General features: G+C 45.0%; 5 protein-coding genes and 1 long non-coding RNA gene across 7 annotated transcripts; 4 read left to right on the top strand and 2 right to left on the bottom strand.

Moving 5' to 3' along the window:
• The first annotated feature begins 16,424 nt into the window (after positions 1-16,424).
• Positions 16,425-18,807, top strand: LOC127313321 (uncharacterized). The gene has a single exon (XM_051343859.2). The coding sequence runs from the start codon at positions 16,514-16,516 to the stop codon at positions 18,533-18,535; it is 2,022 nt and encodes a 673-aa protein (XP_051199819.1). The 5' UTR covers positions 16,425-16,513; the 3' UTR covers positions 18,536-18,807.
• Positions 18,808-20,376: 1,569 nt separating this feature from the next.
• Positions 20,377-21,465, bottom strand: LOC127313322 (uncharacterized). The gene is made up of 2 exons (XR_011749735.1): positions 21,095-21,465; positions 20,377-20,986 (listed from the first exon to the last, which is right to left on the bottom strand). It is a non-coding gene; the product is annotated as an uncharacterized lncRNA (long non-coding RNA).
• Positions 21,466-21,965: 500 nt separating this feature from the next.
• LOC127313323 (uncharacterized) lies at positions 21,966-25,712 on the top strand. Its single transcript, XM_051343861.1, has 2 exons — positions 21,966-25,075; positions 25,199-25,712. Exon 1 carries the CDS (start codon positions 21,979-21,981, stop codon positions 24,664-24,666), a length of 2,688 nt encoding a protein of 895 aa, XP_051199821.1. The 5' UTR covers positions 21,966-21,978; the 3' UTR covers positions 24,667-25,075; positions 25,199-25,712.
• Positions 25,713-31,822: 6,110 nt separating this feature from the next.
• On the bottom strand, positions 31,823-40,757 carry LOC127313326 (uncharacterized). 2 transcript variants are annotated; one of them, XM_071823377.1, is made up of 3 exons: positions 40,604-40,757; positions 32,313-32,480; positions 31,823-32,223 (listed from the first exon to the last, which is right to left on the bottom strand). In XM_071823377.1, exons 1-3 carry the CDS (start codon positions 40,668-40,670, stop codon positions 31,994-31,996), a joined length of 465 nt encoding a protein of 154 aa, XP_071679478.1. In that variant the 5' UTR covers positions 40,671-40,757; the 3' UTR covers positions 31,823-31,993. The 2 variants fall into 2 exon arrangements, with proteins under 2 accessions (XP_071679478.1, XP_051199826.1); XM_051343866.2 differs by lacking the exon at positions 40,604-40,757 and adding an exon at positions 32,863-33,417.
• Positions 36,663-40,581, top strand: LOC127315359 (receptor kinase-like protein Xa21). Its single transcript, XM_051345853.1, has 2 exons — positions 36,663-39,702; positions 39,810-40,581. The coding sequence occupies exons 1-2, from the start codon at positions 36,663-36,665 to the stop codon at positions 40,160-40,162; spliced, it is 3,393 nt and encodes a 1,130-aa protein (XP_051201813.1). The 3' UTR covers positions 40,163-40,581.
• Positions 40,758-41,192: 435 nt separating the features above from the next.
• On the top strand, positions 41,193-42,271 carry LOC127313325 (uncharacterized). Its single transcript, XM_051343865.2, has one exon. The coding sequence runs from the start codon at positions 41,234-41,236 to the stop codon at positions 42,269-42,271; it is 1,038 nt and encodes a 345-aa protein (XP_051199825.2). The 5' UTR covers positions 41,193-41,233.
• Positions 42,272-55,238: the final 12,967 nt, after the last annotated feature.

Raw genomic sequence — 55,238 nt, forward strand, 5'->3', positions numbered from 1 at the left:
ACACCGTCATCACCAAACCTGGGAAGCCCGATTCGATTCGGCTCCTACGAATTCACCCCGCACAGCGATTCCTCCCGCTCAACCTTCTCAGATCTACAAGGAAACATGGAGATGACCTTCGGCAGCGTCCACTACAACGTCAACGCGGAAGGAATCCTTCGGCTACTGGAGTCGCCCGCTTCCGGGTCAACGAGTCCAAGCGCGTCATCATCACTCGACCTTTCGGCTGGTCTGACAGGCTCGACGAGTTCACCCGCGCCCTCGACTCCCCGTTCCGCGTCCTCCATGTCGGTAGGATCCGATAACCCCACATCCTCGGAATTAACCTCGTACTACTGTCTGAACTGCGACACCAGGCATGGGCTGGGATCGAGCGACACACCGTTCATCTGCAACGCCCAGTATTCATCGGGAGAGGACAGTGTCGACAGCATCGTCCAAGGAACCACCCGAAGAACGGCACACCATCAGGTTTATGTTGCCAATAACACGGGAAACACGACGCACAGAGGACACGGAGATCATACTCCTCGTTCCAGTAGACGAGCAAGTTTCGAAAACAGCGCCAGCAACCACAACAGTGACAACACCATCGCGGACGAGGAGTGGGCAGCAACCAAGGCAGTCGTACTTAATAACACGCCGCTCCCCGCAGGAACCTCGGTTGGAACCCTTAACGCCTATCGCTCTATACTAGAGAAAAACCGGGAACACCTATCGAAAGAGCAAGCTACCCTCGAGAGACGCCTGTCTGCGGCAGACCGATCCAGCGAACGACGAAGAGGATCGCAAGGAAGCGCCTCCCGAAGTACTCAAGGGGTAGGCAAGCACTGATCAAGACTATCCAGGCTCTCGAAAGACGACGCTAGAGAAATAACGTCGAACCTGACCAAGTCCTTCATAACTACGGACACCGCGGGCATGCCACGGCCCAAAACCGTTGCAGGAGCAACAGCCAACCTCGCCGCATACCTCATCAACCGGCGCCCTGAAGGATCCATGGCTCAAGCTCATCAAGGCGCCCTGGAAAGTCTCGCGATATTGGGGAATAATCTAGTTCCGCAAAAGGAAAAGACCACGTTGCAGGCTAGTGGTTCAAAGCATCATGCGAGAGATGCTCGGGATGAAATCACCCAGAATAGGATCGACAAAGCAAGGCGACGACGCGCCACTAGGAAGGAGAATGACAGTGATTCTTCAGATAAGGATCAGGAGTACGACGGCGAACTCAGGGGAGCCGACTGTCTAAGTTACAAAATCCGCGAGGCGATGCCGCCCAAAAAGTTCAAGCCCACTCCTACCGACGCTGCCAAGTACGATGGGCAGCAGGAACCAAGATCTTGGATAGACGACTACCTGCAGACTGTGATTCTGCATAAGGGGAACCAGATAGCAGCAATGCAGTGCTTGCAGCTCTACCTAAAGGATTCAGCGCGAGCCTGGCTAAGGGGGCTACCGAAGGGTTCCATTAAATCATGGGACGACCTAGTAGACGCCTTCGTTGCCAACTTCCAAGCAACATACAAGAGACCCGTCGGGATTGAAGAGTTACGGAATTGCCATCAAAAGCAGAAGGAGTCGATGCGCTCATACATCGGGAGATTCACCAAACTCCTAAACGCTGCCGAAGATGTATCTGTCAACAGAGCAATCGACGCTTTCAGCGATGGCGTCCGGCGCGAGAGCTACATAGAAGAACTCGGACGCAAAAAGCCAAAAACCATAACCAAGTTAATGGAAATCGCCAACAGTTGGGTTGATGGTGAGGACAACGTGCGAAGGCCACGACAGCGCAGTGACGACGAAGACGATGACCAGCCGAAGAACGACTCGGGTGGCCGAAGGGATCGTCACAAGAGAAGGAAGAACCGCAACTATGATGACAACAACCTGGTAGCCACAGGGTACTCTGATCGGCAGGACGATCGATATGATGATAGAAGAGACGATCGACAGGACGGTAATCGGAACAACTCTGGGAACCGTGGCAATTATAAACCACGGCAGCAGAGGACTCCCGAACTGCCCTACGCTGAGCAGATCAACACCCCCTGTTACTTGCACTCGTATGTCGATTCTAAGGACGGCAAAACGAAATCGAGTCACCTGCTCAGGGACTGTCGGCAGTTCATTGACATGCACAAACTCATCCAGCAGGCAGGCCAGCAACCGTTACCACCACCACCCCCACCTCCACCGCAGCATCAAGTCCAGCAGACTCAACCTCATCAACCCAACGAGGCGTTTCCACCACCACGTGGGCAGATGAGCATGATCCATAGGACAGGCGTCTCGAGAAGAGAGATGAAGAAGCTCACCCGAGAGATTAACCTGGCAGAAAGCATCATGGCGAACATCCCCGAGTATGTCGAGTGGTCCTCCCAGAACATTACGTTCAGTCGAGCAGATCACCCGATGACCATACCAAAACCAGGACATGCTGCCTTAGTTGTCGAGGCACAAATCGGGGGGTTCAAGATGAGCAAAGTCTTCATGGATGGTGGAAGCGGGTTAAACCTGATATTCGTCGACACAATCAAAATTATGGGGATCACCATGAGGATGCTAGAAGAAACAGACACTTGCTTCCATGGGATCCTTCCAACTGCACCGGGCTACTCTCTTGGCAAAGTTTACCTGAACGTCGTCTTTGGCAAAGCCGACAACTTCAGGAAGGAAAAGATCGAGTTTGAAGTAGTGAACTGGGAGTCACAGTATCACGCTATACTCGGGAGACCAGCTTATGCCAAGTTCATGGCTGTGCCGCACTATGCATACCTCAAGCTGAAAATGCCTGGGAACAACGGGACAAACATCACAGTCTATGGAAGTTTTTCACGCTCGGACAATTGTGATCGCGACTTTCAGAGGATTGCTGCGAAGTTTGGGTAACAGCAAGAAATCGTCGACCCTCTGCCCAAGTTGACGTTACGAGAAATCAAGGAGGAAAAACATGTCAGGGAAACCAAGAAGAAGCCAGCCGACCTTGCCCTTAAAGCTTCGGCAGCGAAAGGTTCGGCAGTCGATGGCACGGAAGACATAGGTGACAGCAAGACGATGGCAACCATTGACCAGACCCCTGGTGAAATCAGCAACGCTGCAGCAACCACTAACGTGATGAAAAAGCCAGAAGATGAGAAGAACCCCTTCCTTGCTTAAGCAATTTATTAGCGTTTAATTTTTTCCCCTTTATATAAACAGGGCATTCCTTTTTCGCCCTCTAGTCTCGTGCTTACCTTATTAATGAGAACTTAAGTTTCGATCCTTTGTTAAGCATTGCAGTATTTCAAAACGTCTAAGCCGCATCACCATGCAACATTGTACGCGGTAGAAGATTGTGCTTCAAAAGAAAAGCCTCTACGAGTGCTAAAAGATACAAAGCAAACAAGGATGTTAATCCTTCCCTCAGCTATAGATGCCTCTATGAGTGCCGTAAATAGCAAGAGTTCAGAAATACATATAAACACAACCCACGTTCGATATTTTACTTATGGAAATATCAAAGAACAACGAGATCATCGGCAGAATCACTGCACCCGAAATATTCGGGAGTGACTGTCGAAACATACATCGGTTGAAAGCAAAGTTGCGCATACAACAGGTTTAGCAAAACCTGAAACACGAGCTGATCACTCAAATGATTTGCTGACCAACGAGTACACATACATTTAAACGGGCAATTAAGATTTGCTCCCTCAAAATTTGCCAACGGCATTAACACGGTAAAAGTACATATACATGTATCTACCGAACAAAAGGGCTCAATTACACAATCCAAACATTTGGATGAAGTAGCCAAAATACCTATTTACAAAAACAACCTTAACCCCTGAAATTACCCTTGCGGAGTTCCTCTTTCCTCAGGTACCTTTGAGTCCTCCTCAAGCTTGTCGACAATTATATTGGCAGGCAACAATACCCTCGGATACAGTGTTTCCAAGTCACCAGTTGCGTTGGCGATGGATAGCAAATTCGCCGAAGGATTACGAGCAAGGACAAGGGCAAGCGTAAACCTGGCCCCTGCAAAGACCTGAGCTCGCACCAAGTCCTGAATCTTCTTGGTATTTCCAAACTCCGAGATCAAAGTCAGCAGCGTAGGAGGGACCGCGTTCAAAGGGAACATAGTCCTCCAAATTACCCGCAGAGCTCTGTAGCATTTGTCGAAGAAGTGGTGGACTTGTTGGACCCGATCCTAAAATTGCGCGACAGCCGAAGCCTTCGAGTGTTCCCGCCAGAACATTTCTTCGGCTGATGACAGCTGGGTCAGTGCGTGCACACGATCGTGAATCCGTTTGTTCTCTTCTGCACGGTTCAAAGCTATGACTGGCAAAGGAATCAATGGAAGATCAGGCAATGCGTTTTCACAAAAGATTAATCAAATCAAAGATAAGGGAACTTACAGTTTAAACTTTCAGTAGCCTTATGCAGTTCAGTAAGAGCATAGCGCTCTACGTCGGCTGCAATCTCGCCCTTCTTCCTGATAATAGCGGCCAAGGCATAGGTACTGCGCAGGTCCTTTTCCAATTGTGTGATCCGATCCTTCATACGTTGCAATCGATCATCTTCAGAAAGAGCACTCGAAGAATCATCAATAAAGGCAGGCACTGGGAACACCTGCAAGAAAAGACGTCAAAGGCATGACAGTTCGGTTCACCTCAACAACAGAAGGAACTCCCATCGGGAGAATACAAGCGGAAATATCATAGCAAAGAGTGTGCTAACAACATTGCCAGCATAAAGTTTATTACAAACAGAAGTTATCCGACAGAACATTGTTTCACAACAGTTCAAAGGAAAGTTTGCTACAGAAATCAAATAGCTTGGGCTTGAGTCGATAAACTAGGGCCGACCGATGCCTTCTTTGATGACACCAGCTCGAGAAGCTGGCGAGCACACTTAAGAGCCGATATCTTGAAGGTGCTTAAATCAACGAACCGCCCATCTTGCTCTTTCGGCAGCTCTTTAGACATTTCTTCAATGTCAGCCTTAAAGCCGTGACCCATCATAAGTTGGAAGGCAAGGAGGGCACCATAGGTATGCGAGGTGCATTTGAATACCTCAATGACTTCCTTGGTGTCAACCGCGAAGGCGTCAATCAGCTGCCCCAAAGTTTTGTCCTGTTTGATCTTGGGAAAGATCATCGAGTGCATCCGCGCCATGGCACCTTTTCCCTTCTCAAGAAGCTCCCGTGTAAGCTGGTGGGAGGCGAGAGCCATCGACACACCATTTGCCAAAGAGTTGTTTGGAACTTTGTCCAAGGCAGTGGCAGGGATGTTGGCGGCTTCTACAAGAAAATGAATTGGAAAAAATCATTGACAAAGGAACGAATTCATAAGTGCAATAATCGACAGAGGTATACAAAAGAGATTACCAAGCAGAGCCAAAGAAGACTGACGAAGGAGTTCATCCTTCTCAGCTGCTCGAGCTTCTTCCTCTTTCAGCCTCTCCTTCAGTTTGCCCAGTTCCTCCTTCAGGGAGTCGACTTCCTGGCGAGCTGTGGCAGCCTTTTTAATGGCGCCGTCCAACTTCGAAGAAGAAGATTTAACCTCCTCCTGCAGTCGAACTTTGTCTGCTTCCAGAGAAGTAAATTGAGAGGCAAAGGCCTCCAACGAAGATATAACACCTCGCAGGTCCTTAAGGAAGAAAGACGTGTAAACAAAGAATCATTAAGCAAAGTACGCACCAGGAAAATTCAAGTCGTAATCAAAAAGGGACTCACAGAAGGAGGAGTCGCGGCGGTGGCAGCTGAAGGAACATCTTTCCCCTTAGAAAGGGAGGAAGCTGTTGATGCCTGAGCCGTGGGGGTTGCCTTAGGAGCTGAAGCTTTGGAAGCAGCAACGTCCGGTGGAGCAGCGCCAGTTTTTGCTTTCTTAGACGGAGGCTCAGTGAGACCTTCGTCACTGCAAAAGGAAATGATTAAGCAGGAGTTATAAAGGAATGCAAAGAATAAAGAGGCAAAGTACGGCTTCAGGGAAGAAGGTACTTACGTATCGAAAAGATCGTCTTCATCGGCAAAGCCGCCGGTCGATCTCTTCATGGGTGAGGCCCTGGTCTCCTCCACAGCTGCATCAATAAAGGCATCATGATCAGCGTCAGCATCACGCACTGATCCCTCTGTGTCGCAAGCATCATCGGCTAAGGAGGGAGGGTCGGCATGGGCAGCTTCAGAATCTATCGGATCACCGTGTTCGCTCTCTGGGCCAGTGTGTTCGACAGTATGAAAATCAACAGGTACTGAGGAGCCTTTTCCCTCAGAAGTATCATTTGGCGAATCGTGCAAGTTTCTAGAGATTACGGGGGTCTGCCGAAGAGAAAAACAAATAAGAATTGTGCTGACGCAATAGAAATAGCATAATAAGAGTTTGAAAGGAGAAGTTACCTCTGGCAGTGGATGTTCGACATCAAGAGGAGTGTAAGAAGATATCAATGGGATCGAGTCTTCTTGACTAAAGAAAGTTAGGCGACGGACTTCATCGAGCAGTTCCTTTTCCGATAGTTCGGCAGCATTAATCCTGGTTTCATCCTTTGGACCTGAATACAACAACATTGGACGAACCCTGGCCATGACTGGTTGGACTCGACGTTTCAGGAACACCGCTGCCACCTCTGTGCCAACCATAGTCTGGCCGTCGGCCTCTTTGATTCGAAGAAATCTATCAAATAATTCGTCGGCAGCTGCCCTTTCATCGGGAGAGAGAACGTTCTTCCAGGAATCCTTCGGCTTGGCTTCAAGGACGTCAATAAAGCAAGGAAGCTGAGACTCGGCTGTCAAGGAATCCTTGACATAAAACCATTTCAGTCTCCATCCTTGCACGGATTCTCTCATTGGAAAACTGAAGTAATTAACCTCTGAACGAGCCACGAACCCCACTCCTCCAATAACGAAGGATCCATTGCTACTGTTGTATCTCTTTACATAGAAAATCTTTTTCCACAACCCAAAATGAGGTTTGATGCCCAGAAACGCCTCGCAAAGGGTGATGAACACAGCAACGTGGAGGATTGAGTTGGGAGTGAGTTGCCATAATTGGATCTCGTAAGTCCGCAAGAGATGAAGGAGGAATTCATGAACAGGAAGCGAGAGACCCCGGTACAGAAACGACAGGAACATCACGGTAAAGCCAGCAGGGGGATTGGGCCGAGAAATCGCACCTGGAAAAATTACGTCCCCCTCGTCAGAGGAAATTAATCCCAGGCTTCGAGATCTCTTCTCGTCGCGCTTGGTGATGGTTGACGCTATCCAATCCCCAGGTTTGGATAGCGAGCCTGGCGGTGCTGGCGGCGCCGGAGCTGGGGGAGGAGCGTCCGGAGCGCTCCCCTTCGGAAGATTAGAAGAGGATTTGGCGGCGGCGCCACCGCTCGTAGAGCTGGCGGCGGCGCTGGAGTTCTTCTTTTTCACCATTGCGAGATCTGGGAAGAATCGAAAAGCGGTGGTGGCGGCGCAGCAGTTGCGAAAGGAAGAAGAAGAAGAACGACGAGTGGATGTTATGACAAATGAAGAAGAAGATTAGGGATTTTCATCCTTTGGAAATTTTAAGGAAGGCCACGTGGGCACGTATCGTTACTGCTAGTGGACCTTTTTTCTGATTAATGGTTGCAGGAATCGAGGAGGTGCCTTGGTAACTGCGTGAGAGGAGCAGAAGTTGCTTGAAAATAGGGCCAGGCCCAGCAGGTCGCGTCTTATCAGTCAAAATCGAGGTGTCAGTAAAACATCATCAATGACGTCATGAGGAATGATTAAAAGCGTTCGAAGGAATAAAAAGGTATCGAATGATGAACTTGAGTCTATGCACAGATTGCAAAGCATCTGCACTTAGACTCGGGGACTACTCCCATCGGGAGCGCTGGATGCACACCCGACAGAACTTTTTTGCACTCCAGGATCATGCCCGGGGACTTGATTCTGTGTAGGGTAACATTGTTTTGCCATCGGCAGTTAACCAGCAAAAGTTGGGCATGTTACTCATTATCCCTTGCATAAGGAAAATATATCGGATGAATTTCAAAGACTTACGAAAAAACTTCAGCAGAGCAAAATATTTGAGTGGTACAACTTGAGTCAACGCACGGATTCCAAGCATCCGTACCTAGACTCGGGGGCTACTGTAATATCCCAGGTATTGGGGTTACAAAAATAGAGGAAACAGATGTGTGCATTGCATTCATGCATAGAAAATCTGGGGAATTTTCGCGCTTTAAAGTAAAACAGTCACAGTAACTGAAGTTTCACTTGACCTTGGTGGAATTGAAGTAGCTCATCAAGTCAAGCGCTATAAACCTCAATGTGACTTTGCAAAAACCTTGTTTTGGGTAGAGATGATTTGATCTAAGGGGTTAGATCAAATGGAATTAAATCTAACACAACAACACTTCAATCAATGATCCATTGCTTGATCTTATAACAGATCATAATATGGTAATCATTGCCATAACATAAGAACATTTGTTCAATTATAAATCAAGTAACAATAAAATGGAGAAACCATTCTTGACTATCTTCTCCATGTCTTAAAACTAATCCATGATCCTACCATGAAACCTCATGGTATTCAATCCACTTCAACATTGGAATTATAACAAGAAGTTCCACTCCAGAGATAGATATTCTTCTCCATTCCAAATTATTACACATCAAACCTAGAGAGGTGAGAGTTCTATAGTATTTATTAGAGAAGCAATGGAAAATCTTAAGCTAAAACCTTGGATATACATCCATGTATTCCAACCATCATCCCTTGAGAAAAACCCTAAGTAATTATCTCAGGCAATCTCCTGGGATATAAATTATTGAGACAACCATAACTATGTCTATTTAAGAAACTATAAAAGAAAGTCTATATTTAGTTGATCAAGACAACACTTAATCTTGGGAGTGAGAAACCAAATTCATCAGAGATACCTTAGGAAGTCCAACCTTGATCATTATAAATTGTGTAATGATCATAAACCTAAAGAACTTAAGGTTATGATATTAAGGACAAGATGATCATATATAATATATGATCATGCTTTGGAGATATGTGAGAATAAGTTAAATCCTAATAGGATTAGTAGATATCCTTCACCACATGAAATCATAGGGAGGTAACTAGTAAGCAAACCTAGGCTTATATCCCAACCCTAACTTGTGAACCACTTGGTGATCATAAGTAGAATCCTACCACATCTACATAAATTAAAGAACCTAAGAAAACCTTAGAGTCAAACTCTATACTATAGATGGTGAGAAACCATACATCCATATGACCAAAGTTAACTATAAAAAGAACTATAACCAATGTAGTTACTTTAATGATAAATTGGGGATAATAATAGAAGTTAACTGGTAGAAGATAAAACCAATTCTCAAATCCTTAGTAATTAGAGAAGCACATAAGGTATTAAGTAAGCCATCACCTTATCATGGTTAGGGGAGATTAAACCCTAGCACATGCAATGTGGTGTTATTTCATCTCTATAATCTAGTACTATACCTTAAACCTAGTTTATGCATCACCATGGTGATCACCATATAAAACCAGGCTATAATTGAGATTCCAAACCATATGCCATTAGGTAAATAACATTAGAACCCTAGTATTGCACATTAATCAAATCTTATGCTTCAATTCTTGAACATAATAAAAACCTTGTGCTACATTTCATAATTAAAACCATATGTGTAGTAATCAACCAATTATCCTTGTAACCAAGATCAACCATGATTGAAATAATACCTACATAAATACTTTCAGGGATAATGATAAGTATTAACCTTAACAAGGGGTTTATCATAGATACTATAAAACCATAATACATTGGTGCTCATATAAAAACATGTGCAAGTGACAATTCCCTAGATTGAAACCAAGTCTTAATACAACCTTTAAAATACTTTGAGTTGAAAGTATCAACTATAATAATCCAAAATATTTGATTCACAAAGAAAAAGAAAATTAAAATGAGAATATAAACTCATGTCTATTTGTTATTTTGAAAAAGCCAACAAGCATGAAATGTAATCCAATATAAAATACTTGCTTCATATAGGAATGTGGTGTAATACATCACTCCATCTTTTAATTGAATTGACATAATAAGAAACCTGCAAGAAAATTTTGAAATCAAATTAGATTCCAAACCAGAAATATAAAAACAGAAAAAGAAAACAAAGAAAAAATGGAGAGAGGCTTACCTGGACCGTGCCAGCCGAAGGAGCCCAGCAGCAGCCCATGAACGAAGCCCAACACCAGCCCGAATACCCCTTCGTCTAAAAAAATAATGGAGAGGAGATCGTCCTCATCCTCTCCAGTATGCATGAGCGCCAGCACGAAGTCGTGCTCGGCCTCCTCTCTCGCTGGCGACCTCTCCGCGACCGACGAGGTGACGAGGCTCACTCTTGGCGTCGTATAAAGCCTCCCGACGAACCCTAGCTCGCTTTCTTCTCTCTCTGCTCCAAAAATTCCCCAATTCCGAAACCCTAGCCGACCCTGCCTCCGACCATCGCCGTCGGCAGAGACCACCCTGAGCTTCGCCGAGGACACCATCGTCATCGCCATCCTCTCCTTGCTCTTCCTGCAAAAGGAATTAAGCCGAGGTGCCCTGGAGCGTCTTCGTCGAGCTCGTCTCTCCTACGGCCGGCGACACCAAATTCCGGCGGTACAGAGCTCCATTAACCTCGCCGCCTAGCTCGTCGTGCTCCTGGTGAGCATCTCTACCGCACCGCATGCTCGCTTTGCTCAGTAGCGCCTCGTAGTGTCGCCACACCAGTCACCTGTGTCCGCCGCCGCCGCACCTCGCCGTCGAGCTTGCTCCGGTGGTCATTAGCGGGCGGCGCTGGCACCAGTAGCTTCGTCCTGGCATGCTGAGTCGACTGAGATGAAAAGCCCACCCGCGCAAGCCCAAAATCGGCGGCGATCGCCGATTCCCGCCGGCCATCGCAAGCTCCTGGACATGGTCTCAATTTTGACCAGTCCACGCTCATGTGGCAATCCACGTGGACCACTGGCCCACTGGTCAGTCTCTGCGTGTAGGTTAGCCCGGGTGCGTTTAGCCTTTTCGTTTTATTTCAAAATTCAATAATACCTGCAACTTCTAAAAATTGTAGAAAATTCATAAAAGCTCAGAAAAATACAAATGACATATCAAAATTCTTAAAAAAGAAACATCTATCCAATAAAAATATAAAATGAAAATTATATTTTTAGAAATTCAATTATTTAATACTTGTTATTTAAGGCTTATTTATTAATTCTAAATTCAATTAAAATTCAATAATTAGGAAAACTTTCCAAATTAAATAAAAACCAGTAAATAAATAAAGAAAATATTAAAACTAATTTTCTTTATTTTGTTAATTTGGTAAATCATTATTAGAGAGAATTAAACCCTGATTAATAACTACCCTAATTATTAATTATATAAAAAGAATAAAATGCTAAATTCAATATTATTTTATTTACAAGTTACTAATAACTTCAACTTTAAATTGAAGTTATTAACCATAAGACTATATGGTAATTAGCAAACCCTAATTCCTTATTGAATGGTATTACAAAATTATCATTGCATGTGAAACCCTAAAACCCTAATACCATTAGGAAACCTAGCTCCATTTATTCATATGAACCCTAATTTGTTTCTAACCTAAACCCTAGGTTAGGTTATGTGATCATGTTATTTTCCTTTTGATCCATAGAACCATAATTAGCAAATAAATACTTGCCATGTTCACATAAAATGTAGGAGCCCTATTATCCATAATTCAGTATTCCATGTATGCACACCTATCCTACCTAGATGATCAAATAGGATCAACCCTAATCCTTAGTATCAAGAATCTTATCCTTATTTATCCATGCTTAGCATCATACCAATATGATGAACCTCAGAAGCAACTATGCCAAATCTTGAGCTTTACCTAACCATATTCCACTAAACCCTACTAATGTTGGATACTTATCAACCATCCTATCTAGGAGCCAATTGTTCATTACTGAATAAGATCCAATAGTAAAACCTAGACAACCTTAACCTAAATTGATATACTTCTTATTACTTAAGAAGTATGTTCTTCAAAAGTTATTCTTTCGAAGTAAATAAAGAATCATCATCAACCCTGCTTATAAGGACCTATAAACCCTAGCCAGCTATCACTAGCAAGATAAACCAACCTTGACAACAACCATGTAAAATGAATTGCTTAGGATGCCTAGGCTTATCTTAATCATACAAACCCTAGTTATTAATGAACCCAACCTTGTTAGGATCCATCTAATACTTACTCCAGAAACTAGATGAAACCATAATCAACCATAGAACCCCACCAATCTAATTATCATACTTGTTCTTTATTCAAGAACATGTTCTTCAAAAGTTATTCTTTTTAAATACATAATAAGTAATCATTAACCATGCAATATTAGACTTAAAATTGACAACTGCTCTTTACTTATTATACAACTGTTATTCCTAGGTGCGTATGATTATTACTATGCATTTTACCACTTGCTTATGATTCTCAAACAACACAACCCTGAATAAGAACCTTGTTTGTGAATTACTCTAAAAGTGCAACACACCCTGAACTAATCATTACCACTCACTAATCCTAAATCATCGGGGTTAGTTCACGTTTAGGGCGATTGCGTCTCATACTTATGCATTATTGCATCCTTGCCAATCTTTTAAACATCGTCCTTACCGAACGATGATGCTATTTCAGAATTTGGAGTTATTGCGTATCGAAGACCTTGCCTGCATAATCTTGCAGTCAAGAAAGGCAAGTTCATCACTTGCTCATGTCATTTGAGTATTTTTACCAAATTACTTGCAAAGTACTATGTTTATCACTATTGCATAAAAAACAAAACCACTATTTTCATAACTATGAATATGACTATGTGGTGGGCAATGGAACCATGGATTGTGTTGATATGGTGGAGGTTCCATTGCAAGGGTTTATATCCATCTAGGATTAAACAACAAATGTCGCCAGTGATTCTTGTGCCGTAATACCCGTGTTAACCATAAGATCCGGAGTGGGACGGAGTAATCAAAAGTGTTTCCACTCCAAGGGGGCAAGCGGTGAGGCTGGGGAGTCCTAAGTCCCCACGGCATTGTCCGTAGTACACTTGTCGCCCGAAGGAGCAAGCGGTGAGGCTGGGGAGTCCTAAGTCCCCACGGTATTGCGGTCTATGATGGGTTGCAACTACCGGCGTAGGAATGTATGGTAGAGCCCTGCATTGACGTCGTGGTCGGGGTCCACCCTGAAATCTACGGGAATAATGGGACCGGCGTGGACCCAGGGTCGGGGCATGCAACAAAGGGTGGGTGTTCGAGGTAGCGGAGGAACATGATTGGCTAGACCTTATACCGGGCCTCACACCAAAGAAAGTGTGGACGAGAACATGACTCGGTTGGCACCAAGGTTAAGATCTCTTATGGGTAAAGCAACACACCTCTGCAGAGTGTAAAGAACCGTGACCTGTCACTCCCTGTTCCGGGATATGGAACTGCGAACGCGGCCGGAAAGGAGCTCCATGAAGTTCTAGTAAACCGGTGAAGGCTGACGGACATAGTTCTTCTGAATAAAAGCAACCTTTTGAAGAAATGGTTATGAAAACTTGCATTGGTATTAGACTTTCTGGTCTAATGCCGTAGCTAGTGCATCAAACACCTCTTTCCTATAATGAACTTGTTGAGTACACTCGTACTCATCCCACTCTTAAATCCCCTGCTTAGATATGGAGGCATCGAAGGAGGATCTACAGTGCAACTCGAAAGCCGAGGAGTCAACAACTACTTCAAGGGACAGGAACCTGTCAGAAGAGTCAGATACCACATCCAACCAGGAGAAACCTAGATTAGCAATAGAAAGGAACTAGCTTCCTAAACTTAGCTCCTATTTAGCTAGAATCTATTCATAGCCTCTATAGCTAGTTAAATACTCTACAAGTAGAGTTCGTGTTAGGACTAGACTACGAGTCATTCTTCTGGAGTTTATTTGCAGCTTTAACTCATTGTAAAGTAGGAGGCTATGATGATCTTATGTAAAGAGTCTGTATGTAATTCTATAGACATGCCTTGGACCCGCATATGTTTCTGTTGTACCACTCTGAGCGATATAATACTAGTGGAACGGTGTTTCATTGGTGTTATATCAGACTTGCATACTACACCATGCAGTGGTATGCCGGGTCACCACATACTCCCATCGGGAGCGCTGGCGCGCACCCGATAAAAGAAGAAGATGCGGACAGAAGGAAAACAAGAACGATCGAGGAGAAGGACATCAGAAGAAGACATGCTTCAGTCTCTACCCGAACTATGTTCGGCTAGACACTCGGGGGCTACTGACGTGGGCACTACCCTTCGGGTAACCGATGTTGCTCCACCCTATACGGTCTAGCTGGAGGCCCATGAAGGCACTCGATGGCAAGATGGGCCACTAGGACGGTGCAACGGAAGATTCCTTGAAGTACAAGACACGAAAGAAGCCGAACAAGGAAGGTTTAGAGATAGATCTACTGTAAACCTAGTCGTACTCGATTGGACCTCTTGAGACCTGGCCTCCTATATAAAGGCCAGGAGAGGGGCTGTCGAGGGACACAATCAATCTTAGCGATCTTAGCCAACAGAAGCTTAAAGCTAGGTCACCTTAGCGCTTAGCCATCTCGACGAGTTCATGATGATAGTTCATGATGATAGTGAATATATACCAAATGAAATAAATGGAATAAGTGTTTGTAATACTTTTTATTTAATTGCGAGTAGGCAAGCAAACCATATACCAATCAAGAATCCTCTTAGTAGATTCTCTTGATTCCAACAATCATTCTGTCTATTACCAAAGCCCTAATCAACACATTAATAAAGGTCTTTCGACCAGATCAAGGCATTACACTTGATGGTTCCTTGTTATCTTTGAGTTGTGCTAGATCCTCTTTGATACCGTCTATGTAACACGGGGGTCGCCGAGTTCATATCTATGAGATCTCTAGATCGTGCCACCTAGGCCCTTAAATTGGATAACAAGCATTAGGCACACATAGATAATCATTCTCACGATGTAATAATTACAATAAAATAACAATCACAAATGGATGGAAGTAAATAGGCAATCACATCTCACCAATTCCCTACATCTTCCACGCCTATGGGAATTTACTCACACATGAGACGAGAATAGATCAAAGAAATAATCATATTGCAAATGGAAATCATCTCAACTTTACCGTAGCAAATCACACTAACGTTGAAGATCAATCAAATACAAAAAAGTAGGGATAGAGGTTCAAATACCTAATCTTGCAAGTATGAATCCCTCTCTCTCTCTCTCTCTTTCTCAGTACAAGTGGAAATTACGGAGGTGTGAATGATCAAGAGGATAGAGACCATCGAAGGAAGAGGTGGTGTTATCCTCCTTCTTCAGATATGATCTCCTCCTTCTGCAATGTTTTTGTGACGGCTACGTTTTTTCGTCCTCCCCCTCTTCACGAAAGTTTCTTGTATTAATATGGCAGAAGCATTGGCACATGGTACGGGCGGGCCGTATGGACGGGTTCCAGTCGTACAACGGGTCGTCAAACCTCCTGGAGACCTCGGATGGAAATGCCTTCAATTAGAGATTTGCTCATTTAGGTGTGATTAGCCCATAAATGCGCTCAGATCTTCCAAAAGTGCCCATTACCTAAAACTCACAACAAAGTTTTGCTAATTTGCGGTTTAGCATTAGTTGAAAGATAACAATCAGCGAAACCAAGTGATAACGAATGGAAAACCTTCGGTAAAAAGTATCAATATTTGGAGCTATCAACCGTCCAACTGAAGTGGACATCTCAGGATAGAAGTCGATGAGCACTTCACTCTGCACCTCCAGACGTGCTTTCACACCTTCTTTCACATGGTCAGGGCAATGGTGACCAAAGAAAACCGATGATTTCTCGAGGTTTATTTTCTGGCCAGAGCCTTCACAAAAAACCCGGAGAGTATTTCTACGAGCATCCACACTCCTACTATCATTTCTTGCAAAGAAGATACTACCATTGCGTGTACCTTGGAGCTCACCTTGATCCTCCTATCTGTAAACTTGAAAAATCTTTTTTATAGAGAAGAAACAAATAAAGACTGATTGGATCTCCCTAACAAATTTCTCTTGATGGGCACCCGGTTCTATAAGCTCGCCATTAACATAAACATAGCGTAACACAAATAACACATCCCATCACCGAATGAATCCAAGTGGAATCAAAACCAAGGTTGCACAGACGGCCATAGAGATATCTCCATTCGATCCTATCATGCGTTTTCATCGTATCAATTTTCAACGCAAAAAAGGGTTTCTTAAACGAAATAGAGAAGTTAGCATTTTCATACACGAGACCACACGCATCATCGTGACAGAAGATCCGGGCTTAGCGTGCATCGTCTCAGTCTCCTTCCCCATCTCAGATCGATCTCAAGCCCTCGCCTGAACCCACCACAGCACCTCTCTCCGGCCTCCGCTCTCCGGCGGTCCGGCGAGGCCACCACCATGGCCCAATCCCCACTCCAAACCCTAATACCCTTCCTCCTCCTCCTCTCGACTGCCCCCGCCGTAGCGCCGGCCGCCTTCCCCGGCATCGACGCCTTCCTCGCCTCCTCCGCCGCGCGGGACCCCACGGCCGCCAACGACACCTTCGACTCCCTCCCCGCCAGCCTGCGCCGCGCGCTCTCCGTCCCGTCCCCGATCTCCGCGTCCCGCCTCCTCTCCCTCTCCGCCGCCGTCCCCGTCAACGTCCGCCTCGCCGGCGCCGCCTTCCCGGCCTCCTCCGCGCGCCTCCTCCCATCCTACGTCTCCTCCGCCGTCTCCTCCGCGCCCTTCCACTCCAGCCGCCGCCCGCACCGCCTCGCGCTCTCCCACAGCCTCCACCTCGACGTCGCCGCCCCGGCCGCGTCCTCCAATCTCGCAACCAAGGCCGCGGCCGCCGTCCGCGCCCACCTCGAGGCCGCCCCCGCGCCCTTCCACGCCACCGCGCTCTCCTCCGTGCCCTACTCGCTCGTCGACGACCTGGTAGCCGAAGACTACCGAGCCCTCGTCGGCTCGTCCTCCGCCCCAGCCATCTACATCTACTTGCTCGACCTCGGGAAGCAGCCGCGGCCGTACGCCTACACCGCGGCGCCCGGCTCCGCCGACTCCCACTCGCCCGCCTTCTCCCGCTGCCTCTCCCCCGTCTGGGCGGGCAAGGACCGCTACCTCTGGATCGACCTCGGCGCCGGCCCCGTGGACTACGGGCCCGCGCTCTCCGGCGACGGCGTCCTCCCTCGTGGTGAGTTCCATCCTCTCGCCGCTCTCCACGGCCGGCCCAAGTCCGAGAAAGCACTCGTCGCCAGCCTCGCCTCGCTGGTTCTCAGCGCTTACAAGCTGCTGCTAGTGCCTTCGCTCAGAATCCCAGTGCATTACGAGAGCTCTCTGCTTATTCGTTTCATTCACATCCATGGAGACGATAAAGATCCCGCCGGACTTGATTGGCGGGCAATTGAGCAGTCGATTCGGGATGGAGAACTGCCCTATGAGGGGCAGAGCTTGAAGTTTGATTTCCACAGCGTCAAGTACTCGGAGTGCCCGATTTGCTCGTTTGTGGTTGCCCGCTCAACACACTCGTTCACATCCAGGTTCTTGTTTGATAATTACACGATGATAGTGAGCGAGTACCTGGACTCCAAGCGGATGAGGCACGTGCTCTCGGACTCGTCGGAGGAGATGCACCGTGTGGCTGGGGTTCATGACAACGATGATGGGCATGACAAGGTTGTCCCAGTCTATGTGTTTGATTTGGATTACGACAAGCTTCTGTTGCTGGATAGGTACCACCAGGCGGTGGCTTTCCGTGATATGGTTGTTGCGGTCAGGACGAGGAGCTCGCAGACGGTCAGTGACTACAGCTGTAATGGCCGGCATGTGATTACAATGACTAGGAATCTTGAGCGTCCGATCATCGGCTCGGTTCTGCAGACAATGTTTGGCGTGTCGCCCACGCATCAGTCATGGAGCCCCGAGCACGATGCCACGGTCGTTGATTATACCTGGAGCACCGGACATACACCATTTGGGCCATTCTCAGAGACCAAATCGCTGTCTTTTGTGCAGAAAGATGCAGCCCGTAGGAACGTTCTTCTTACCACCCTCAACTACACAATCACCAGTACAGTTACTGTTCTGGACTCACTGGCTGCCCATGGCGGGGAGAATATACTCCTGAGAAAGAAAAGGCATGTTGAGTTCATTCAAAGGTGGAATCTGCTCACTTACAAGTTGGAGAAGCTGGTGTCAGCCATGTCCCACCTCGATTACAACAAGGCAATGTACCTTTTGAGATCTTCAGACCATGATATGTATGCCCTTTTCTCATTGGTGTATCAGGCTTCTCAGGAGCTAGAAGCGTCATTGGTTTGCTTCAAGGATCCACCATTCCCATGGTTATCAGTTTCCTTGTCTGGAGTTTTCGTATTTGGTTTCTTCTATGTGTACTCTAAGAGGGATAAATTGTTTAGGAGCAAAAGGAAGCAGTTCTGAGTTCTTACAGCAGTTTTGTTGGTGGATACTGTTTGAAAGGTTTGTCCTGATGATACTGTAGTTGACAGCTGCCAGGAAGTTGCATCCTTGCATATTACATGGAGCTGTGACTCGACACTGGAAATGGTGCATATTGTTCCAGCAAGATAAACTTACTTACAAGAGGTACTCTAGATTATTTAAGGGAAGCAATGCTTCCACTAGTATTGTAAGTTTAATGTGCCAGAATTGCCCTTGATGCATAATGTTGATCTAGATTTTGCAGACACGTATATGTTTCATGTTGTTGACTAGCAGGTGCCCTATCATATTCGATGTGTGCATCCTATTCTCATGTCTAATATCTAGATCATTTTAAAAAAAATCCTACAGTTCCAGTAGTGCTACTACATCATGTCTGATGTTCTTTTGATATTCTGTTTTTAGCGATCAATTTACTTTTATTTATTTTTTACTTGCGTGGGTTATTGGATTACAAGAGAATTTCTTGAGAACTATCGTAACTAACTATAACTAGTTCCTTCAATCCTTCATAGTATTTGCGTTACATGGGGAGGAAATCCTTAAGCTCCAATTTAAACTGAATTGCTGAAAGCTGATGTCCTGGTTACATTTCTGAAGTTGGTAGGCAAAATTTGTTTGAAATATTGGAGTTTTTGGTCGAGTTGTATATTTCGCTCTTCATGTTCTGTGTGCTGCTACTCTTTAAGTACCCTAGCCTCCTTCTAATGGTGCATGTGAATTATTGAGTAAGTACGCTTTACTGCTCTAGTACCTCCTTATAATGATGTGCGTGAATGATTGAGTAAGTACACTTGAGCGTTTGGATTCGGAAAATCAGACTAGTTGGTATCTTAGTATTCCCGGGAATCTTGACTGGAAATCCTTCCACTAATTTTTATGTTTAAGCTGAATTGCTGAAAGCTGATTTCCTGGTTAAACTTTGAAAGTTGTTGGTAGAGCAAACTTGTTTGAAATGCTGGAGTTCGGATCCAGTTTTAGCTTCCCCCTGTTTTCCTGTCGTGTGTGCTGCTACTTTATGAACACCCTAGTCTCCTTATAATGTTTGCAAGCTAATCTCTTCAACACAAATATGATTAAGTATACTCCAGCGATTGGTTTTGAGAAAATCAGACTAGTGGGAATCTTAACTGTAGGAGTGAGATAGCATGGCAGAGTGCCAGAGAATATGACATCTTGGAGAGCTTTCCTAGTAATATGAGATAAGCTGTTTGGGTGTAACCTCAGAATCTGTTAGCTAGAGCAATTATTAAATCAGTAGGCCATCGGTTAATCCAAGGAACACTTCTTGCTAGTAATCAATTATCAGGCTATCGGAAGGAAAACAGAAGGAACTGAGAGGTGCTCTTCTTCCATAAGAAATGCCAATAAGATTCAGTAAGACACAAGGATAAGAGAGGCTCAGCATGTCTGGAACGGAATAGTTACGAGCAATATTTCTAGTTTAAAGAAGGAATTTGGTGAAGCAAAAAAGATCAAGCTGGATGGAATAGCTTGGGGAACAGTAGTGATTAGGGTAAGGCAAGCACAGACTGAAGTGGAATGCAAGGCTTGTAACAAAGGAAAGGGATTGCGCAAATCTAGACAGGGTTTGATGTCAAAAGCTTGATCTACCTCCACAATCAGGAGGGAGTCTGCTAGCGCACCCATATGGCCCTGAGATTGGGGGCTAGATACCTGGCGGTGGCTATGGTGGAATCGGTGGCCGGGGAAAGAACTGGAATGGGAGAGCTCGTCGGAATAGTTCCAGTCAAAGCTACACAACAACTCAATTGTTTGATATCTGTAATAAACAACAGAGTACAATGTAAAGCAGCAAAGATAATTAAAATAGACCTTCCTTTCTGAGCGAGAATCTGACGTACATCTTGTTTGATGAAATCGGCTAGAACAGTACAGTAAATCGAAACGAAGCATTCAGATTACATGGTTGACGATGCGGTAACTGCCAAGATTGTTACTTTTAACTCACGGCAGCATGGCTCTTGCTTGCAGTGCCTGAACAATTGGCACTCCATCAATATTCTTCAGAGGTGGGACGAGTTGCAGTTCCTATTCTGGTTCGACCAGTAGGTTCGACAACATGGTGCGGGGGCTTGTCGCGGGAAGAGATACGTGGGCTTGGACCCCCAGCAGCCGGAAGATCATCATCTTTCGTCAGCTGGTTGGGCAGAGGCTCGAATGTGCTACACGAATCACCAGGGATGGAGTGTTCATGATCTTCCTGTAGATTGGGAGCCAAAGCAGGTTCGGGAGTTGGGTGTTTGGGTTCGTCCTTGGAAGAGATGAGCGGACCTCCCTTAGCAACTCCAAGATCAGGATCTTCGCATACTTCGTTTTCAGGTGTGCCAAATGGAGTCTTGGGCACTCGGTGAAGAGCTCTCTTTTGAGGGGCAACGGAGCTGTGGCAACTAGAGCCTGACCCCGGAACTGCAACGCCATGGAGTAGCATAGGTATTAGCACACATACATCAATAGAAGAAAACAGTGCCGCATGGGCATGGATGCGGAGAAGTACACATAGGGTTAGCAAGCTACCAAGAACGGGTGGAGGCTGGTCGGCCGGAGCAGCTGGAGCACTAGTTTCCGGCGTGGCCGTCACTGTCGGAATGGAGGAGAAGAGTGAGCTCAACCGTGGTTTCCCGTGCGACAGGAGCAGCACCATGGAGCGCATCGACGATCGTGGAGCGAGCGACATTCGCTCTAGCTATCTAACTGATCAACGGACACGTTGAGGAGTACGTGATGGTTCTCTCGAAACGTAAGTTGATCGGTGATGAATGGCTGCCTCCAAAACCAGTCGCCTACCTGTATTTATGCACACACCAGAATTCAGAAACGGCATACCTCGCCTGCGTGCGTTCATGGAGGCGACATTTCTTATTTATTTTACGAAATTGACAGTAGAGAAAGGCGTGCGTTCATACTACTTCCTGTACTATTCTGCGCCGTAGAGTATATACGTAGAAAATGGCGATTGCAACAGCTAAATCTTGCAGTCAAATTAAGTGCAACTTGGGCCTCATTTCGCCTACTACTTCACGCAACTCAGTTGCAAGGGGGAATTGCAAGGCGCCGCATAAAACGACCCTCCAATCCTTGGCCCGTATTGCTTCACTACTAGTCTACTTCCAATGCATCTGACAGCCTCCCCAGTAAAAAGTCAATCGCTCATGAGTCCATACCTGATAAGGAACACTCGCATGCATTGCTACTCCTTGCACATTGTACTATGTACAAGTGGACCAGTTCAACGACTGGTTCCAGCGAATTTGAGTCGTAGCAAATGCTTTGACACAAACCAAAGACTGAAACCCCAAAGCATGCGTTCATGCATGCCAACTTTCCGGTTTCCACCCTACTTATATGTCATTGAACCGCACGTATACATGTGTGCTACGTACTTAAAGCGGTGACCTAGGATGCCGCTTAGACACCGATCCTCTTCGGAAGGATATCGAGGTTTCATCTCGCATAGTCTCGCAACAATGGCATCTTCGGGTGTCTTGTTTCCACCAGGCCTCGTTAGGTCTCTTTGCTTCTTGGCCTTCTTTTCGCTAGCCATCTGCGACGAAACCGAGAACGATAGACAATCCCTCCTTTGCTTCAAGTCCCACCTCTCGGGACCAGCCGCCGGAGTTTTACCTTCATGGAGCAACGCGTCCCGGGAGTTCTGCGGCTGGCAGGGGATCACCTGCAGCGCAACGTCCCCTCGGCGTGTCATCGCCCTGGACCTTGAATCGGGGGGCATCTCAGGGTCCATACCGCCTTGCGTCGCCAACCTCACCTGGTTGACAAGTCTCCAACTGTCAAACGACAGCCTCCATGGTGGCATACCGTCCGAGCTTGGCCGCCTGAGCCGGCTGAGAAGCCTCAACCTCAGCATGAACACTTTGGAAGGTACCATCCCATCCCAACTCTCTGCATGTTCCCAACTCAGAATCCTAGGCTTGTGGAACAACTCCCTCAGCGGAGAGATCCCACCTGGCCTTAGCCAATGCAAACATCTTCAAGAAATTAACCTTGGAAACAACAAGCTCCAAGGGAGCATCCCTTCTTCCTTTGGTAATCTTCCTGAGATGCGCATACTAGTTCTCGCTAGCAACAGGCTTACAGGCAACATACCGCCGTCTCTGGGCAGCAGCCCTTATCTCACGTATGTTGATCTCGGAATGAATGATCTCACAGGGGCTATCCCAGAGTCCTTAGCAAGCAGCCCATCTCTTCAGGTACTTAGGCTCATGAGCAATAATTTTACCGGAGAACTCCCAAAGGCCCTCTTCAACAGTTCGGCACTTATTGCCCTCTGCCTCCAACAGAACAGTATTGTTGGTTCCATACCTTCTGTTACTGTTGCATCTTCCCCTATACAATATCTATATTTGAGGAATAACTACCTTTCAGGAACAATACCTTCCTCACTAGGGAACCTGTCCTCCCTAGTTCATCTTCGCCTTACACAAAATCTGTTAGTTGGGAGCATCCCGGAGAGCTTAGGTTATATTCCAACACTACAACTATTGACCTTGAGTATGAACAACTTATCTGGGTCAGTTCCACGGTCTCTCTTCAACATGTCATCCCTCACAGTTCTTGCCCTAGCACAAAACTCACTTGCCGGAAGATTGCCGATCGACATCGGCTACACACTCCCGAATATTCAGTCCTTGATACTCTCAACAAACAGTTTTGATGGCCCAATCCCAGCCTCTCTTCTCAAAGCTTACCACCTACAAATGCTTTACCTGAACAATAATAGATTTATAGGACACATACCATTCTTTGGTTCATTGCCAAATTTGGAGCAACTTGATTTGGCATACAACATGCTAGATGCAAATGATTGGGGCTTTGTCTCTTCACTATTGAATTGCTCCAAATTGAGTATGCTGGCACTAGATGGGAACAACCTCAAAGGGAGAATTCCAAGTTCAATCGGCAACCTTTCCAATAGTCTCAAGTTCTTGTGGCTAAGTAGCAACAAAATTTCTGGACCTATACCACCAGAGATTGGCAACCTTAATAGCCTCACTAGCTTGTACATGGGTTCCAATCTTCTTACTGGCCATATACCACCAACGATAGGGGAGTTGCGCAAATTGGTATATCTATCTTTTGCACAAAACAAGCTTTCGGGTCAGATCCCATACACAGTTGGTAATCTTGTTCAGCTGAGTATGCTGAAATTGGACGAGAACAACTTCAGTGGAAGTATACCTGGAAGTATTGCACACTGTACTCGACTAGAAATTCTCAACCTCGCACACAACTCACTAAATGGGCGAATACCAAGTCAAATCTTCAGAATCTCCACACTTTCTGAAGAATTGGACTTGTCACATAATTACTTGTCTGGGGGAATGCCAGATGAAGTTGGCAGTCTCATTCACTTGAAGAAAATGAACATGTCAAATAACAGGTTGTCCGGCAACATTCCATCCACTCTCGGCCAGTGTGTTGTTCTAGAGTATCTTGACATAAAAAGCAACTTCTTTGCTGGAACCATTCCACAATCTTTTGCCAACTTAGGCAGCATAAAGAATGTGGATATTTCTCAGAACAATTTGTCTGCAAAAATACCAGAATTTCTGACAACTTTGAGTTCTCTGGAAAACCTCAATGTATCCTTCAACAACTTCTATGGAGAGCTTCCGAGAAGCGGTGTTTTTGACAAAGCAGGTGCAGCGTCAATCCAAGGAAATGATCATTTGTGTACAAGTGTTCCAATCGGAAGCATGCCTCCTTGTTCTCCACAGGTTGAGAGGAAAATGAAGCACCAATCATTAGTTCTAGTCCTCAAAATAGTACTACCAGTTGTTGCTATCACCATAATCATTTTGTCCTATATTGCAAAAATTTATTGGAGGAAGAAAGTGCAACAGAATACGCATTTGCAAAAACTTAATGAGAAGATAAAACAGATATCATATGAAGATGTTGCCAGGGCAACAAATAAGTTCTCCTCTGCAAACTTAATTGGCTCGGGATCATTTGGAATGGTTTATAAAGGCAGTCTGCAGTTTCAGGAAAATATAGTTGCTATCAAGATTTTCAATCTTGACATTTATGGAGCACAGAGGAGCTTCACCGCAGAATGTGAAGCCCTGTGAAATGTCCGTCATCGGAATCTTGTAAAAGTCATTACCTCATGCTCTTCAGTGGATTCTAGAGGGGCAGATTTCAAGGCCCTAGTATTTCAATACATGCCGAATGGGGATCTAGAAAAGTGGCTAAACCCGAAAGTGCATCAACATGGTGAAAGAAATGCTTTCACATTGATCCAAAGGATTAATATTGGTTTGGATGTAGCATTTGCTTTGGATTATCTCCATAACCAATGTACATGTCCACTGATTCATTGTGACTTGAAGCCAAGCAATATTCTTTTGGATCTTGATATGGTTGCATACGTCACCGACTTTGGCCTATCAAGGTTTCTATACAATACATCAAATACAAATCAAGATAGTTCAACAAGTTTGGCCTGCCTAAAAGGATCTATTGGATACATCCCACCAGGTGAGATTAAGCATATTCACAATATGTTTAGTTCCGTTTGTTCTTTATAGAGTGGTACAATTTCTATTATCCAATTCTCTAATTCATGCTCTAATTCGATTGTGTTTCTAAATGTAAATGCAGAGTATGGCCTGAGCAAAGAGATATCAACTAAGGGTGATGTCTACAGTTTTGGAGTGCTTATGTTACAGATGATAACAGGATGTAGTCCAACTGATGAAAAACTCAAGGATGGTATAAGCCTTCATGAATTTGTTGACAGAGCATTTACAACGAATATTCATGAGGTTGTTGATCCCACAATGCTCGAAGATGGCAGCAGTGCAACTGACGTAATGAGAAACTGTATCATACCACTGGTTAGAATAGGCCTATCTTGCTCTATGACATCACCCAAAGAGCGGCCAGATATGGGACAAGTTTCTACCGAGATCCTTAGGATCAAGCATATGGCCTCACACATGGGTTTGTGAAGCAAAAAAATAGACATGCTGGTAGCTAGTGACAGAAGTTCATGTAAAGAAGAACAACGATCTACTATCTTATGAATTTTCCTTTTCTGATGTAAGTTAGATAGGATACTTGTAGGCAGTATAATTTTCTTTTGCCATCTCCGGGGTATCATTTTGTATTTATAAGTGAGTAATCTTTTATCTTTACATAGGAGAATTGCATTACATGATTTTCCAAACCATGCAGCCTTCTACCGTTCTACGTCACCTTAATTATTCTGATTGGCTTTCACAGATTGTGACCTCTTTCCCCACTATTTGTTTTGGCCCTTGAAAATAATTAAGGAAGTGAAATAATTATTCAAGCCCGGTTCACCAAGGATTTCATACAATAAAGGATTATGGTATCCAACGTCATACGCTGTATTCGAAGTTTGAACTATCAGGAAATAATTAAGGTAGTGAAAGGATTATGGAAGCCCAGTTCACCAAGGATTTCATACAATACAGGATTATGATATCCAACGTTATATGCCGTATTCGAAGTTTGAACTATCAGCCAATAATCAAGGAACTAGTGATAGTAACATAAGTGTAAGTAACATAATGAAAAATTAAGGTCACCATAGTTTGAACGTTATATGCCGTATTCGAAGTTTGAACATAGTTTGAACGTTATATGCAAGCCCGGTTCACCAAGGATTTCACACATAATACTACAGGATTATGCAGGCCAGGTTCTATTAACGCTGTTTCAACTTTTGCAAGTCTTATGGCGAGACATGCATTCATACGATACGAGTATCATAGTCATGAAGAATTCCAAAAAGGTCATTCTTGAGAAAAGTTGCTCCGCCAGACTTCCACTGGTCAAGTTAATATTATGGAGTGCCGACAGAGCCATATGTATTCTTCTTCAGGCAAGTTGCTCAGCTGCTGGCAGGGTCAATGGGGGTAGGTAATTAGGTATACATGGGCATAGAGGTTAGTGATATCTCACTACATTAGTCCAAAAATGTGTCAACTACCTTAGCGTCAAGATGGAGGTCCAGATTAAATAACATTTTAGGCACGCTTCTATGAGTCCCCGTCTTGTCCTAATTAGAAAAACATTGCTACATGAAAGTTTTCTGTGTCACATATCGACATCTACAATACCAAATCAACATCAATAGTACTCATATGAAATACGTTTCATGTCCTTAAAAAATATGTTTCATGTCGTATATATCAGATTTTTTTTGGATGTATAAACTTCCTCTATAACCTCAGTCAATTATATTGAACTTTGACTTATGTCAAAATTTATATTATTTATTTTTGTAAAGGGATTTCGTTCCTCTTTAAATGAATAGTTTCGCTAGTTATCGATCGATCGAGAATTAACTTAGAGCTCGGTCGACTATGGTATTGTTGGATTTGCGTTCTGATTCGTGCACGTGGGAGTTGCACATGTGGTACAATTGCATCATACCACAATGCTCAGTCGAATATTCTTGAGGTTGTTGATCCCACAATGCTCCAAGATGACAGAAGTGTAACTAACATAATGAAAAATTTCATCATACCACTGGTTAGAATAGGCCTCTTGCTCCATGACATTGCCCAAAGAGCGTCCGGATATGGGACAGGTCTCTACCGAGATCCTTCGGATCAAGCACAAGGCCTCACACATGGGTTTATAAAGCAAAGAATCAACACGATTGTAGCTAGTGACAGAAGTTCATGTAAAGAAGATTAGTGATGCATTATCTCCGTTCTGAAATGTAAGCCTTTTTAGAAAGCTAATAGTAGTATCTTATGAATTTTCCTTTGTTCATCTAGTGGAAGGGGGGGTTTCTATTTTGCAATATGCGGATGATACTATCCTATTTATGGAACACAATTTGGAAAAGACTCTTAATATGAAGTTGATCTTATGCATCTTTGAACAATTATCAGGCCTCAAAATAAATTTTCATAAGAGTGAAATCTTTTGTTTTGGGAAAGCCAAAGAGGTAGAGAATGAATACAAGATTCTTTTTGGGTGCGATATTGGATCCCTACCTTTCAGATACTTAGGGATTCCAATTCATTTTCGCAAACTTAAGAATGGTGAGTGGAAACTGGAAACCAGTGGAGGATAGATTTAAAGCTTGAATCTGAACATGAACTACGCCCTACCAGATATCATGTGCAGAGATCATAAGATCGCATCAGTAACTAGCTAGCTAGTAACCACCAGGATTTTTCTTTTTTTGACGAAACCACCAGGATTTTTTTGTCCACTCCGACACAAGTATATATTCATCACAACAACATGAAGTAAGAATTAGGTGTACAACACGGGGGCAAGTAAGTGAAGCTGCCTAGTTTATTTTGCCCATACGCAATACAATACGATATTTTTCATTCCGGCGCCTTTGTGACTTACTCCGCAGTGTGCGGTGAAGACTCGGTGATTACAGTTTTGATTGGAGAAGGCCTATGTGACGTGGTGGATCAGGAAGTGGGTGTGTAACATTTTCAAGGTTGGAGGATATGGACCGAGTCACGTCAGATGCAGTTGCAGGTTTGCTGGTATATGAACCATAGTCAGGAACTGGGTGCTCCGGAGTGGACGGTAAAGACCTGTCGATCAAGGCGTCACCCTTTCTATTAGGTCGATCAGCAAGGGGGTGTGCAACACCTTCGTCCTTCCTCCGCTGAGGGTCAGACATGACTGCCACAGCTGCAACACAGTAGAGTAACTGTTATCGAAAATCGGCAGAAGAAATGGAGACGGGTTCGTGAAGGAAACAACATCTGGTTACCTGGAGCGGTCGGAGTAGGCGGAACGGCGGGGGAGTACGAGGAGCTCAGCCCTGGCTTCCCGCTCAACATGAGAAGCACCAGGGAGCGCAGGGACGAGCGTGGAGCAAGCGCTATCTTCTCTGTAACTCTAAGCTAGGTGTACGCAGAGGACAAGTTGATTAGTGATGATGAGATGACTGCGTCCTGGCTTGTGTATGCCTATTTATGCTGTTTAGATATGATACCAGAACTCTAGTCATATCTCATATGTCACAGAGTGGAAGGTCACATTGCTCCAAATCTCCAATGCATGCGTACATACGAAGTGTATAACTGCAGTTTTTTTGCCAACTACTTTGCCACAGAGCTACTGTACCGGTTGTTCCAGTTCAGTACCCAGCGTCATACGCGGTATTCGAAGTTTGAACTACTAGGAAATAATTTAAGGAAGTGAAAGGATTATGCAGGCCCGGTTCACCAAGGATTTCATACAATAAGGATATGCTTCCAAGTTTATTTACACTGTTTCAACTTTCATGAGTCCTACGGCGAGACGTGTGCATTCATACGATGTGAGTATCATCGTCATGAAGAACTTCGAAAAGTTTATTCTTGACCAAAGTTGCTCTATCAAGACCTCCACTGGTCAAGTCAGTTGACTGCGGACAGAGCCATATGTATTCTTTTTGAGGCAAGTTCCTCAGCTGATGGCAGGGTCAATGGGGTTAGGTTTATAGGGGCATAGAGGTTAGTGATGTCTCACTATATTAGTCCAAAAATGTGTCAACTACCTTAGCGTCAAGATGGAGGTCCAGATTAATTAAATAACATTCTAAGAATGCTTCTACGACTCTACGAGTCCCGGTCTTGTCCTAATTAGAAAAGCATTGCTACTCTATGTTTCACACATCGACATCTACAATATCAAATCAACATCAATAGTACTCATATGAAACATGTTACATATCCTCCAAAAATATGTTTTAAGTCTTATATATATATGTTTTTTTAATGACTGGGAGCCAGATCCCCACGCCTCTCCCTCTCCACGCCTCTCCCTCCCGGGTCGCTCCCCCTCGAGCGGCTCCAGAGGAGATCCATCTACCCCGACCCTGTCCTTCTCCATGCTTGCCCCGGCCAGGCCGTTGCCGTCGCCCGCGCTGGCGGCACCCGACCCGCCAAACGGTGGAGGGCAGAGGAGGCGGCAAGTCCGGCAGCGCATCTGAGCGGGGAGGTGCGGCGGCGGGTGAGCTTGGCGCGGTGGAGGAGGCAGCAAGGCGACGGGATGCGGGGCGCTAGCGGTTGGGCGGCGGCGGCGCGGCGATCTGGCGGCAGCGCGGGTCCGATCTTGGCCCGATCTGGGCCTAGAGGGCCTGTCCGTTCTGCTTCGGACCATGCCGCGCTGCCAGGTTCCTGGCCGGGGATCGCAACCTGCTGCCGAGTCTTCTTCTCTGCAGTCGCCATGGGCTTGGCGGCGACTGCTTAGCGAGGCATACCTCTTTCGTCGTTGTCGGGCGGTGGATGGCGGCGTGGGGGCCTGTTCGTCCGCGTCGAAGAATAAAGGTGGCGGTTCTAGGATTCTTCCCGGGCCTTATTTGAAGATCTGTCGGATGCTTGTTCCAACCGGTCTGGGTGGATTGTCGTGTTCCGGAAGGCCCTGCCGGCGAAATTTATTGTGCGAATAATGCATGAAGATTGCTGGATTGGGTGATTTCGGTCGTGCGCACCCATGTTTTTTATCTGGCCGTTTGATTTCAGAGGGGGCACTTCGAAACTCTGCTGGCTGTTAATATCATGGAGCTCGTTTTCTTCAGCGGAGAAGTTCATCAAGCCGAGATCGGTGGAATAGCTATGATGGACGGATCTTGGTGCTGAGGTGGAGTTGGCTTGGGGGTTCGTGACTTGTAACAGCGACTGGTATGTGGGGGCGACTGCACAGGAGAAGTTCAGAGTCTTATCTTTCAGGGTAAAAATCCAAGGTCTTGCATTAATTGGTTGTGTCTGGCAATATTCTTGTTGAAGGCATTGTTTTGAGAGAGATGACTTTCTTCAGGGTGAAAACCTAAGATCTATGATCGGCGACGACAGCGTTTGTGCATTGTTTCCTTCATGGAGGCGTCGTTTATGGAGAATCTGAGCTTCTGGTGTTGTCTTGGTGGTGTCAGTGTTGCTGCTTCAAGTTATGGATCTCTGTAGCGGAACCTTTCTTTTCTGTAATTCTTTTTCTCTTGTTTTGGCTGTGTGCATCCTTTATGTCATTAGGGCATGATGTTGCAGAGGCTGGGTGTAATTGGCATCTCTGCGATATTAATATATGCTCTTTATCGAAAAATATATGTTTTTTATGTATATATTTTCTCTATAACCTCAGTCAATTATAGAAAACACCGCTCCCAAATTTATATCACTTAATTTTGAAAGGGATTTAGTTCCCCTTTAAATGAACAATTTTGCTAGTTCTTGGTTGATTGAGAATTAACTTAGAGCTCGGTCGACTGGCCTTGTTGGATTTGCATGGTGATTCATGCACCTAGGAGTTGCACGTGGGTTACAATTGCAATCGAGACTTTTGCACATTAATTACACATGATTTGCAACAAATATTGAATGATGTCATCTGACCAAGATTCGTGTCCTTAAACCAATCACTTCCATTTTCTTAATGAAAAGGCAGCCCTCCTTCCATTTTTTTTAAAAAATATGTTTATATGAAACAAAGGAAATAATGATGCAAGGAAGAATCGATGCGACTAGCTTCCCTATAAAAAAAATGTACTTCTCTGTTTTATTTTTTATTATCTTCAGCTATGATTATTATTTTCCTTGACAGCATGTATTTAGATTAGAAGATAGTAGCTACAGCCAACAGCAGCAAGTAACAACTGGGATCTTTTCTTTTTTCGAATTGAGGGGCGAAGCCCCTGATTTCATTGAAAATGAAACCAGATAAACACAGTGTATCCAGGTCTCTTGTTGTTCGTAGGAGGCCAACATTACAGAACAGACAAACTCAAATCTTTGACGAAACTACCCAGGAAAGGGAAACTCGGTAAACAACCTCCAAAGCCGATACAAACTCAACGAAACCAGAATCTAAAGAAACAACTTACAACAACCAAAGGAAAGCTACTACTCAGCTCCTAACTTTACTCTCCTTTTCTGCTTTTATTTTCCTTTTCCCCATCCTCATTTTCTTTCTTCTTCTTTAGCCTGCCAACCTCAACACCATGGGTGCCCATCTTTCTTTTTTTATACTGAAGATTTCAGCCGCATTCTTGCTCCTCTGCGTTGCAAGCCTGGTCGATCTCGTATTTGAAGATTAGCCCATGAATTCAACCAGTGAGCAGTTTGAGCTATTACACTAGTAGGATCGTACGGAAATACGTTATTGAAACAAACTGCATTCCCAGCATTCCCAGTTTTCCACAAAGACCAAATAACTGTTGCAATCCCTACCGATACCAAACTTCTCATATTAGTTGAAAATTTAAACACCCAATCAACAATTTCAGAAAACATGATATTTTCTAGGTTCATAAAAGAAGAATATATTCATCTCAACAACATTAAGTAAGAATCTATAGTGTACAACATGGGGAGAAGTAAGGGAAAACTACGCAGTTATTATTTTTCGTACGCGATACAGTATTCTTCTGGAAGAGCAGGGCCTTTTGACTTTGAACTGATAGGTTTGCTACAGCCTACGTGGTGGTGGATCAGGAAGTGGGTGTTTAACACCTTCTTTGGGTGTACCCCTAGGATCAGGAATCGTCATGCATGGACCATCATCAGGAGTTCGGTATTTAGGACCTTTGTCGATGGTGTACAGCAAAGGCTTGTCGGCTACATTACTTTCAGCAGCACCACATGGAAGAACTAGCTCTTCATGATCAGCGCACCTATTACTTGAACGTTCCGGCGGAGCTGCAATGCAATTGAGGAGTAACTGTTAGGCTGAAATAGATAGCATAAAAAAGAGACATGTGCGTTCGTGCAGGAAGCGTTTGAGCTACCTGGGTGTTTAGGATCTTCGTCGACGGTGCATGGAAAAAGAACAGGCTGCTCCGGGTTCTGTGAACTCTCTGTTACAGCATTACCCTTTTTAGGTGGTGGACCGGGAAGTGGATGAATAGGCGACTCTTCATGAGGAGGGCTCTTGCGACTCGAAGAGTCTGGCGGAACTGCAACACAATGGAGGAGTAAGGGCTCCTTTGATTCATAGGATTTGTAAAGGAATTGTGTAGGATTTGGATCTTATGGAAAAAAATTCTATACTAGTTGTTTGATTTATAGGAACACATCATATAGGAAATAATCCTATAGGAATCTTGTAGTGTAATTCCTATAGGAAAAAAGCATTAGGTCATACCTCTTGGACAAATCCCTTTACTACAATCAAACATACTTCATCTTCCCATATGATTCAAATGAGCATGACATTCAAATCCTATAATTTTTCTATTCCTATGTTTTTCCTATCCTATGAATCAAAGGAGCTCTAACTGTTAGCGGAAATCGGTACCAGAAAGGAGACCCATGCGTGCAGGAAACATTTGAGCTTACCTGGAGCGGCTAGAGGCTGAACGGCAGGCGCATCCGGAGTACAATGTCCTGGCAACGGAGCATCGGGGGAGGAGGAGAAGAAAGAGCTCACCCGTGGCTTCCTGTGCGACATGACAAGCACCAGGGAGCGCAGAGACGAGCGTGGAGCAATTGCCATCTTCTCCTTCTAGCTTAGATCGGTGATGAGATGGCTGCCGCCTGGCTCCAGGCTTGTATGCCTATTTATCTGTCTGACCCAGCTACAGCCCAGCTACCTTAACATTGTCTGAAGACTCTGGATAGTTAAACTTCTCTCAACTACTCTGCCAGAGTGCCACCGGCCGGGTTGCTCTGCTTCTGTCAAAGTCAACTACTCTGCCACTTGCAATAACCAGCGTCATAAGCAGCTTTGGAATAACGCAAGCCAGTTTCAAAGTACCAAGTTCCAACTACCAGGAAATATTACTTTTTTTCGAAATAGAGGGAGTACCTAGCCTCTACATCGAAAAGATGCATGCATTTTTTATTAATTTATTCAACAGATAACTGTCAAGAGCATACATCACAAAACCCGATCCATCTTTCCTTGTGTGACCCTCCCCTAACCCTCGCGTCCGCGCGGCGGCCGCCGCGCCCCTTCCTCCCTCCCCTAGCCCTCGTCTGCGCGGTCTCCTCTCCGCCGCCCGGAGCGTCGCCGGGCAAAGCCCCTGCGGCGCGGCGGCGGCGGCAGCCTTCCTCAGCCTGGCGATCGGGTGCGGCGGCGTCCCTCCACTCCTTTCAAGCGGCAGCGATCCGAGATGGCGGCGACCGGGGAGATCACGCATCGGCGCTGTTCGTGGTGGTCGTTGGCCCCGAGCCCTTTGGGCCTCGGCGGGCGGCGGCGCTCCCGACCTTCGGCGGTTGCAGGGTTTCCTCTTGGCTATCTCTGAGTCAAAGAGGGCGCCCAGGATCTGATCCGGGTTTGGTGGTGGTGGCTTCTTTCTTCGCCGGAGGAGGTCGGCTGGTTGCTGGGGTGGCGGATCACGAGATCCGTCTACTCCGGCGATGAAGAGGAGACCGCCACCGGTGAAAACCACGCCTTGACATCGTTCTTGGTGGATGATGGCGGCGGCTATTGGCATCGTTCCCTTGCGAAGGCCTCATGTTTGCTGGCCTCTCCGCTTGCTCTTGCCGAGTTGGGGACTCGCGGCTGTCGGTGAAAACCGTGCCACGATTGGCGGGCGATGGCGGCGTTAAGCGTCGCTTCCTTCTTGAAGGCATCGTCGTCGCAGCCTGCATCTACTCACTCGTGCTACTTCGGAGGAAACCCTAGATCCGGGTCTCCCAGATCGGACGATGACGGCGCTTCCTGCATCGTTCTACCTCTTGGGGCATCGTTTTTGGAGTAGCGGCTGGATGGAGGTGGATCTTGGTGGAGTGGTATTCATCTACCACATCGATGGCGCTGAGTCTAGGTGGCATGGTGCTGCGGGGTATCGACGACGGATGCGGGATGATGTATGCGTGTAGAATGGTGATGCCATCTGGCGTCATGGTGGCATCGACGGCAGGCCTTGCAAGGTTAATGCAATGATCCCTCTTGAAGATGGGATCGAGGAAGACGGCGGTAACAACTTCTGTGGTGTGTGCGTTAGCGTGCGCTGAGAGTCTGCTTGACTGGATGTGCTTCTCACCTGCTATTGAGCGGTTTGGGAAGGCATTTGGTTTTTTGGATGATGTGAGTTGGTGTTTTGTCACCCCCTTCATCCCTCTATAGGTTTAGCGAGGTGGCTTCGAGTTTGATCTTTTGTGTTGCTCTTGTAAGATGTTGTGAATAATCTAATAAAAAAGCCGTGTGCATCCTTGGATGCAGAAGCTGGGGTGATTTTTCCTCATTTCGAAAAAAACAAAACCCGAACCCACCACTGCACACCTACAAACCCGACAATGGGTGAAGCAACATGTTGTCAAGACCTCTGCAACACCCCACCCCAACAGCTAAATACCAGGGGCATCCCCAAGTCACCCTATGGCGAAAAACAGGAGCATACAACCAGTCCAGCTAGCTCTTGGCGAGCGCATTATGCCCTTGCTTCTGAAGCCGTCACCACCATCAAACCGCTGGTCCATCTTGAGGGCAGAGATCTGCATATCCCATGTGAGGCTTGTTGCTAACGCCGACATGGAAGATCAATCATGCGGCATGACTCAGCGCAGCACGTGTCAACTAGCCAGGCATGACTTGACATCTCTTCTTCCAGCCTCTGTCATCCAGCGCTGCTCCACAAACGATGCTCCCAAGAGAACAATGACACAACAATGCCGCCATTGTCCTATCTGGAAGACATCCTAGGGTTTCCCCGGAGTAGCACGAGTGGGTCGACAATCGTTGCGCGACGATGCCTTCATCAAGGTAACGGCGTATAACATCACCATCGCCCGCCAAGTCATCTCGGTTTTCACCAGCAACTATGTCTCCCTGAATGCGAGTCGGGACTAGATGACGAGTCTTGCGATCCGACAATCTAACCTCATGCCAACCACCTCCGACGGAGGAGAAGGCCACCACCTTCATTGCTGGGGAAGTCCACGGCGTCCTCATGCTGCGAGCCAAGCCTCGGGAACGGGAAGGACGGTGAGATGCAGTGATGTGCCGTTGGCCAAGCGAGCCCAAACGGGCACCAGATCGGATTGGACTGCACCACCGCCGCCTCGCCCTGGCCGCCGCCCCTGCATCACTGCTGCAGAGATGGCCGAAGCAGACGCCGCCGCTGCGAACCGAAGGACGGCCGAGGAGATCCGCCACCGCCACCATGCCACGCGCTTTGCCAGCGACGCCTCCGGCAGCGGCGGCAGCTCGCGAGAGGGGTCGGAGGAAGGGGCACGGGGCACCCCGGTGCGGCCCAGCGCCGCCGCACGGGTGTGAGGTGGGTTAGATCACGGGCGCCCGAGGAAATATTACTAAGTCAAAGGATTATTATGCAAACTCAGTTTTCCATAGATTTTCAAACAGTCGATTTGTAGTTCTATATACACTACTTAAAGAACCTACAGCGAGACCAGCGTTCATACCATTTGAAACGGGTATCATCGTCATGGAGATTTTCAGAGCTTATTCTTCAGTCAAGTTGCTCTACCACTGGTCAAGTCATGTGCATTCTTCTGCAGGCAACTTGCTCTGCCGCTGGCCTGGTCAGGTCAATGGAGTGGGTACGGAGGCTTAGAGTCCAGTGACCTTTCACTCTGTTAGTCTGTTAAGTCCCAAAAAATGTGTAACTACTTAGCTTCAAAATGGTTTAGAATAATAAAATAATATTCCAATAGTTTTATGGGTCCCGGTTTTGTCCTTAGGGATCCTTGCTATATGAAAGATTTATCAACCTATCAAATCTCAACAAGCTAGCTTCTCTGGCACCTCAAAAGTTATGTGTTTATTATTCTCCAAGATGGAGCTTAGCGTTCGTTCACACTCTACCCCAGGTAACTACTCCCCTGCTGCTGTTGGTGGTTGGTCGGGTCAATGCAATGTAGTGTTGACATGCATTCTTACACACTACTAATATTTGCACAAGTGTAGGCTCCAACAGCTACTTCCAAGTTACGACTAAATTATGTGGTCAGCAACTGGTTTTTAGTGAATACCCAGCAGATCTGGTATCCAAAAGTTCATGATTCTTTCCTGTTCCCACCATATCGGTCATTGAACAGCAAATCTGGGTGCTATTTAGAGTGGTTACCAACGGTGACGATCCACAGTTCAGTGCTTAAGCATCCTCTTAAAAGCAAGAGTTTTCACCTCCATACTCCCATAGTCCATAGCTGTACAAGACAAGTTGACGACAATGAACACTTTGGATGTCTTGTTTCCAGGCGTTGTTTGGTATCTTTACCTCTTTAACTTCTTTTGCAGCCTACCACTAGCCACCTGCGATGAAACTGAAGATGATAGACAAGCTCTTCTTTGCTTTAAGTCCCAGCTCACAGCTCCAGCAGGAATTTTAGCTTCATGGAGCAACACGTCCTTGGACGTCTGCAGCTGGCATGGCATCACCTGCAGCACGCTGTCTCCTCGCCGTGTGATTGCACTGGACCTGGATTCAGAAGGCATCTCAGGCTCCATACCGGTTTGCATCGCCAACCTGACCTCTCTCACAAGGCTGCAGCTCTCAAATAATAGCTTCCATGGTGAAATACCTTCTGAGCTTGGCGTCCTGAGCCGGCTCAGAAAATTCAACCTCAGCATGAATGCTTTGGAAGGTAACATCCCATCTGAACTCTACGCAATGTCCCAGCTTCAAATTCTGGATTTGAGGAGCAATTCCCTCCACGGCAGGATCCCCCCTAACCTAGGTCAATGCGAGCATCTTCAAGAGATTAATCTTAGCAACAACAATATAGAAGGGGCCATCCCTTCTTCATTTGGAACCCTTCCTGAGCTGCGCAAGCTCGTTCTAACTAACAACAGGCTTACCGGCAACATACCGCCGTCTTTGGGCAGCAGCCGTTTTCTCAAATATCTTGATCTTGGGGTGAATGCTCTAATAGGCGTAATCCCGGAGTCCCTAGCAAACAGTTCATCTCTCCAAGTACTTAGGCTCATGAGCAATAATCTTACTGGAGAACTACCAAAGGCTCTCTTCAACACATCGTCTCTTCTTGACATTTCCCTCCAACAGAACAACCTTGTTGGTTCCATGCCTTCTGTTACTGCCACCTCTCCGCCTATTCAATACCTTGATTTAACGAATAACCATATTTCAGGAAAAATACCTTCCTCGATAGGAAACCTTTCCTCCCTCATTGATCTTCGTCTTACGGAGAATAATTTATCTGGGAGCATACCAGACAGCTTATGTCAAATTCCAGCACTACAGATACTGGCCATGAGTGTGAACAGCTTATCTGGGCCAGTTCCACCATCTCTCTTCAACATGTCATCCCTGACATTTCTTGCCATAGGGAACAACTCTCTTGTTGGAAGCTTACCGTCCAACATTGGTTACACACTCCCAAATATTCAGGCACTAATCCTCTCAACAAACAAGTTTGATGGCCCAATCCCAGCTTCTCTTGCTAAAGCATACAACCTTGGTATGCTCTACCTGTATAACAACAGCCTAACTGGGTCCATACCCTTCTTTGGGTCATTGCCATACTTAGAGCAACTTGATTTGTCATACAACAAGTTAGATGCAGGAAACTGGGGATTTGTTTCTTCACTCACAAATTGTTCTATGTTGACTAAACTGATGCTGGCTGGGAATAATCTCCAAGGGAATTTACCAAGTTCTATCGGGAAACTTTCCGGTAGTCTCGAATGGTTATGGCTAAGGGAAAACAAAATTTCTGGGCCTATACCACAAGAAATTGGCAATCTTACAAGCCTCAGCAGTGTATACATGGATTACAATCTTATCACTGGTGATATACCATCATCAATTGGGAATTTGCACAACTTGGTCTTTCTATCCTTCGCACACAACAGACTGTCAGGGCAAATCCCAGAAACTATTGGAAATCTAGTTCAGCTAAGTTCTCTGAAATTGGATGGGAACAACATTACTGGTAGTATACCTGCAAGTATAGGACGTTGTAATCAACTCTTAATACTGAACCTTGCTCACAACTCACTAGATGGCAGTATACCAAGTAAAATCTTCCAGATTTCTTCTCTTTCTCAAGAGTTGGACTTGTCACACAATTACTTGTCTGGAGGAGTGCCAGTGGAAGTAGGCGGTCTCATTAATCTGAACAAACTTAGCATATCTAATAACAGGTTGTCTGGCAACATCCCATCCACTCTTGGCCACTGTGCAGTTCTGGAGTATCTTGAGATGCAAAGCAACTTCATTGTCGGAAGCATCCCAGAAGCTTTTGCCAACTTAGTCAGCATAAAAAAGATTGATATTTCTCACAACAATTTGTCCGGAAAAATTCCAGAGTTCTTCACATCCTTGAGTACCCTGCAAGATTTCAATTTGTCTTTCAACAATTTTGATGGAGAAGTTCCGAGAGGTGGTGTTTTTGACAATGCTGGTGCAGTATCAATTGAAGGGAATGATGATTTATGCACTACTAGCATTACCACAGATGGTATACCATTTTGTTCCACACGAGTTGGCAGGAAAGAGAAACACAATTCATTGGCTCTGGTCCTAGGGATAGCCATCTCAACCTTTGTTCTTGGTATATTAATTTTATTATGTGTTGCAATAATTTATTGGAGGAAGAGAATGCAAGAAAAAACACATTTGCAAGAATCCAATGAGCACATGAAGAAGCTATCATATGAAGACATTGTGAGGGCAACGGACAGGTTCTCTCCAGCAAACCTAATTGGATCAGGATCATTTGGAGTGGTTTATAAAGGAAGTTTGAACCGTCCAGATGATCAAGTTGCCATCAAGATTTTTAACCTTAACATTTACGGAGCAGGTAGGAGCTTTATTGCAGAGTGTGAAGCCCTACGAAATGCCCGTCATCGAAATCTTGTAAAGATCATCACTTCATGCTCTTCTGTGGATTCTACTGGGAAAGATTTCAAGGCCCTCGTGTTCCAATACATGCCAAATGGGAACCTAGAAACGTGGCTACACCCGAAAAAAACACTTGAGCATGGCAACAGACATATTTTGACTTTCAGCCAAAGGATCAAAATTTGTCTGGATGTAGCATTTGCTTTGGATTATCTCCACAACCAGTGTGCATCTCCACTAATACACTGCGACTTGAAGCCAGACAATATTCTTTTGGATCTTGACATGACTGCCTATGTCACTGACTTTGGCCTGGCAAGGTTCATTTTCACTACACGGAGTGCACATCAAGACCGTTCAGCAAGCTTGGCCGGCCTTAAAGGATCCATCGGGTACATCCCACCAGGTGAGATAAAGCAAACGTGTAGTATGTTGGTTGTGTGTGTGTTCTTTATGAACTTGTAAAAGCACTGCAGATTATCTAATATTTTGTCGATGTAAATGTGATTGCAGAGTATGGCATGAGCGAGGGGATATCAACCAAGGGCGACGTCTACAGTTTCGGAGTGCTTCTGCTACAGATGATGACAGGGTGCAGTCCAATCGATGAGAAATTCAGCGATGGTGGGACTCTTCGTGAGTCCGTCGATAGAGCGTTTCCAGATAATATTAACGCGGTTGCCGATCCAGTGATGCTGCAAGATGACAGCAACGCGGCCGAAGTGCTGACTAAGTGTGTCATTCCACTGGTTAAATTAGGACTTTCTTGCTCCAAAACATCCCCCAAAGAGCGGCCGGACATGGGACGAGTTTCGAGCGAGATCCTCGGAATAATTCATGTGGCCTCACAGATGGGTGTGATGTGAAGCAAGGATTTCACAGGATGGTACTCCTAGGTAACTAGCAACAGAAGCTCACGTATATAGAAGAAGAGTAAAATGTACTATCTCGTGGCTTTTGTTTTTAGTTCAGTTGCAGACAGTAGTATTTCGTGGTACTATCAGTTTCCTCTTATTTTTACAAGCAAGTAGTAGTAATTTCTTCAAGCGGCAATCCTAACTATAGCTAAGTAACTTGACATCAGTGGAAGCCCAATCAAATCAAGTACGATAAGATAACTTTAGGAGCTGGACTTGGAGTAAGATTGGGGATGAACCCTCGAATCTCAAGTTGTGAACAAGAACTGAACACGTCAATTTCCCTACCCAGCTAGAACGAGGCTGACACCCAAGCCAGGCCTCCGCCCAATCCAATCCGCGGCGAAGAACGCGCTAGATCAAGAAGATAGTCATGGCAGAAGCGTGTACCTGGCCGTCGCGGCACCCTAGCTGCGCCGCCACCTTCACCCCAAACGCCGGCGCCGGCGCCGCCCATTGGGCCCCTTCCCCCGTACGGCCATCTATCCTCGCAAGCCACCGCACGGCGCCGCTGCCCCTTTTCTCTCTCGGACTTGGCCGCGGCTTTCCCTTCTGCCACTCGAGGCCTGGCCAGAGCAGGCGGCGCGTCTCGTAAGGAAATCAAAGATCTTGCATTAATTGCTCCTGTCAGAAATCGGGCTCCAACCGGTTTGCAAATCTAGGACCTTCCTTTTCCGGTTAATCACGGTGAGCTCTGTCTGTGTTAATCCGCGCCTGACATCGAATCAAAATCTAAACTTTCTGGCGCAGTACTCGTCACCTAGCAGCGGCATCATCATTTGTTTAGAGCTAATGCAAAATTATGGCGCTTAATCGGCCTACTACTGGCCTACTGCCTAGCAGCTATGGGGCGCCGCCGCGTCCGGCAGAGACGAGCACGAGTCCGCGTCCGCCTCCCGGGATTCTATATATGCCTACAGCCCGCCCCGCCGGAGAGAGCCGCAACAAGCTAACGCGATCTGATCGGAGCAGCAGCGGCAGCGGCAGAGGGAAGAAGCAACGCGCCGTCGATCACCAGCAATGCCGCCCCGCAAGGTCGACGTGAGGTTCATCGAGAACGCGCGGTCGCGCGCCGCCAGGTACGCCAAGCGGTCCAGGGGCCTCCAGAAGAAGGCGTCGGAGCTCTCCACGCTCTGCGGCGTCCCCGTCGCGCTCGTCTGCGCCCCCGCACCCGCCGCCGGCGCCGGGGCTCCGTTCGTGTGGGAGTCGGAGGAGGGCGTCCTGGAGCGGTACCGCGCCGCCGCCGTCCCGCCGGACGCCCGCGCGCGGCACACGCACCGGAGCTACCTCGAGGCCGAGCTGGGCAAGGAGAGGGCCAAGCTCGCCAGGGCGCGGCCCGGCGCGCTGCCCGACTGGGACCCGGCGCTCAACGACATGGCGCCCGACGAGGCGCGGGAGGTGCTCGAGGCCATCGACGCTGCGCTGCGGGCCGCGCGCGACAGGATGGCGGCTCTGGGCTTGCCCGCCGACGGCCGGCTCGCGCTCGAACTGGTCGCAGCGCCCGATGATGACGATGCTTCCGAGTCCGACGACGCCGCCGTCGCGCCGCAGTACCTCGCGCTGGGCTACGACGGCTTCGAACCTCAGACGATGACATGCCACGGCGGGAGCAACGACCACGGCGGCCAACTCGAGCAGTTCCTGATGCAACCGGAGCGCGGGCTCGTGTGCGTCGACGGCGGCGGCAGCAGCAGCTCTTACGTGGACCCCGTCGACGGCACGCAGGCGCCGGACGGCTACGGCGACAATGCCGGTTACACCTGGCCCGATCTGACCATGTGCTACCCCGCCCACGGCTCGTGGAACGCGCCCATGCCGGTTGGGTACTACCCCTACTTCGCCGACGGCGCTCTGGCCCCTGACCACTACTCCTCCGCCCAGGACCTCACCGGCGGGGACTACGCCGACACGCTGCCGCTCGAGCACACCGTGGGCATGGACGAGAATTTCGCTTACCCCCACATGGACAACATCTACGCGGCGCATTGGCAGGCCCAGGACTTCCAGCGCTCTGACACCGGCACCGGCACCGGCCAAGCCTTCCATTATCTCTACTAGTTGAATGTCCGTGCGTTGCCACGACTATTTTTATTTTCACCATTGCAACGATTTTAAGTAAAACAATGTATACCAACATACTTTGAAAGTGTCTTCCTACTCAGCGGAGGAAGTATGTCTAAAGGTACCATTATTCACCTTGTAGATGTCACCCTTTTTCTAGATCAATGTTTGATGTGTCTATGTAAGGTGATGCACGTTTGCCTTTGTTCGCTCAACAAGAATTAGTATATTCCCATCACGATATACATAGAGTTATTATTGAAAGCTCAAACAATATATATAGTACTGAAATCATCTCTCAAACACTGAGATCAAAAAAGAAAATTCGAATAAACAAAGAGATAAAAAGCATGTATATATCATCTCACATATGAAAATTCAGTGTTTTACATCTGAAACAATAAGGAGGAACATGGACAATTTCTGAGAAACAATTCCTCTGCAAAATATAGAACCCAGTGAAAATACGGAACCTAATGCAAATACGGAATCCAGTGCAAATATAATAACTGCAGACGAAAAATGGACGACATTGTTCATACAATAGCCAGAAAAGTAAGTTCTCTTGCCAGTTATTCAAAAAAGAAAGAGTAACTTATTCATAAACCTCTTTTATGACTTAAGTTATTCGTGATGGGATTCATCGCATAGAAAACAAAAAATTTCCTACCGCAAGAATGAAAACACAAGCCAAGATCTAATCTAGTAGACGGTAGCAACGAGAAGATCATGAGAGTAACCCTCGAAGATTTCCAAAACCTAACGAGATTAGATCTCGTGGTGGATTTAGTCGATCACTTGCCGCTTGCAAAAGCGCGTAGAAGATCTTGACCGCTTGCCAAAGCGCGTAGAAGAACTTGACGGTGCCACAATCGGGCAGCACCTCCGTACTCTGTCACACGTACGGTGTTGATGAAGACGACGTCCTCCTCCCCGTTCCAGCGGGCAGCGGAAGTGGTAGATCCTCCTCGGAATCCCGGCAGCACGACGGCGTGGTGGCGGTGGTGGTGGAGAACTCCGGCAGGGCTTCGTCGTAAGCTATGCGGGAGATGTGAGAGGAGGGTGGCGGCTAGGGTTTGGGAGAGGGCAGCCGGCCTTGGTGCCTTAGGTGGTGCGGCCAAGCTAGGGTTGAAGTGGCCGACCCCCTCTCTCTCTCTCCCTCATTATATAGGTGGAACCCCAAGGGGTAGCCCTAGAATCCGAATAAGAGTCCAACTCTCAAACCTTCCAAAGGGCCAAACCTAGGGGGAGTGGGACTCCCCCCTTTCCTTCTTACTTGGCCGGCCAAGGGTGGTGGAGTCCACCATGTACTCCAGCCTCCCACTTGGTTGGCAAGTTAGGGTTTGGTGGAGTCCAACTGGGACTCCACCTTCCATAGTGATTTATTCCGGATAATTCTAGAAACCACCTTCCATAAATACACCGGATCATTTCCAAACTTGGAAAGTGACTTCCTATATATGAATCTTATTATCCGGACCATTCCAGACCTCCTCGTGATGTCCTGGATCCCATCCGAGACTCCGAACAAAACTTTGAACTCCATTCCATATTCCATATCTACTCAAACGACATCAAACCTTAAGTGTGTCACCCTACGGTTCGCGAACTATGCAGACATGGTTGAGACCTCTCTCCGACCAATAACCAATAGCGGGATCTGGAGATCCATAATGGCTCCCACATATTCAACGATGACTTAGTGATCGATTGAACCATTCACATACGATACCGATTCCCTTTGTCACGCGATATTTTACTTGTCCGAGGTTTGATCATCGGTATCTCTATACCTCGTTCAACCTCGTCTCCTGACAAGTACTCTTTACTCGTACCGTGGTATGTGGTCTCTTATGAACCATTCATATGCTTGCAAGCTAATTAGACGACATTCCACCGAGAGGGCCCATAGTATATCTATCCATCATCGGGATGGACAAATCCCACTGTTGATCCATATGCCTCAACTCATACTTTCCGAATACCTAATCCCATCTTTATAACCACCCATTTACGCAGTGGCGTTTGATGTAATCGAAGTACCCTTCCGGCAGAAGTGATTTACATGATCTCATGGTCGAAAGGACTAGGTAACTATGTATCGAAAGCTTATAGCAAATGAACTTAATGACGTGATCTTTATGTTACGCTTAATTGGGTGTGTCCATTACATCATTCACATAATGACATAACCTTGTTATTAATAACATCCAATGTTCATGATCACGAAACCATGATCATCTATTTATCAACAAGCTAGTTATACAAGAGGCTTACTAGGGACTCCTTGTTGTTTACATAACACACATGTATCAATGTTTCGGTTAATACAATTATAGCATGGTATGCAAACATTATCATAAACACAAAGATATATTATAATAACCATTTTATTATTGCCTCTTGGGCATATCTCCAACAGTCTCCCACTTGCACTAGAGTCAATAATCTAGTTTACATTTGTAAAGATATAGCACCCTGGCCTTCTGGTGCTTTATCATGTTATGCTCACGGGAGAGGTTTTAGTCAACGGATCTGACATGCTCAGAAACGTATGTATTTTGCAATTCATTTGCGTCTCAACGCATCACTTATTTTCCAAATGAGTTGGCATTTATCGTATATGTTCGGTCTTCTGGTGGAACCTTAATTCCGCGGTCTGAAATATGTCACTAATATTGTCACACACAATATAGCTTCAAAGTTCTGACACTATCGGAACTACACCAAGTTCTCAAAGAACTTTTTAACTTAACATCCTCAATCATTGTCAAAACAATGACACACTCTGCCTTCTTTTGTAGAATCCGTCACAATATTTAGAACTCTTCTAAATCTAGCATTGTGCTACATTTTTAATAACACTTAGCCTAATTGAGATTGAATTTTATTTTTATATGTGACCAAACTAATATCGGTGCAACACATTACAGCGATTTTGTTTGTCATTACCCCATATAAAACTATATATATATCCTTGGTTCTTCTAAAGCACACATGGATATTCTTACTGTGTGTCCAATGATTATCACATGAATCATTCTGGTATATGCTCCTAACTTTTTAGAACACAGGACATCTGATTGTGTACATATTATTCGTGATCTATAATCACTCATGTATTTTTACTCATTGAGTGTCAGATACACTCAAGTCTTATTAAACCTTCACATGACAAGAAGATTTTCTTAAAATTTCTTTATTGAACTACTTCAATATCCATTCTATGTACTTTGACTTAAACTTATTATGTGTTTCAATCTATCTTCATAGATCTTGACACTAAATATATTTCAGTCCATATCCTTTCATTGAAGTTAATTCTCAATGAAACCTTTTATAATCAAGTATATAATTACATCATTTATAATCAACTATATGTCATCTACATAAAGTATTATAAACATGTATCGGCGCTCCCACTTAATTTCTTGCAAATGCAAGCATCTTCATCGTTTCTGATGAAATCAAAAACTTTTTTGACTATTTCATCCGGTGAAGATTCCAACTCCGCGATACTCACTTCATCAAATTGAAGTTCGTATACCTATCTTGTATTCCATGGACTAGCAAAACTCTTGGTTGTATCTTGTATACACCTTTAATACACACTTTTGTTAAGTAATGTATTTTGCCATCCTACTAGCATATCTCATAAAAGAAATGTGTAGCGATTACTAGAATAATTCACATGGACTATAAGCATTGCTACGGAAGATCTAATCTTATCGTAGTCAACTCTTTGAACTTTGTCGTAAACAACTTTTCGACAAGACGAGCTTCTTCAAGGATATATCATCCAAGTCCATCATTTTTATAGATCCATTTACTTTCAAAAAGTATTCATCTATCTTGGATTTCATGGCATATAGCCATTTTAACGGAGTCAGGGCCCATCATAACTTCTTTGTTTGTAGTTGGTTTATCATTGTTCAAAATCAATCCTTTGTTCACAAATCATTTATTTGATCACAAAGTAAACCATCCCTACAAGGTTCAATATGTACTTCGATCTCCATGGCTAAAACACTTTGTAGTCATGGGATCCATGATCGTCGTGGCCGCTTCCGAAACCAATTTCGATGCTGCGCTACTCTGATCATTATGCTCAGGTTCATAAACCTTATCAAGTTCTATTGTCCTCCCACTCAAATACTTCGCTTAGAAACAATTTCTTGGAAATAAGTGAGAAAAATCGACAAACACTTTTTGTCTTTGTCTCCATAGTGGGAAGAATTCCCAATTAATTCTTTAGGATAACCAACAAAGACATTCATCCGATTTTGGTTTTAAACTCTTAGACCAAAATTTAAAGAAATGACTATTAGGGTTTATACCCATACCATAACTCGTATGGTGTCATTTCAACGGATCATGATGATGCTCTATTCAGTGTAAAAGCGGTAGTCACTAAAGCATAATCCACAAAAATATAATGGCATCAATATTTTATTTCATCATTGACCCAACAAGGTTTGGATACATCTCTCGGATACTTCATCATCACTATGATACTCCAAGAAACGTGAGTTGTAGAACAACTTCATAACTCTCTTAGATGTTCGCTAAAACTCGTAATTCAAATATTTCCACTATGATCCAATCATAGATATTTGACTTTTCTATTACGATGACTTCTACTTCATGCTGAAATTTATTTGAATCTATTCAAATGTTTCAAACTTCTTCCTTATCGAATATATCCACATATATATACTCAATTCATTGTTGGAAGTTTTCATGAAGTAGAAGAATCTTCCGCACACAACTATTCCCAGTGAACCACATATATCATCTTGTATGTTTCCACTAAGTTAGTTGCACGTTTCAACTCTTGGCCTATGAATGGTATTTCAGTCATTCCTTTTAGAAAAGATTTGCAAGCGTCAAATGATTCAAAAATAAAATGACTCCAAAAATCCATTTGCATGGAGTTCCTTCATGCGTTCCTTTCTAACATGACCTAAATGGCGGTTCCACAAATAAGTGAAATTCAAATCATTTGCCTTATGGCATTTTTAGTGTCAGTGTTATGTATTTGTGTTTCACCATTAAGATTTATAATAACTTATCCATCGTACATGGAGTAATGTCATAATTTGAACAACTCATTATTTTCATTTGACCAGAGCAAAATAACAATTATTAAGTTCTTTATTATAAATTCTAAGGGTTAGATAGAATGCCAATGACGAACATAATAACACTTTATTTTTGTTCCGGAAGTGCATTCCTATCATATTCCTTGTCAGTCACTTAGGCCATTGTATTCTTGTATTGCGTTGTTTTGTATGACACTTCATACCAACCAATATGGTACTAATACCCAAGAATTTAATTGTGTGATCAAACTAGGAATACAACCATAACATGTATATCATTTATATACACCTGAGCTAGACTTTCTAGTATTTTCTTTTATTTCTGCCAAAATATCTTTTATAGCTTCTCTTTTAGCTTTACTCATTATTCAGAAAAACACTTCAACATCAATAACGTCTAGGTTTGTGGTCAAATACCAATAACCTTGAGGTTCTGAAGTTGATCATCATATGACAAGTGTTGCAGATTTCACTATTAGTAACTTTGTAATATGATGAACAATTTCACTCATAATTTTATCCATCAATTCATGACGACTTTCCGAGACCATGTCTGTACATGCTAGGCTCGTAAAGTTTAACCTCAGTATTCGCATGTGCAAATCTGGCTTGCACCCGTTGTATGCACGCGTAGAATCTATCACACCCGATCATCACGAGATGCTTCAAAACGACGAGTCTTAGCAATGGTGCATACTAAGGACGATCACTTCATGGATATGCGAATATCGTTAGTGCCCCAATAGTTGGAGGATGGGGATGCCTGGCGTCTTCAACCTTCGTACATTCCCATAAAACTTATGAGTTTATGTAGTCTCACTAGATTATATTCTATCATCTTGCAGTAAGATCTTAGATATCGCATATATCTCATACCTCGCTTCTTTCTGAAAACAAACTTTTCAGCTTCTTACTTTTCAAACGGATTTGAACATCAAGTTTCACGGAGACAAGATAACTTTAGGTACTAATTGAAAACATAGCTCTTTGAATCAACAATGTGAGGTTTACTAAAAGTTTGCAATAGGACTTAATCATTTCTTGATTCTTTAACAATACGGTACCAGTCCGTAAAGTTTCTTGTCAGATTTTAACAGTATTTCTATCTCAATTACAAGACTAGCGCATGGTAGAAAACGGATGCCAATACTATAAAATTAATTCAAAATACTACTCATAATATGTTTATGATAATTAGTTCATGTTTTAATCTAACTAGTAAGTAGCACGTGCTTTGCACGTTGTTGCATACTCCCTCCATCAATATATGTCTTATAGTTTGAATTCTATTTTTATATTTTATTTATTTAGGATGCAAGATGTTGATACCTTTTTTTTTGCTAAAATTAGTTAAAAAGAGTGGAGTTTTGTTTTTTGAAAAATAATACTATCTCCATCAATATATGTCTTATATTTTCCTAAATTTGGACGTATCTAGCCACTGTTTAGCGTCTAAATATGGAGACTTTCATGAACAGAAGGGGTGCATTGTATCCTATAAGAAGGAACAATAACCTCAGTTTGCTCCAATTAATTTTTTAGTACACATAAAATAGAATTATAGCCTATTAGGAAGTGGCACAACTTTTTTTATGCATAACTCAATAGGACAATATATATTCTTGTGATTAAATGTAGAAATATAGGTACTCTTTTTTTGTATTTACATGCAATTTTTCCTCTGACTGCAATATTTCTATGTTGATGTTACTCATTTATTGAAATACATTTGTGTACTAAAATTTTATAGCTCAGCATGTTTTTTTTCAATCTCATTTTTAGACAACATTACTTGTTTTTATCCTATGTTTTCAACTTATTTGTTCAATATACATGCTCCTATTCCACTTGGTAAAATATGTTTGTCAACAGTCCAGCTATAGTCGTATCTACATCTTTCTCCTATGAAAAGCAAGTAAGAAAATCCCCTTTTCTTCGTCTAGCAGTGAGTTGACTCTGCCTAATTACCCAATCAATTGGCTCACCCGTGCATCTCCAAAGATTACCGGGAGATGCTCTTGGAGGGGAGGCGGAGTAGCGGATATGGCGTTGCCCACCAGCGAGGCCACAAGTCACCTTCGCTGATTGGAGTGGCAAGAGAGGCCCCTGCGGTTGTGGCCGCTGCTGCAGAGGTGCATAGTGGCCGGCAGCTCGGCCGGCGACGCCGAGACCGTTTGCGCTGCCAACAGTCCAATCTAAAGACGGTACACGGTGCCGCTGGCTGTTCCCGCTACAGCAATCAGGGCTGGGGCATGCCGCTCGCATTGCCCTTTCCTTTCTAATTTCTGAAAGTAGATAAGGAGAAGGCATACCTGGACCAGCCAAGCCAAGGTACAAGGTTCAGTTGGACATAAATCAATAGAGAAATGTGGGGATTTTCTCCCCAACCCCGCCGCCAGCCTCGCATCCCTTCGCCATCTCCTCTTACACGTGACGCACCTCTCTGGTCGCTTTCCTCTCGCTCGCCAGCCACCCAAACAGTTCGCGCTCTCTCATGCGCGCACAAGCTCATATCTCCTACAGCGCTCCAGACAGCCCTCGCCTGAATTCCTTTGTGGCGGAAGGAGAATTTCGGCTACCATGGGCCTTTTTTCTGCAGAATATCGACGGATGGTTCTAGAATGATGTAGAGGTAGCTACAATCTACTGTTCATGCGAATCCCACAATTCTCAACCATTGGATTGACGAAATCAACGGTCAAAAGTGATGCTTCAGTTCCAATTCAAAACTGGTGCATTATAGTAGTAGAGATAATTACTAATGAACTCCCACTTAATACAACATCCCTCATAGTTGTTAAGTGGTACACGATCCACATCCACTACACCAAAACCGATCATCACGTGAGATGATGTAGCTTCAATGGTGAACATCAACATGTTGATCATATCATCCATATGACTCGTGTTCAACCTTTCGGTTTCCGTTGTCCCGAGGCCATGTCTGTACATGCTAGGCTCGTCAAGCAAACCCAAGTATTCCGCGTGTGCAAACATGGCTTACACCCGTTGTATGTGAACGTAGAGTCTATCACATCCGATCATCACGAGATGCTTCGAAACGACGAACTGTAGCAACGGTGCATACGAGGGGATAACACTTTATTATCTTGATATTAATGTGAGGGATCATCTTATAATGCTACCGTCGCGATCTAAGCAAAATAAGATGCATAAAGGATTAACATCACATGCAATTCATATGTGATATGATATGGCCCTTTAGTCTTTGCGCCTTTGATCTTCATCTCCAAAGCACGGACTTGATCTCCATCATCAACGGGCATGATCTCCATCATCGTCGGCGTAGCGTCAAGGTCCATGGCGCTGTCTTCATGGTTGTTCACCGCATGTAGCAACTATTACAACTACTTTGAAATAATACTCAACATGAAATATAAAGACAACCATAAGGCTCCTGCCGGTTGCCACAATACAATAATGATCATCTCATACATATTCATCATCACATCATGGCCATATCGCATCACCAAACCCTGCAAAAACAAGTTAGACGCCTCTAATTTGGTTTGCATATTTTACGTGGTTTAGGGTTTTCGAGTAAGATCCAATCTACCTACGAACATGAACCACAACGGTGATACTAGTGTTGTCAATAGAAAGAGTAAATTGAATCTTCACTATGGTGGGAGAGACAGACGCCCGCGAAGCCACTTATGCAATACAAGTTGCATGTCGAGCGTGGAGCAAGTCTCATGAACGCGGTCATGTAAAGTTAGCCCGGGCCGCTTCATCCCACCATGCCGCAAGATGCAAAGTACACGAACTAAAGACAACAAAGCATCAACGCCCACAAAAACAATTGTGTTCTACTCGTGCAACCAATCTATGCACAGACACGGCTCTGATACCACTGATGGGATTCATAGCATAGAAAACAAAAAAATTCCTACCGCAAGAACGAAAACACAAGCCAAGATCTAATCTAGTAGACGGTAGCAACGAGAAGATCATGAGACTAACCCTCGAAGATTTCCAAAACCTAACGAGATTAGATCTCGTGGTGGATGTAGTCGATCACTTGCCGCTTGCAAAAGCGCGTAGAAGATCTTGACCGCTTGCAAAAGCGCGTAGAAGAACTTGACGGTGCCACAATCGGGCAGCACCTCCGTACTGTAGGATAACGTTGCATAGAAAACAAAAAATTTCCTACCGCGAGAACGCAATCCAAGCCAAGATGCAATCTAGAAGACGGGAGCAACGAGGAGATCATCGAGACTCACCCTTGAAGATTTCCAAAGCCTACAAGATGAGGCTCTTGTTGCTGCGGTAGACGATCACTTGCCGCTTGCAAAAGCGCGTAGAAGATCTTGATCACGGCGCCACGATCGGGCAGCACCTCCGTACTCGGTCACACGTTCGGTGTTGATGAAGACGACGTCCTTCTCCCCGTTCCAGCGGGCAGCGGAAGTAGTAGCTCCTCCTTGAATCCAGCAGCACGACGGCGTGGTGGCGGTGGCGATGGAGAACTCCGGCGGAGTTTCGCTAAGCGTTGCGGGAGAGGTGGAGGAGATGGGGCGGCTAGGGTTTGGGAGAGGGGGGCGCCGGCCACTATAGGGTGCGGCCACCTTTTGGTGTTGGGGTGGCCGGCCCCCTCCCCTTGTCCCTCATTATATAGGTGGAACACCCAAGAGTTGGTCTACAAGTCTTCGAATAAGACCCCAAACCAAAACCTTCCATATGACATGAAACCTACCCAAGGTGGGATTCCCACTTGAGGTGGGATTCCCACCTTTCCTTGGGAGGGGGTGGCCGGCCACCTTTGGTGGAGTCCACCTGGGACTCCACCCTCTAGGGTTGGCCGGCCATGGTGGTGGAGTCCCTCCGGGACTCCGCCTTCCAAAGTGATTTCTTCCGGACTTTTCTAGAACCTTCTAGAACCTTCCATAAATGCACCGGATCATTTTCAAACTTATAAAATGACTTCCTATATATGAATCTTATTCTCCAGACCATTCCGGAACTCCTCGTGATGTCCGGGATCCCATCCGAGACTTCGAACAATACTTCGAACTCCATTCCATATTCAAGTTCTACTATTACAACATCAAACCTTAAGTGTGTCACCCTACGGTTCGCGAACTATGTAGACATGGTTGAGATCTCTCTCCGAACAATAACAATAGCGGATCTGGAGATCCATAATGGCTCCCACATATTCAACGATGACTTAGTGATCGAATGAACCATTCACATACGATACCAATTCCCTTTGTCACGCGATATTTTACTTGTCCGAGATTTGATCATCGGTATCAATCTATACCTTGTTCAACCTCGTCTCCTGACAAGTACTCTTTACTCGTACCGTGGTATGTGGTCTCTTATGAACTTATTCATATGCTTGCAAGACATTAGACGACATTCCACCGAGAGGGCCCAGAGTATATCTATCCGTCATCGGGATGGACAAATCCCACTGTTGATCTATATGCCTCAACTCATACTTTCCGGATACTTAATCCCACCTTTATAACCACCCATTTACGCAGTGGCGTTTGATGTAATCAAAGTACCTTTCCGGTATAAGTGATTTACATGATCTCATGGTTATAAGGACTAGGTAACTATGTATCGAAAGCTTATAGCAAATAACTTAATGACGTGATCTTATGCTACGCTTAATTGGGTGTGTCCATTACATCATTCATATAATGATATAACCTTGTTATTAATAACATCCAATGTTCATGATTATGAAACTAATCATCTATTAATCAACAAGCTAGTTAAGAGGCTTACTAGGGACTCATTGTTGTTTACATAACACACATGTATCAATGTTTCGGTTAATACAATTATAGCATGGTATATAAACATTTATCATAAACATAAAGATATATAATAACCACTTTTATTATTGCCTCTTGGGCATATCTCCAACAGTCTCCCACTTGCACTAGAGTCAATAATCTAGATTACATTGTAAGGTACCTAACACGCATGGCATTCTGGTGTTGGTCATGCTTTTCCCTAGGGAGAGCTTTAGTCAACGGATCTGCTACATTCAGATCAGTGTGTACTTTGCAAATCTTTACTTCTCCATCTTCGATGTACTCGCGAATCGAATGATAACGCAACTTGATATGCTTCAGCCTCTTGTGTGACCTTGGTTCTTGTGCATTGGCGATGGCACCCATGTTGTCACAGTAGATGACTAATGGGTCCAATGCACTAGGAACCACACCGAGCTCTACAATGAACCTCTTCATCCATACCGCTTCTGATGAAGCCTCTGAAGCTGCTATGTACTCCGATTCTATTGAGGATTTCGCCACCGTGCACTGCTTCGAGCTTGCCCAGCTTACTGCAGCACCATTCAATATAAACACGTACCCAGACTGTGACTTAGAGTCATCAGGATCAGTGTTCCAACTTGCATCGGTGTAACTTGTTACAACGAGCTCTTGGTCACCTCCATAACAAAGAAACATATCCTTAGTTCTTTTCAAGTACTTCAGGATATTCTTGACCGCTGTCCAGTGTTCCATTCCTGGATCACTTTGATATCTGCTAGTCAAACTAACAGCATGTGCTATATCCGGTCTAGTACATAGCATGGCATACATGATAGAGCCTACTGCCGAGGCATAGGGGATCTGACTCATCCTTTCTCTTTCTTCTGCCGTAGCCGGACCTTGAGTCTTACTCAAGACCTTGCCTGGTAACATAGGCAAGAATCCTTTCTTACTTTCATCCATTCTAAACTTCTTTAGAATCTTGTCCAGGTATGTACTTTGTGATAGCCCTATTAGACGTCTTGATCTATCTCTATAAATCTTGATGCCTAATATATACGATGCTTCACCAAGGTCTTTCATTGAAAAACTATTATTCAAATAACCCTTTACACTGCTTAATAGTTCTATATCATTTCCAATTAATAATATGTCATCTACATATAATATCAGGAATGCTACAGAGCTCCCACTCACTTTCTTGTAAATATAGGCCTCTCCATGACACTGTATAAACCCGAAGTCTTTGATCACCTTATCAAAGAGTCGGTTCCAACTTCTTGATGCTTGCTTCAGTCCATAAATTGAACGCTGAAGTTTGCATACTTTGTCAGCATTTTTAGGATCGACAAAACCTTTGGGTTGTACCATATACAACTCTTCCTCAATGTCTCCATTAAGGAACGCCGTTTTGACATCCATCTGCCAAATCTCATAATCGAAAAATGCAGCTATTGCTAACAAAATCCTCACAGATTTTAGCTTCGCTACAGGTGAGAAAGTCTCATCGTAGTCAACACCTTGAATTTGTCGGAAACCCTTTGCGACAAGTCGAGCTTTATAGACAATAATATTACCATCAGCATCTGTTTTTCTCTTGAAGATCCATTTATTCTCGACAGCATTTCGGCTATCAGGTAAGTCTACCAAAGTCCACACTTTGTTATCATACATGGATCCCATTTCGGATTTCATGGCTTCTTGCCATTTGTTGGAATCTGGGCTCATCATCGCTTCTTCATACGTCGCAGGGTCTTCATCATTGTTGTCCACAATCATGACATTTAGACAAGGATCATACCAATCAGGAGTGGCACGTTCCCTTGTTGATCTGCGAGGTTCAGTAGCTATCTCATTTGAAGTTTCATGATCATTATCATTAGCTTCCTCTGTTGCCGGTGTAGGCGGCATAGGAACTTCTTCCGGTACTGCGCTACTCTGATCAACGAGCAAAGATTCTTCAATCTCATCGAGTTCTACTTTTCTTCCAGTCACTTCTTTAGTGAGAAATTCTTTCTCAAGAAAGGTTCCGTTCTTAGCAACAAAGATCTTGCCTTCGGATCTGTGACAGAAAGTGTACCCTATAGTTTCCTTAGGGTATCC

This window comes from Lolium perenne, chromosome 7, assembly GCF_019359855.2.
Source record: "Lolium perenne isolate Kyuss_39 chromosome 7, Kyuss_2.0, whole genome shotgun sequence".
NCBI lineage: Eukaryota > Viridiplantae > Streptophyta > Magnoliopsida > Poales > Poaceae > Lolium > Lolium perenne.

Coding starts and splice junctions, on each gene's coding strand:
- LOC127313321 (XM_051343859.2), top strand. CDS start 16,514: ATGGCCCAATCCCCACTCCAAACCCTAATACCCTTCCTCCTCCTCCTC.
- LOC127313323 (XM_051343861.1), top strand. CDS start 21,979: ATGCCGCTTAGACACCGATCCTCTTCGGAAGGATATCGAGGTTTCATC.
- LOC127313326 (XM_051343866.2), bottom strand. CDS start 33,019: ATGGCAATTGCTCCACGCTCGTCTCTGCGCTCCCTGGTGCTTGTCATG. Junction 32,481..32,862: donor TCAGCCTCTAGCCGCTCCAG/GTAAGCTCAAAT, acceptor ATTGTGTTGCAG/TTCCGCCAGACTCTTCGAGT. Junction 32,224..32,312: donor CGAAGATCCTAAACACCCAG/GTAGCTCAAACG, acceptor ATTGCATTGCAG/CTCCGCCGGAACGTTCAAGT.
- LOC127315359 (XM_051345853.1), top strand. CDS start 36,663: ATGAACACTTTGGATGTCTTGTTTCCAGGCGTTGTTTGGTATCTTTAC. Junction 39,703..39,809: donor CATCGGGTACATCCCACCAG/GTGAGATAAAGC, acceptor ATGTGATTGCAG/AGTATGGCATGAGCGAGGGG.
- LOC127313325 (XM_051343865.2), top strand. CDS start 41,234: ATGCCGCCCCGCAAGGTCGACGTGAGGTTCATCGAGAACGCGCGGTCG.